Consider the following 72,089-nt stretch of genomic DNA (forward strand, 5'->3'; position numbering starts at 1 on the left):
AGTATTATAGTAGTTATATTCTTGTACATAGGAGCAGTATTATAGTAGTTATATTCTTGTACATAGGAGCAGTATTATAGTAGTTATATTCTTGTACATAGGGGGCAGTATTATAGTAGTTATATTCTTGTACATAGGGGCAGTATTACAGTAGTTATATTCTTGTATATAGGGGCAGTATTATAGTAGTTATATTCTTGTACATAGGGGCAGTATTACAGTAGTTATATTCTTGTATATAGGGGCAGTATTATAGTAGTTATATTCTTGTACATAGGGGGCAGTATTATAGTAGTTATATTCTTGTACATAGGAGCGGAGCAGTATTATAGTAGTTATATTCTTGTACATAGGGGCAGTATTATAGTAGTTATATTCTTGTACATAGGGGGCAGTATTATAGTAGTTATATTCTTGTACATAGTGGGCAGTATTATAGTAGTTATATTCTTGTACATAGGGGGCAGTATTATAGTAGTTATATTCTTGTACATAGGGGCAGTATTATAGTAGTTATATTCTTGTACATAGGGGGCAGTATTATAGTAGTTATATTCTTGTACATAGGGGCAGTATTATAGTAGTTATATTCTTGTATATAGGGGCAGTACTACAGTAGTTATATTCTTGTATATAGGGGCAGTATTATAGTAGTTATATTCTTGTATATAGGGGCAGTATTATAGTAGTTATATTCTTGTATATAGGGGCAGTATTATAGTAGTTATATTTTTGTATATAGGAGCAGTATTATAGTAGTTATAGTCTTGTACATAGGGGCAGTATTATAGTAGTTATATTCTTGTACATAGGGGGCAGTATTATAGTAGTTATATTCTTGTACATAGGGGGCAGTATTATAGTAGTTATATTCTTGTATATAGGGGCAGTATTATAGTATATTCTTGTATATAAGAGCAGAATTATAGCAGTTATATTCTTGTACATAGGAGCAGTAATATACTAGTTATATTCTTGTACATAGGGGGCAGTATTATAGTAGTTATATTCTTGTATATAAGAGCAGAATTATAGTAGTTATATTCTTGTGCATAGGGGGCAGTATTATAGTAGTTATATTCTTGTACATAGGGGCAGTATTATAGTAGTTATATTCTTGTATATAGGGGCAGTATTATAGTAGTTATATTCTTGTATATAGGGGCAGTATTATAGTAGTTATATTCTTGTACATGGCGGCAGTATTATAGTAGTTATATTCTTGTACATAGGGGCAGTATTATAGTAGTTATATTCTTGTACATAGGAGCAGTAATATACTAGTTATATTCTTGTACATAGGGGGCAGTATTATAGTAGTTATATTCTTGTATATAAGAGCAGAATTATAGTAGTTATATTCTTGTGCATAGGGGGCAGTATTATAGTAGTTATATTCTTGTACATAGGGGCAGTATTATAGTAGTTATATTCTTGTATATAGGGGCAGTATTATAGTAGTTATATTCTTGTATATAGGGGCAGTATTATAGTAGTTATATTCTTGTATTTAGGGGGCAGTATTATAGTAGTTATATTCTTGTACATAGGGGGTAGTATTATAGTAGTTATATTCTTGTACATAGGGGGCAGTATTATAGTAGTTATATTCCTGTACATAGGGAGCAGTATTATAGTAGTTATATTCTTGTACATAGGGGCAGTATTATAGTAGTTATATTCTTGTATATAGGGGCAGTATTATAGTAGTTATATTCTTGTATTTAGGGGGCAGTATTATAGTAGTTATATTCTTGTACATAGGGGGTAGTATTATAGTAGTTATATTCTTGTACATAGGGGGCAGTATTATAGTAGTTATATTCCTGTACATAGGGAGCAGTATTATAGTAGTTATATTCTTGTACATAGGGGGCAGTATTATAGTAGTTATATTCTTGTACATAGGGGGCAGTATTATAGTAGTTATATTCCTGTACATAGAGGGCAGTATTATAGTAGTTATATTCTTGTATATAGGGGCAGTATTATAGTAGTTATATTCTTGTATTTAGGGGGCAGTATTATAGTAGTTATATTCTTGTACATAGGGGGTAGTATTATAGTAGTTATATTCTTGTATATAGGGGCAGTATTATAGTAGGTATATTCTTGTACATAGGGGGCAGTATTATAGTAGTTATATTCTTGTATATAGGGGCAGTATTATAGTAGTTATATTCTTGTACATAGGGGGCAGTATTATAGTAGTTATATTCTTGTATATAGGGGCAGTATTATAGTAGTTATATTCTTGTATATAGGGGCAGTATTATAGTAGTTATATTCTTGTACATAGGAGCAGTATTATAGTAGTTATATTCTTGTATTTAGGGGGCAGTATTATAGTAGTTATATTCTTGTACATAAGGGGTAGTATTATAGTAGTTATATTCCTGTACATAGGGAGCAGTATTATAGTAGTTATATTCTTGTACATAGGGGGCAGTATTATAGTAGTTATATTCTTGTACATAGGGGGCAGTATTATAGTAGTTATATTCCTGTACATAGGGAGCAGTATTATAGTAGTTATATTCTTGTATATAGGGGCAGTATTATAGTAGTTATATTCTTGTATTTAGGGGGCAGTATTATAGTAGTTATATTCTTGTACATAGGGGGTAGTATTATAGTAGTTATATTCTTGTATATAGGGGCAGTATTATAGTAGTTATATTCTTGTACATAGGGGGCAGTATTATAGTAGTTATATTCCTGTATATAGGGGCAGTATTATAGTAGTTATATTCTTGTACATAGGGGGCAGTATTATAGTAGTTATATTCTTGTATATAGGGGCAGTATTATAGTAGTTATATTCTTGTATATAGGGGCAGTATTATAGTAGTTATATTCTTGTACATAGGAGCAGTATTATAGTAGTTATATTCTTGTACATAGGGGCAGTATTATAGTAGTTATATTCTTGTACATAGGAGCAGTATTATAGTAGTTATATTCTTGTACATAGGGGCAGTATTATAGTAGTTATATTCTTGTACATAGGAGCAGTATTATAGTAGTTATATTCTTGTACATAGGGGCAGTATTATAGTAGTTATATTCTTGTACATAGGAGCAGTATTATAGTAGTTATATTCTTGTACATAGTAGCAGTATTATAGTAGTTATATTCTTGTACACAGGGGCAGTATTATAGTAGTTATATTCTTGTACATAGGGGCAGTATTATAGTAGTTATATTCTTGTACATAGGGGGCAGTATTATAGTAGTTATATTCTTGTATATAGGGGCAGTATTATAGTAGTTATATTCTTGTATATAGGGACAGTATTATAGTAGTTATATTCTTGTACATAGGGGCAGTATTATAGTAGTTATATTCTTGTATATAGGGGCAGTATTATAGTAGTTATATTCTTGTACATAGGAGCAGTATTATAGTAGTTATATTCTTGTATATAGGGGCAGTATTATAGTAGTTATATTCTTGTACATAGGGAGCAGTATTATAGTAGTTATATTCTTGTACATAGGGGCAGTATTATAGTAGTTATATTCTTGTATATAGGGGCAGTATTATAGTAGTTATATTCTTGTACATAGGGGCAGTATTATAGTAGTTATATTCTTGTACATAGGGGCAGTATTATAGTAGTTATATTCTTGTATATAGGAGCAGTATTATAGTAGTTATATTCTTGTACATAGGGGCAGTATTATAGTAGTTATATTCTTGTACATAGGGGCAGTATTATAGTAGTTATATTCTTGTACATAGGGGGCAGTATTATAGTAGTTATATTCTTGTATATAGGGGCAGTATTATAGTAGTTATTTTCTTGTATATAGGGGCAGTATTATAGTAGTTATATTCTTGTACATAGGGGCAGTATTATAGTAGTTACATTCTTGTACATAGGGGGCAGTATTATAGTAGTTATATTCTTGTATATAGGGGCAGTATTATAGTAGTTATATTCTTGTACATAGGGGGCAGTATTATAGTAGTTATATTCTTGTATATAGGAGCAGTATTATAGTAGTTATATTCTTGTACATAGGGGCAGTATTATAGTAGTTATATTCTTGTACATAGGGGGCAGTATTATAGTAGTTATATTCTTGTACATAGGGGCAGTATTATAGTAGTTATATTCTTGTACATAGGAGCAGTATTATAGTAGTTATATTCTTGTACATAGGGGGCAGTATTATAGTAGTTATATTCTTGTACATAGGGGCAGTATTATAGTAGTTATATTCTTGTACATAGGGGGCAGTATTATAGTAGTTATATTCTTGTATATAGGGGCAGTATTATAGTAGTTATATTCCTGTACATAGGGGCAGTATTATAGTAGTTATATTCTTGTACATAGGAGCAGTATTATAGTAGTTATATTCTTGTATATATGGGCAGTATTATAGTAGTTATATTCTTGTACATAGGAGCAGTATTATAGTAGTTATATTCTTGTACATAGGGGCAGTATTATAGTAGTTATATTCTTGTACATAGGGGGCAGTATTATAGTAGTTATATTCTTGTTCATAGGTGTCACAAACCACCGGGGGGGTCACTCAGAAATCCCCCGCGCTGGCTACCAGTACGTCACAATCGGGGGGTAACAAGTGGGGGTCACCCCTCCTTTATACCTCCCGACCGACAGACAGAGCACGTGACGCGCTCTCTAGCGCCCCTCTTATAGTCAGGCCAATTATGGAATTGCCCGACGATAAGCAAGGAGGCCGCTATACTACTTATGCCGATTATTGAAGGGTCCCCGGTGAGAGTAAGGTATATATTCCCCCGACCTCCGCGGGCGGAATATATAAAATCTCCCCGAATCTCACTGGCCTCCCCACAATAATCCTTGGCACAATTCGCTGCCACCAACCGATTTATCGTCATATCTCCGGATTTACCTCACACCTCCCCCCTTTTGAGGGCGCTAGAGGGCAGCACACTCCGGTGTTCCCCCGTGCGCCCGTCCGCGACCTCTCCTTGTCGGGACAGCCCGTCTGCGTTACCGTGGTCACGGCCCCTTTTGTGGCGAATGGTGAAGTTGTATTGCTGGAGCGCAAGGCTCCATCGCAACAGTCGCCCATTCGTCCCAGAGACGGTGTGCAACCAGCTGAGGGGATTGTGGTCCGTCTCCACGATGAAGTGGCGCCCGTATAGATAGGGTTGCAGACGCTGCAGGGCCCACACTATGGCCAGGCACTCCTTCTCCATCGTGGAATAGGCAACTTCCCTTGGTAACAGCTTCCTGCTCAGGTACAAGACTGGGTGCTCTTGGCTCGCAGAGTCCACCTGGCTGAGCACCGCACCGAGGCCGAAGTCACTGGCGTCGGTCTGTACTACAAACGGCCGCGTGAAGTCGGCTGCCTGTAGCACGGGCGGGCTGGACAGGGCGTCCTTTAGGGCCCGGAAGGCTGTCTCGCAGTCCATTGTCCAATCGACTGCAGAGGGCAGCTTCTTCTTGGTGAGGTCCGTCAAGGGCTTTGCCAGGCTACTATAGCATGGAACAAACCTCCTATAGTACCCAGCGGTCCCCAAGAAGGACATCACCTGCTTCTTGGTCCTGGGGGTGGGCCAGGATGCGATGGCTTCCACTTTCTCAGGCTCGGGCTTCAGTGTTCTCCCACCTACCCGGTGACCGAGGTACTGGACCTCGCTCATGGCCAGCTGACACTTTCCCGGCTTGATGGTCAAACCTGCCCGGTGGATCCGCCTGAGCACCTGTGCTAGATGCTCTAGGTGGTCCTCCCAGGTGGGACTGAAGACGGCAATGTCATCCAGGTACGCGGCCGCGTACCCTTCAAGTCCCTTGAGCAGGGTGTTGACCATCCGCTGGAAAGTGGCAGGGGCATTCCTCATCCCGAATGGCATCACCGTGGACTCGTACAGTCCAAATGGGGTAATAAAGGCAGAGCGTTCCCTGGCCTTGCGAGTCAGGGGGATCTGCCAATATCCCCGGCTCAGATCCATGATGGTCAGGTACTGAGCCCCGGCCAACTGATCGAGCAGGTCATCGATGCGTGGCATTGGGTACGCATCGGCGACCGTGACCGCATTGAGCCCCCTGTAGTCCACGCAGAACCGAGTGGTTCGGTCCTTCTTAGGGACGAGGACTACAGGCGAGGCCCAAGCGCTGTTGGATGCCTGGATCACCCCCAGCTTCAGCATCTCGTCAATCTCCTGGCGCATGTGTTGCTGCACCTCCAGGGAGACCCGATATGCTGAACGCCGGATCGGGGGATGATCCCCAGTGTCCACGTGATGGACAGCCAAGTCAGTCCTTCCGGGCTGGTTGGTAAACAACCCCCGGAAGGGGAGGAGGGTGGCCCACAGCTGGGACCGTTGGTCTTCCAAGAGCTGGTGGCCAACCTCCACATCCTCAATGGATCCGCCTGCCCTAACCTGGGCTAGCATATCTAAGAGGGTTTCCGCTTCTCCCTCCTCGGGCAGGTTGCACACGGGGAGCGCACACGCCTCCCGCTCATGATGTGCCTTCATCATGTTCACATGGAAGGGCTTCCGCCTTCCACGGGCAGGGTCCAGGGTGACCAGGTACGTCACAGGGTTGAGCTGCTGGTACACGAGGTATGGGCCTTCCCAGGCTGCCTGAAGCTTGTCCTGTGGTACGGGGACCAGTACCCACACCTTTTGACCCACTTGGTAGGTCCTCTCACAAGCGTTCTGGTCGTACCAACGCTTCTGATCGGCCTGGGCTTGAGCCATATTGTCGTGTACCAGTTGCGTCAAGGCCTGCATTTTGTCCCGGAAGCGCATGACATACTCGATAACCGACACTCCAGGGGTGGCCAAATCCCCTTCCCAAGCCTCTTTCACCAGAGCCAGGGGGCCCCGCACACGTCGCCCGTACAGGAGCTCAAACGGTGAGAATCCTGTTGAGGCCTGTGGAACCTCCCGGTAAGCAAATAACAGGTGTGGGAGATACCGCTCCCAGTCACGCCCATGGGAGTCGACCAACATCTTAAGCATCTGCTTTAAGGTGCCATTGAACCGCTCGCACAGGCCATTAGTCTGTGGATGGTACGGGCTGGCCACCAGATGTCGCACCTGGACTTGCTTACAGAGGGCCTCCATCAGCTGGGACATGAATTGGGTCCCCCGGTCAGTGAGCATTTCCTGGGGAAAACCCACTCGGGAGAAAATCTCCAGCAATGCGGTGGCCACCTTGTCAGCCCGAATGGACGACAAGGCCACTGCTTCTGGGTACCGGGTGGCATAGTCCACTACCGTCAGTATGAAGCGTTTCCCGGAGCTGCTGGGGATGGCCAGCGGGCCGACCAGATCCACAGCCACCCTCCTGAAAGGCTCATCGATGATTGGCAGAGATACCAGTGGGGCTTTGGGGCGTGGCCCCGCCTTCCCCACTCTCTGACAGGTTTCACACGAACGGCAGTAGGCAGCCACATCGGCCCCCATTTTTGGCCAGTAGAAATGCTGGTTTAACCTGGCCTTGGTCTTAGCGGTCCCTAGGTGTCCGGCCATCGGAATCTCATGTGCGATCCGCAACAACTCCGTCCGGAACGGATAGGGTACCACCAACTGTCGGTCCCTGGGCCACGCCTCCGGTGAACCCTGCTGGACCGTGGCCCGGTACAGCCGTCCTTGGTCCCAGACCACTCGCTCCGGGTCCGAGTCCGAGGGAGGCTGGGCCGCCTGCTCCTTAAGAGCTTTCAGGCTGTCGTCAGCTTCTAACGCTGCCTGAAACCCCTGACTAGATGTGGCCAGAATCGACGAGACTGTCACATCTTCAGTCAGTACCCCGGGACCTGTGTCCTGGCCTCCACCTGACTCGGCTGCCACTTGGTCAGAAGGGGAAGAGCTATCGGACCTCCGGGAGGCCCCTTGGCTTCCAGCACTCCCACTGCGGGTGACAGCGGCCACAGCCGCTGCGACCGTGGGTCGTGCCTGCTCCTCCTCCGTTCCTGACCAAGTCGCCGGTTCAGGCAGACCTACCTGGCTTCCTGACACCCCGGTTGTGGGGGAACCATGCACTGAGATCTTACCTGGGAGCACTTCCGCTCCTGGACCGGCCCCAATCTCACCTGCCTGTTCCCCTCCTGCAGCAACAGAACCCCGCTGTGAAATCTCTGGGGACCCCACATTTGCTGTGGTAGCCCCCACCCCACACACTGGTCCTCCCCCTGCAGCACCCTGCTCTCTGCTTATCCCTGCAGAGGGCAACAGATCCCAGCTCACAGGCTGGTTACTTGTAGAGGCATTGTCACACCTTTCTCTGACCCCCTCCCCTGTCACAGCTGCAGCTGAGTGTGTGTCTATGGTGTCTATGCAAGCAGAAATATCAGAGTTCACTCCCTCCTCCCTTACATCATTCATAGATAACACATTAACATTGTTAGGAGTCATGTCAGTACGGGCTGAAGGTTCAGCCCTTGGGGGGGGCCCAAACTGGGAGGTTATCTGCCCCAAATCTGTCCCAAGTAGCACGTTTGCAGGGATCCGATCAGTTACCCCCACCTCCCTCACCCCTCGCCCTGCGCCCCAGTCCACATAAATGTCAGCAACAGGCAGCGCCGGGTCAGTGCCTCCAATCCCGGAGACAGCGAGGGTTTTTCCAGGGATCAAGTCTTGGGGGGACACCATCTCAGGCCGCACCAGAGTCACCTCCGAGGCGCTGTCTCGCAGTCCTATGGTCACAGACCGGCCGACGGTGACAGGTTGGAAGCTGTCCAGGGACCTACCACCACCCCCACCCACACAATACACCTTGGGCGGCCCTTGGGACGGGGACGGAGCCGGGGCCTTGGGACGCTGAGGGCACATGGCCTTGAAGTGTCCCGGTAGGTTGCACTGGTGGCACCGTCTTGGTTCCGCCACGGGCCTGGAGAGGGGAGTTGAGGGGGACACCCCCTGCAGTCTAGGGGCAGGTGGGGCAGTTGCAGAATTCATCTTACCCCCTCTCCAGGTGCTGCTGGTGGCCGCTCTCCTGGCCTCAGGGGCCCGGTTGTTGGTGTAGTCATCGGCAAGGGCAGCTGTAGCCGTGGACCCCTTTGGCTTCTGGTCTCGGATGAACTGGCGGAGATCCTCAGGGCAGTTCCACAAGAGTTGCTCCGTGATGAACAAGTCCAGGATCTCCGGTCCGGTGGAAAGCTGCAGGCCTTGGGTCCAGTGGTCGGCAGCTCGGGCAAGTGCCCGCCGGTGGTCAGCCCAGGAGTCCTTTGGTCCCTTCTGTAGGCTCCGGAACTTCTTGCGGTAGGACTCTGGAGTGAGGTTGTACTGTTGGATCAGGGCCCGCTTGATGGTGTCGTAGCCCTGATCTGCCTCAGCAGGCAAGTCCCCAAGGACATCCAGGGCCTTACCCCTTAAACGGGGGGTCAGGTATTTGGCCCACTGGTCCTTGTTCAGATGGTGCTGCAAGCAAGTCCGTTCAAAAGCAGTCAGGAAAGAGTCCAAGTCTCCATCCTTCTCCAGCACTGGGAAGTCCTCAACACGGACCTTTGGAAGTTTGGTGTTTTGAAGGTCACATGTGGCTGATGAGGGCCGGAGCTGAGCTAGCTGCAGCTGGTAGTCACGGTCTGCCTGTCGCTCTCGCTCTCGCTCTTCACGCGCTGCCTGCCGCTCTCGCTCCGCAGCCTCACGCTCTGCGTGCCGCTCTGCCCTGCGCTCTGCCAGGAGTTCCTTGTAGCCCTTCTGGTCTCCAGCCTGGAGAAGGGCCATAGCCATTTGAAGAAGGCTATCCGAGCCTCCCAGGCTCGGTGGAATGGCACGTGGTGATCTGCGGCACGCTGCGGAGCCTGGTGATTCACTGTCCCTTTCAGAGCGGAGGGCTGGCATCTGGCTCGTTGAGGAACCTTGGGTGAGCTGCTCCTCATCTTGTCCAGCAGTGCCAGGTTGCGCAATGTCCTCGGCAGAACGGTTTTCTGGCGTCGAGCTCCTGGAGGACTCGTGGGCAACCTCCTCATTGCTGTCCACAGCACCGTCCTCCCTCTCTTCGGCTCCTGCCTTAGCATTGGCCAGTTGCATAGCTCTGCTCCTGGTGCCATCAGCCATTCTTGCAGACTTTTGGTCACTGACACAGAACTGACACCTGATGCCTCCACACACCTTACAGTATCTGCACTCTGACACTCTAGTGTTGAGCTAGTCTGAAGACCCCAGCAGCCACAGCTGCTGCAGGCAGTCTTTAGTGTCTGGGAGTATGGGTCTCACACTCACACACACTATTATCTCGATCCCACCGCTATGCCACCAATATGTCACAAACCACCGGGGGGGTCACTCAGAAATCCCCCGCGCTGGCTACCAGTACGTCACAATCGGGGGGTAACAAGTGGGGGTCACCCCTCCTTTATACCTCCCGACCGACAGACAGAGCACGTGACGCGCTCTCTAGCGCCCCTCTTATAGTCAGGCCAATTATGGAATTGCCCGACGATAAGCAAGGAGGCCGCTATACTACTTATGCCGATTATTGAAGGGTCCCCGGTGAGAGTAAGGTATATATTCCCCCGACCTCCGCGGGCGGAATATATAAAACCTCCCCGAATCTCACTGGCCTCCCCACAATAATCCTTGGCACAATTCGCTGCCACCAACCGATTTATCGTCATATCTCCGGATTTACCTCACAATAGGGGTAGTATTATAGTAGTTATATTCTTGTACATAGGGGCAGTATTATAGTTGTTATATTCTTGTACATAGGGGCAGTATTATAGTAGTTATATTCTTGTACATGGGGGCAGTATTATAGTAGTTATATTCTTGTACATAGGGGGCAGTATTATAGTAGTTATATTCTTTTACATAGGGGGCAGTATTATAGTAGTTATATTCCTGTACATAGGGGGCAGTATTATAGTAGTTATATTCTTGTACATAGGGGGCAGTATTATAGTAGTTATATTCTTTTACATAGGGGCAGTATTATAGTAGTTATAGTGTTGTACATAGGGGCAGTATTATAGCAGTTATATATTTGCACACAGGGGCAGTATTATAGCAGTATATATTTGCACACAGGGGCAGTATTATAGCAGTTATATATTTGCACACAGGGGCAGTATTATAGCAGTTATATATTTGCACACAGGGGCGGTATTATAGCAGCGATATATTTGCACACAGGGGCAGTATTATAGCAGTTATATATTTGCACACAGGGGCAGTATTATAGCAGTTATATATTTGCACACAGGGGCAGTATTGTAGCAGTTATATATTTGCACACAGGGGCGGTATTATAGCAGTTATATATTGGCACACAGGGGCAGTATTATAGCAGTGATATATTTGCACACAGGGGCGGTATTATAGCAGTTATATATTTTCACACAGGGGCGGTATTATAGCAGTTATATATTTGCACACAGGGGCAGTATTATAGCAGCGATATATTTGCACACAGGGGCGGTATTATAGCAGTTATATATTTGCACACAGGGGCAGTATTATAGCGGCGATATATTTGCACACAGGGGCAGTATTATAGCAGTTATATATTTGCACACAGGGGCAGTATTATAGCAGCGATATATTTGCACACAGGGGCAGTATTATAGCAGTTATATATTTGCACACAGGGGCAGTATTATAGCAGCGATATATTTGCACACAGGGGCAGTATTATAGCAGCGATATATTTGCACACAGGGGCAGTATTATAGCAGTTATATATTTGCACACAGGGGCAGTATTATAGCAGTTATATATTTGCACACAGGGGCGGTTATACCGGATGATTCTCTCGTGGTTTTCCGCCCGGCTCTTTACACTTGTAGGGGTGGAGGGTTTTCACTTCCTTTGTTGGGGTGCAGCACAGAACAATGTCTTCCCCCTGTTTATTATTTGCGGTCCTCGCTGTCAGACGCCGGCCATCACTCGCTCAGATATTCTATAAGTGAATCACAACCAGAAATACCTGAAACTAATGAGGAGATGTCACTGAATCCTCACAGGAGACTCGAGTATATAGTATTATATAATAAGGGTATACGGTATATACCAGCCTATGTATCTATTCCCATCATGTGATACTCTCTGCTGAGCCGCTGTATCTAATCTTGTGCTTGTTGAGGCTGTCCTCAGACCTGTGTATCTAAGCTGTGATACCTGAGCAGAGGCCGCACAGACCACATCCCTCATCATCTCTGCTGTAAATAATGGCTGCCGCCCGGTGTCCGGCGTTCTGCGCCCGCAGGGACATTCCTGGATACCTAATCTGTCCATTATCCTGTTTGGGTACCTGCATCTGAGCACATTCCCGGCCCGTCCGACATGGAAACAGGCCTCAGTGTTATTATGGCAGGACACAGCAATAGAATTAATGTCAGGAATGATCGATTGTCAGCTCCTAGGCCGAGGTCTGCATGTCAGATCTCCATACTTGTGGGGCTTATACACCGGACAGATCCCCATGTATGGGGGATCTATATGCTGGATGGTCTCTGTACACAAAGCATCCACAGTATATCTTAAAAGTGAGTACACCCCTAAGTGACAATGGGCACACTGTGCCCAAACAGCCGTTTTCCCTCCTGGTGTCATGAGATTCATTAGTGTTACAGGGTCTCTGGTGTGACGGAAGGAGCCGGTGTGTTACATTCGGTGTTATCTCTCACACACTCTCTCATACTGGTCACTGGAAGATCAGCATGGCTCCTCATGGCAAAGAATTGTCTGAGGCTATGAGAAGATTGTCACCACCCTGACCCTGAGCTGCAGCACGGCGGCCAAGACCATACAGAGGTATAACCAGACAGGATCCACTCAGAACAGAACTCATCATGGCCGACCACACAAGCTGAGTGCACGTTCTCAACATCTCAGAATATGCGTATGAGTGCAGCCAGCATTACGGCAGAGGTTACAGGGGTGGGGGGTCCGCCTGTCAGTGCTCAGACCATACACCATACACTGCAGAGGTTACAGGGGTGGGGGGTCCGCCTGTCAGTGCTCAGACCATACACCATACACTGCAGAGGTTACAGGGGTGGGGGGTCCGCCTGTCAGTGCTCAGACCATACGCCATACACTGCAGAGGTTACAGGGGTGGGGGGTCCGCCTGTCAGTGCTCAGACCATACGCCATACACTGCAGAGGTTACAGGGGTGGGGGGTCCGCCTGTCAGTGCTCAGACCATGCGCCATAAACTGCAGAGGTTACAGGGGTGGGGGGTCCGCCTGTCAGTCCTCATACCATACACCATACACTGCAGAGGTTACAGGGGTGGGGGTCCGCCTGTCAGTGCTCAGACCATACGCCTCACACTGCAGAGGTTACAGGGGTGGGGGGTCCGCCTGTCAGTGCTCAGACCATGCGCCATACACTGCAGAGGTTACAGGGGTGGGGGGTCCGCCTGTCAGTCCTCATACCATACACCATACACTGCAGAGGTTACAGGGGTGGGGGTCCGCCTGTCAGTGCTCAGACCATACGCCTCACACTGCAGAGGTTACAGGGGTGGGGGGTCCGCCTGTCAGTGCTCAGACCATACACCGCACACTGCACACTGCCGAGGTTACAGGGGTGGGGGGTCCGCCTGTCACTGCTCAGATCATACACCGCACACTGCAGAGGTTACAGGGGTGGGGGGTCCGCCTGTCAGTACTCAGACCATACACCGCACACTGCAGAGGTTACAGGGGTGGGGGGTACGCCTGTCACTGCTCAGATCATACACCACACACTGTAGACATTACAGGGGTGGGGGGTCCGCCTGTCAGTGCTCAGACCATACACCGTACACTGCAGAGGTTACAGGGGTGGGGGGTCCACCTGTCAGTGTTCAGCCCATACACCGCACACTGCAGAGGTTACAGGGGTGGGGGGTCCGCCTGTCAGTGCTCAGACCATACGCCATACACTGCAGAGGTTACAGGGGTGGGGGGTCCGCCTGTCAGTGCTCAGACCATACACCATACACTGCAGAGGTTACAGGGGTGGGGGGTCCGCCTGTCAGTGCTCAGACCATACGCCATACACTGCAGAGGTTACAGGGGTGGGGGGTCCGCCTGTCAGTGCTCAGACCATACGCCATACACTGCAGAGGTTACAGGGGTGGGGGGTCCGCCTGTCAGTGCTCAGACCATGCGCCATACACTGCAGAGGTTACAGGGGTGGGGGGTCCGCCTGTCAGTCCTCATACCATACACCATACACTGCAGAGGTTACAGGGGTGGGGGTCCGCCTGTCAGTGCTCAGACCATACGCCTCACACTGCAGAGGTTACAGGGGTGGGGGGTCCGCCTGTCAGTGCTCAGACCATACACCGCACACTGCACACTGCCGAGGTTACAGGGGTGGGGGGTCCGCCTGTCACTGCTCAGATCATACACCGCACACTGCAGAGGTTACAGGGGTGGGGGGTCCGCCTGTCAGTACTCAGACCATACACCGCACACTGCAGAGGTTACAGGGGTGGGGGGTACGCCTGTCACTGCTCAGATCATACACCACACACTGTAGACATTACAGGGGTAGTGGGTCCGCCTGTCAGTGCTCAGACCATACACCGTACACTGCAGAGGTTACAGGGGTGGGGGGTCCACCTGTCAGTGTTCAGCCCATACACCGCACACTGCAGAGGTTACAGGGGTGGGGGGTCCACCTGTCAGTGTTCAGACCATACACCGCACACTGCAGAGGTTACAGGGGTGGGGGGTCTGCCTGTCAGTGTTCAGACCATACACCGCACACTGCAGAGGTTACAGGGGTGGGGGGTCCGCCTGTCAGTGCTCAGACCATACACCACACACTGCAGAGGTTACAGGGGTGGGGGGTCCGCCTGTCAGTGCTCAGACCATACACCACACACTGCAGAGGTTACAGAGGTGAGGGGTCCGCCTGCCAGTGCTCAGACCATACACCGCACACTGCAGAGGTTACAGGGGTGAGGGGTCCGCCTGTCAGTGCTCAGACCATACACTGTAGAGGTTACAGGGGTGGGGGGTCCGCCTGTCACTGCTCAGACCATACACCACACACTGCAGAGGTTACAGGGGTGGGGGGTCTGCCTGTCAGTGCTCAGACCATACACCACACACTGCAGAGGTTACAGGGGTGGGGGGTCCGCCTGTCACTGCTCAGACCATACACCACACACTGCAGAGGTTACAGAGGTGAGGGGTCCGCCTGTCAGTGCTCAGACTATACACCGCACACTGCAGAGGTTACAGGGGTGAGGGGTCCGCCTGTCAGTGCTCAGACCATACACTGCAGAGGTTACAGGGGTGGGGGGTCCGCCTGTCACTGCTCAGACCATACACCGCACACTGCAGAGGTTACAGGGGTGGGGGGTCCACCTGTCAGTGCTCAGACCATACACCGCACACTGCAGAGGTTACAGGGGTGGGGGGTCCGCCTGTCAGTGCTCAGACCATACACCGCACACTGCAGAGGTTACAGAGGTGAGGGGTCCGCCTGTCAGTGCTCAGACTATACACCGCACACTGCAGAGGTTACAGGGGTGAGGGGTCCGCCTGTCAGTGCTCAGACCATACACCGCACACTGCAGAGGTTACAGGGGTGGGGGGTCCGCCTGTCAGTGCTCAGACCATACATCATACACTGCAGAGGTTACAGGGGTGGGGGTCCGCCTGTCAGTACTGAGACCAGACGCCGCACACTGCAGAGGTTACAGGGGTGGGGGGTCTGCCTGTCAGTGCTCAGACCATACACCACACACTGCAGAGGTTACAGGGTGGGGGGGGAGGTCCGCCTGTCAGTGCTCAGACCATACACCGCACACTGCAGAGGTTACAGGGTGGGGGGGGAGGTCCGCCTGTCAGTGCTCAGACCATACACCGCACACTGCAGAGGTTACAGGGGTGGGGGGTCTGCCTGTCAGTGCTCAGACCATACACCGCACACTGCAGAGGTTACAGGGGTGAGGGGTCTGCCTGTCAGTGCTCAGACCATACACTGCACACTGCAGAGGTTACAGGGTGGGGGGGGAGGTCCGCCTGTCAGTGCTCAGATCATACACTGCAGAGGTTACAGGGTGGGGGGGCCGCCTGTCAGTGCTCAGACTGTACTCCGTGCACTGGAGCACATTGCTCTGCATAGCTTTCGTCCCAGAAGGAAGCCTCTTCTAAAGATGAACAAGAAAGTAGTAAACTGTTTTCTGAAGACAAGCAGACTAAGGACATCAATTACTGGAACCGTCCTGTATATACTTTATACACTGGCCGGACCTCCATATGTGGGGGATCTATTCACCGACTGGATCTCTGTACATACCAAATGGATCTATGCGCATATATCGGACATATATCTATGTCTGAGATGTGTACACCGGGGCCGGATCTCTGTACGCCCAGGATCTGTGCACCGGGGCCGGATCTCCGTACGCCCAGGATCTGTACACCGGGGCCGGATCTCCGTACGCCCAGGATCTGTACACCGGGGCCGGATCTCCGTACGCCCAGGATCTGTACACCGGGGCCGGATCTCCGTACGCCCAGGATCTGTACACCGGGGCCGGATCTCCGTACGCCCAGGATCTGTACACCGGGGCCGGATCTCCGTACGCCCAGGATCTGTACACCGGGGCCGGATCTCTGTACGCCCAGGATCTGTACACCGGGGCCGGATCTCCGTACGCCCAGGATCTGTACACCGGGGCCGGATCTCCGTACGCCCAGGATCTGTACACCGGGGCCGGATCTCCGTACGCCCAGGATCTGTACACCGGGGCCGGATCTCCGTACGCCCAGGATCTGTACACCGGGGCCGGATCTCCGTACGCACAGGATCTGTACACCGGGGCCGGATCTCCGTACGCACAGGATCTGTACACCGGGGCCGGATCTCCGTACGCACAGGATCTGTACACCGGGGCCGGATCTCCGTACGCACAGGATCTGTACACCAGGACCGGATCTCTGCACGCACAGGATCTGTACACTGGCGGTGCTGTCACTTTGCACCTGTGGACTTTATGACCAGTGGCTGCAGCTGATCATTTCCTCGGATGTGCCGGCTAGGTCAGATCTTGTGGTGAGACCGCCGCACTTCCTGCTATGCGATGTGTGTGAAACGCGTCAGTTCTGGGATCAGTTCTCCATTCTTGTGTAATGAGCGGGCTGCGGGAAGTGTAATATATCACGAGATATTGGAGGCCGGTATATTGCAGGATATCCGCTGGCCGGGGCTGCGATATATGTACATGAACCTCTTATAACCTCCTGTCAGATATGGGGTGGGGGGCAGAGAAGATGCAGCTCCTGGGAGTCCTCCCTATTTAGGAACACTGAAGTCAGAGATTTCTGAATGGTCCCATAATGGCCTAGTTCTGTGCAGACCCCAGGATGGGAAACATGGCCGCCCCCCTATCGGAGCTGCTCGAGCGCTCATCTTGTGTGAAGGACACGGACGGTTTGAATTGAGGTTCTCCATGGGGGTAGACGGGAGACCAGCACCATCCAAACACTAACTTAGAGGAATTCTCCATAAAAAGCGTTAGCTGAACAATACAGCAAACAGTGAGCTGAGCCGTCTCCATGACAACATCCCCCCCACCGTGTCCTCACAGCCTAAACAGACACAACGGTTGCTAAGGGGTATGTTACATGACAACGACAAAGCATACTGGTTGCTAGGCAGGGTGTCCTTAGCAACGAGACAAAACGTGCACTTAAAGGGGCCTTTTTATTTGGGTTTCTCTTGACAATAACCTGTTATACTAATGGTGAGGTGGGAACGGGTCCTACTGGAGCGACGGGGAACCGCAGAAAGCAGCTAAAATGTCTTCACACCCCCGTAACGCATCCTGCTTCATCATATTCTGGGGTATTTTACTTAGGAGATCAGCAGAGATAATCCCTCAGGCACCGCTGATCTCTGCTCTTTTACCTTCTCAACCAATCAGAAGCCATAGGTGAGGTCACATGGCTGTTTCGCCACTACCGTGGACTCATATCCGCCATTCTCAGCACCGGATGACCCTGTACCATTACCGGACCACACGACCAGTCACTTTATAACAAGCAGAACTTTATTATCCCTGAATTTGTGACAATTCATGAAAATAGCAAAATAAAAAAAAAGCAACTGGACGGGTGGAGCGAAGCCGGATATGGCGTATATACCACCGCATATCCCACAGCGGGCAGACAACGGCGTTATCACAGCAAAAAGCAAGTAAAAGTGTGCAAACAACATAAATACGAGAAGCATAAATTATAATAGAGAATTTAAAGATGGCGGCGCGACCCGTACATAGGGTAGTGGGGTACGAGCGGCAGCCACCGCCGCGCACGCAATATCCACCATACTGGATAAATATAAACATATATAAATATATAAAAATCAGGACAACACGATAACCAAGACCCCACACCACGAATACACGAAAACACAACTACACCAAAAAATAAGATCTGCACCGCCACCTGATGGAGGCGAGCACACTGCACGGCGGGAAATTTATAGAAAATAAAAAAAGATGAAGAATAAAAATACAATTTATTTTAATGCAAGAAATTGTAAAAAATAAAAAACAAAAATAGAAAAAAAAAAATAATATATATATATTTTTTTTTTTTTTTAATTTCTTGCATTAAAATAAATAAATTGTATTTTATTCATCTTTATTTGATATATCTATATAAAATAAAAAAATGAATAAAAATACAATTTATTTTAATGCAAGATTATATATATCTTGCATTAAAATAAATTGTATTTTTATTCATCTTTTTTTATTTTATACAGATATATAGATATATCAGATATATCAAATAAAAAAGATGAATAAAATACAATTTATTTATTTTAATGCAAGATATTAAAAAAAAATATATATATATTTATTTATTTATTTTTTTTGGAGGATGTAAAAATGAATTTCTGGGATTATTCCCAATACTAAAGACTGAACTGTCCGGACGTGTCCTCTAATTTGTATTTCACAGTGATGCAGTAGCTGCCATGTTATGGGGGGCCGTGCGGTGGGACCCGTGGCATGGTTATCCTCGGTAGGATGGATCCGCGCTGCACGTTCCATTGTGTATCAGGCACACAGCCCCTATTGATGTATGGGAATATTTTTTGCATGTTTTGCAGTGTATATCCCCTATGGATCGGCCATGTTGGCTGCAAATGATTATATGAATCCCCGCTATATGCAGAATATATAACACCCCTCCCCCATGTAATATAAAGCAACGAGGACACACAAGGAAAGACGGACGGAAGAATATAAAATTTTATATAAAAACATAAAAAAAAAAAAAAAAAGAAGATTTTGTCCTTGGAGTCCATCCGTCGGGGGCAGGATGAAGGCGAGGGCTCGTGGGCGGCTCCCGGAGGCCGGGGGTGGTAACGCGTGGAGCTTGATTGACCTCGCTGAGCAATACTCAATAAAAGTGCAAGTGCAACTTCAAGTATTCAAAACGGACAAGACGAGTCCACAGCTCCTGGAGACGTCCTTGTGGTGGAGGCATGATCGAGGTCTGTGTCCTGTCCTTACACCATGATGGGTCCAGCAGACCATCTCCAGCCTGGAGGTCCGTCCCCCAATGTCAGATCTCCCTGAGTGTCTGACCCTTCTTCAGTGGCGGCTTTGTGTGCTCCTTACACGGAGCGGATCCATCCAGGTGACGAGGCTCTGTCCGGTGACGCCGCGGCCTCACAGCTTCATCTGCTGCCTGTAGATCTCCCGCTTGCTCCGGTCGCCCCCCCACGTCCGGCTCTTGGAGCGGAAGAGTTTCAGGTCTTCTTTAAAGTCTTTGTGATACATGGAGCGATACGCCTGAGGCTCACACAGCGTCTGCAACACAAGAGAGGAGCACGGTCAGTGGAAAGCGCACCATCCACAGCAGACACCGGTCCACTGCAATATAGGGCCTGCCCGGTGCATGACCCTCAACCCACTGATCACCGATCTGCAGAAGAGTGCACATTATACAGGGGGTACGGAAAGTATTCACACCCCTTTACATTTTTCACTCTTTGTTTCATTGCAGTCATTTGGTAAATTCAAAAAAGTTATTTTTCCTCATTAATGTACAATCTGCCCCCATCCCCCATCTTGACAGAAAAAACAGAAATGTAAAAATTAGTGCAAATTTTCTTAAAGAAAAACTGAAATATCCCATGGTCATAAGTATTCAGCCCCTTTGCTCAGACACTCCTATGTAAAGGGGGCTTTACACAGTAACGATATCGCTAGCAATTTGTAGCGATAGCGAGCGTGTAAGTACCCGCCCCCCGTCGCGCATGCGATTGTTTGTGATCGCTGCCGTAGCGAACATTATCGCTATGCAGCGTCACACATACTTACCTGGTCGGCGGCATTGCTGTGACTGCCGAACAATCCCTTCTTCAAGGGGGAGGGACATTCGGCATCACAGCGACGTCACCGCAACGTCACTAAGTGGCCGGCCAATCAAAGCAGAGGGGCGGAGATGAGCAGGACGTAACATCCCGCCCACCTCCTTCCTTCCGCATTGGGGCCGGCGGCAGGTAAGGAGACGTTCCTCGCTCATGCGGTGTCACACATAGCGATGTGTGCTGCCGCATGAGCGATGAACCACAACGCTAAACAACCCTTACCGATTTTTGACTTTGGGACGACCTCTCCATGGTGAACGATTTTCACCATTTTTGAGGTCGCCTAAGGTCGCTGGTAAGTATTACTCGCTGCGATATTGTTAATGACGCCGGATGTGCGTCACTAACAACTTGACCCCGGCGACCAAACATTAACTTAAGTCCCATGCTGCCCATTTCCTTGTGATCCTCCTTGAGATGGTTCTCCTCCTTCATTAGGGTCCAGCTGTGTGTAATTACACTGATAGGACGTGATTTGGAAAGGCGCACACCTGCCTATATAAGACCTCACCGCTCACACTGCATGTCACTCCAAAGGAGAATCATGAGGTCAAAGGAACTGCCCAAGGAGCTCAGAGACAGAATTGTGGCAAGGCCCAGATCTGGCCAAGGTTACAAAAGATTTTCTGCAATACTCAAGGTTCCTAAGAGCACAGTGGCCTCCATAATCCTTAAATGGAAGAAGTTTGGGACCACCAGGAGTCTTCCTAGACCTGGCCATCCAGCCAATCTGAGCAATCGTGGGAGAAGAGCCTTGGTGAGAGGTAAAGAAGAACCCCAAGATCACTGCGGCTGAGCTCCAGAGATGCAGGAGGGAGATGGGATAAAGTTCCACAAAGTCACCTATCACTGCAGCCTCCACCAGTCGGGCCTTTATGGCAGAGTGGCTGACGGAAGCCTCTCCTCAGTGCAAGACATATGAAAGCCACATAGAGTTTGCAAATAAAAAAAACCCAAAAAACAAACAAACACATGAAGAACTCCTAGACTATGAGAAATAAGATTCTCTGCTCTGATGAGACAAAGATAGAACTTTTTGGTGATAATTGTAAGCGGTATGTGTGGAGAAAACCAGGCACTGCTCATCATCTTCCCAATACAATCCCCACAGTGAGACATGGTGGTGGCAGCATTGTGCTATGGGGGCAGGGACAGAACAACTGGTTGCAATTGAAGGAAAGATGAATTCGGCCAAATACAGAGATATCCTGGAAGAAAACCTCTTCCAGATGCTCTGGACCTCAGACTTGGTCGTATGTTCGCCTTCCAACAAGACAATGACCCTAAGCACACAGCTAAAATAACAAAAGAGCGGCTTCAGAACAACTCTGTGACCATTCTTGACTGGCCCAGCCAGAGCCCTGACCTAAACCCAATGGAGCATCTCTGGAGAGACCTGAAAATGGCATCCACCAACCTTCACCATCCAACCTGACTGAACTGGAGAGGATCTGCAAGGAAGAATGGCAGAGGATCCCCAAATCCAGGATCCCAAGAAGACTCATGGCAGTACTAGCCCAAAAGGGAGGGTGCCTCTACTCAATACTGAACAAAGGGGCTGAATACTTATGACCATGGGAGATTTCAGTTTTTCTTGTTTAATAAATCTGCAAAAATTTCTTCATTTCTGTTTTTTTCTGTCAAGATGGGGGATGGGGGATGAGGAGTTGGGGGATGAGGAGATGGGGGATGGGATGAGGAGATGGGGGATGGGATGAGGAGATGGGGGATGGGATGAGGAGATGGGGGATGAGGAGATGGGGGCTGGGAAGATGGGGGCTGGGAAGATGGGGGCTGGGAAGATGGGGGCTGGGAAGATGGGGGCTGGGAAGATGGGGGATGGGGCAGAGTGCACATTAATGAGAATTTACCAAATGACTGCAATGAAACAAAGAGTAAAAAAAAATAAAGGGGTGTGAATACTTTCCGTACCCTCTGTATAAGTGCCCTACACCATGAAGTGATGGGCGGCAGCGCTGACACCCACCTGGAAGCCGGGGAAGAACTCCTTGTAGCCTCCTTTCAGCACATACAGCTCGGGGTAATGGAGCTTGGGGTAGACGTTGCTGCTCCTGTCCTGCTTCCTAACAAAGCGGCACCTGCCGAGCAATAAGAGGCCATGATAACAATTCTATACGATTCATGGTAAAAGGTAAAGGCAGAGTTGTGTATATGGAGGGGCTGCCGTACATGCGGGGTCCTCGCTCGGAGGAGAATTCACAGTGGAAGATGAGGATCACCCTCTTATCCGCGCTGCGCGACACGATGGGTTCCCTGAGGAAGAACTGCTCCACGTCTTGCTCCATTGGGAGATTCACTGCCCCCTGCAGGAAGAAGGAGGCGATGCATGAAGCCCAGCCTTGTATATACAGGATATATAATGGCACACACTATCGCCCCTTACCCGGATGTGTCCGCCTTCATACTCGTACGGGTAGCGGCAGTCCACAACGACGCAGCGATCGATCTGCTGCTTGTATGTTCCGTTCAGCACATCGTTCATCTGATGGAATAAGCAGGAGAGATATAGGATATTACACACCGATATCACACGGCCTGGCGATATATATATTACACACCGATATCACACGGCCTGGCGATATATATAATATTACACACCGATATCACACGGCCTGGCGATATATATAATATTACACACCGATATCACAAGGCCTGGCGATATATATATTACACACCGATATCACACGGCCTGGCGATATATATTTTACACACCGATATCACACGGCCTGGCGATATATATAATATTACATACCGATATCACACGGCCTGGCGATATATATAATATTACACACCGATATCACACGGCCTGGCGATATATATATTACACACCGATATCACACGGCCTGGCGATATATATATTACACACCGATATCACACGGCCTGGCGATATATATAATATTACATACCGATATCACACGGCCTGGCGATATATATAATATTACACACCGATATCACACGGCCTGGCGATATATATATTACACACCGATATCACACGGCCTGGCGATATATATATAGAATATTACACACCGATATCACACGGCCTGGCGATATATATATAGAATATTACACACCGATATCACACGGCCTGGCGATATATCATATTACACACCGATATCACACGGCCTGGCGATATATATAATATTACACACCGATATCACACGGCCTGGCGATATATCATATTACACACCGATATCACACGGCCTGGCGATATATCATATTACACACCGATATTACACGGCCTGGCGATATATACAATATTACACACCGATATCACACGGCCTGGCGATATAAGACATTACACACACCGATATCACACGGCCTGGCGATATATATATTACACACCGATATCACAAGGCCTGGCGATATATATAATATTACACACCAATATCACACGGCCTGGCGATATATATATTACACACCGATATCACACGGCCTGACGATATATAGAGTATTACACACCGATATCACACGGCCTGGCGATATATATATTACACACCGATATCACACGGCCTGGCGATATATATATTACACACCGATATCACACGGCCTGGCGATATATATAATATTACACACCAATATCACACGGCCTGACGATATAAGACATTACACACACCGATATCACACGGCCTGACGATATATAGAGTATTACACACCGATATCACACGGCCTGGCGATATATATAATATTACACACCGATATCACACGGCCTGGCGATATATATAATATTACACACCGATATCACAAGGCCTGGCGATATATATAATATTACACACCGATATCACACGGCCTGACGATATAAGACATTACACACACCGATATCACACGGCCTGACGATATATAGAGTATTACACACCGATATCACACGGCCTGGCGATATATATAATATTACACACCGATATCACACGGCCTGGCGATATATATAATATTACACACCGATATCACACGGCCTGGCGATATATATAATATTACACACAGATATCACACGGCCTGGCGATATATATAATATTACACACCGATATCACACGGCCTGGCGATATATATAATATTACACACCGATATCACACGGCCTGGCGATATAAATAATATTACACACCGATATCACACAGCCTGGCGATATATATATTACACACCGATATCACACGGCCTGGCGATATATATATTACACACCGATATCACACGGCCTGGCGATATATATAATATTACACACCAATATCACACGGCCTGACGATATAAGACATTACACACACCGATATCACACGGCCTGACGATATATAGAGTATTACACACCGATATCACACGGCCTGGCGATATATATATTACACACCGATATCACACGGCCTGGCGATATATATAATATTACACACCGATATCACACGGCCTGGCGATATATATAATATTACACACCGATATCACACAGCCTGGCGATATATCATATTACACACCGATATCACACGGCCTGGCGATATATCATATTAGTATGCAAAATTTGGATCAAGAAAGTCCCGGGAATATTGTAGTTTAACAAGATAAACAAAATATTCCCAATATTAAACAATTTTATTACAGTAAAATCCACACCATTGTGTAAAACAGAACCATGACCTAGTGGTCAAATACATATAAAATGTCAGAGACAAATACAATTAACAAAGTGGCAGTGGTTCACAGTTATCACTTTTGAGCATAGGACTTAACTTGTGGGCTGTAATTAATTATTCGCCAGAGATTTGATTCATGACAGTCCATACAGTCCAGATAATGATATGTTATTGCTCTTCAGGTGTCCTTATAATAGGAGTAAACCATCAGCCTTCATACAATTCCACCTCAGTAACTCCACCTCGACGCGTTTCCCCACACAGTGAGTGTGGTTCATCAGGAGGCCAGAATGATATGAAAAATCAGGTGTGCAGGTCCATGGCGTCAGGAACAGGATCAGCGTGGTGCAGTTGATACAATGCGGATGACCACCACAGTCCAAGTGATCGCCATGATATCATCATCATATGGCGATCACTTGGACTGTGGTGGTCATCCGCATTGTATCAACTGCACCACGCTGATCCTGTTCCTGACGCCATGGACCTGCACACCTGATTTTTCATATCATTCTGGCCTCCTGATGAACCACACTCACTGTGTGGGGAAACGCGTCGAGGTGGAGTTACTGAGGTGGAATTGTATGAAGGCTGATGGTTTACTCCTATTATAAGGACACCTGAAGAGCAATAACATATCATTATCTGGACTGTATGGACTGTCATGAATCAAATCTCTGGCGAATAATTAATTACAGCCCACAAGTTAAGTCCTATGCTCAAAAGTGATAACTGTGAACCACTGCCACTTTGTTAATTGTATTTGTCTCTGACATTTTATATGTATTTGACCACTAGGTCATGGTTCTGTTTTACACAATGGTGTGGATTTTACTGTAATAAAATTGTTTAATATTGGGAATATTTTGTTTATCTTGATATATCATATTACACACCGATATTACACGGCCTGGCGATATATACAATATTACACACCGATATCACACGGCCTGGCGATATAAGACATTACACACACACCGATATCACACGGCCTGGCGATATATATATTACACACCAATATCACACGGCCTGGCGATATATATATTACACACCGATATCACACGGCCTGACGATATAAGACATTACACACACCGATATCACACGGCCTGACGATATATATATTACACACCGATATCACACGGCCTGGCGATATATATATTACACACCGATATCACACGGCCTGGCGATATATATATTACACACCGATATCACACGGCCTGGCGGTATATACAGTTAAGTCCAGAAATATTTGGCCAGTGACACAATTTTGGCGAGTTGGGCTCTGCATGCCACCACATTGGATTTGAAATGAAACCTCTACAACAGAATTCAAGTGCAGATTGTAACGTTTAATTTGAAGGTTTGAACAAAAATATCTGATAGAAATTGTAGGAATTGTCACATTTCTTTACAAACACTCCACATTTTAGGAGGTCAAAAGTAATTGGACAAATAAACCAAACCCAAACAAAATATTTTTATTTTCAATATTATGTTGCGAATCCTTTGGAGGCAATCACTGCCTTAAGTCTGGAACCCATGGACATCACCAAACGCTGGGTTTCCTCCTTCTTTATGCTTTGCCAGGCCTTTACAGCCGCAGCCTTCAGGTCTTGCTTGTTTGTGGGTCTTTCCGTCTTAAGTCTGGATTTGAGCAAGTGAAATGCATGCTCAATTGGGTTAAGATCTGGTGATTGACTTGGCCATTGCAGAATGTTCCACTTTTTTGCACTCATGAACTCCTGGGTAGCTTTGGCTGTATGCTTGGGGTCATTGTCCATCTGTACTATGAAGCGCCGCCCGATCAACTTTGCGGCATTTGGCTGAATCTGGGCTGAAAGTATATCCCGGTACACTTCAGAATTCATCCGGCTACTCTTGTCTGCTGTTATGTCATCAATAAACACAAGTGACCCAGTGCCATTGAAAGCCATGCATGCCCATGCCATCACGTTGCCTCCACCATGTTTTACAGAGGATGTGGTGTGCCTTGGATCATGTGCCGTTCCCTTTCTTCTCCACACTTTTTTCTTCCCATCATTCTGGTACAGGTTGATCTTTGTCTCATCTGTCCATAGAATACTTTTCCAGAACTGAGCTGGCTTCATGAGGTGTTTTTCAGCAAATGTAACTCTGGCCTGTCTATTTTTGGAATTGATGAATGGTTTGCATCTAGATGTGAACCCTTTGTATTTACTTTCATGGAGTCTTCTCTTTACTGGTGACTTAGAGACAGATACACCTACTTCACTGAGAGTGTTCTGGACTTCAGTTGATGTTGTGAACGGGTTCTTCTTCACCAAAGAAAGTATGCGGCGATCATCCACCACTGTTGTCATCCGTGGACGCCCAGGCCTTTTTGAGTTCCCAAGCTCTCCAGTCAATTCCTTTTTTCTCAGAATGTACCCGACTGTTGATTTTGCTACTCCAAGCATGTCTGCTATCTCTCTGATGGATTTTTTCTTTTTTTTCAGCCTCAGGATGTTCTGCTTCACCTCAATTGAGAGTTCCTTAGACCGCATGTTGTCTGGTCACAGCAACAGCTTCCAAATGCAAAACCACACACCTGTAATCAACCCCAGACCTTTAACTACTTCATTGATTACAGGTTAACGAGGGAGACGCCTTCAGAGTTAATTGCAGCCCTTAGAATCCCTTGTCCAATTACTTTTGGTCCCTTGAAAAAGAGGAGGCTATGCATTACAGAGCTATGATTCCTAAACCCTTTCTCCGATTTGGATGTGAAAACTCTCATATTGCAGCTGGGAGTGTGCACTTTCAGCCCATATTATATATAGAATTGTATTTCTGAACATGTTTTTGTAAACAGCTAAAATAACAAAACTTGTGTCACTGTCCAAATATTTCTGGCCCTGACTGTATAATATTACACACCAATATCACACGGCCTGACGATATAAGACATTACACACACCGATATCACACGGCCTGACGATATATAGAGTATTACACACCGATATCACACGGCCTGGCGATATATATAATATTACACACCGATATCACACGGCCTGGCGATATATATAATATTACACACCGATATCACAAGGCCTGGCGATATAAATAATATTACACACCGATATCACACGGCCTGACGATATAAGACATTACACACACCGATATCACACGGCCTGACGATATATAGAGTATTACACACCGATATCACACGGCCTGGCGATATATATAATATTACACACCGATATCACACGGCCTGGCGATATATATAATATTACACACCGATATCACACGGCCTGGCGATATATATAATATTACACACCGATATCACACGGCCTGGCGATATATATAATATTACACACCGATATCACACGGCCTGGCGATATATATAATATTACACACCGATATCACACGGCCTGGCGATATATATAATATTACACACCGATATCACACAGCCTGGCGATATATATAATATTACACACCGATATCACACGGCCTGGCGATATATATAATATTACACACCGATATCACACGGCCTGGCGATATATATATAATATTACACACAGATATCACACGGCCTGGCGATATATATAATATTACATACCAATATCACACGGCCTGGCGATATATATAATATTACACACCGATATCACACGGCCTGGCAATATATATATAATATTACACACAGATATCACACGGCCTGGCGATATATATAATATTACACACCGATATCACACGGCCTGGCAATATATATAATATTACACACCGATATCACACGGCCTGGCAATATAAGACATTACACACAGATATCACACGGCCTGGCAATATAAGACATTACACACAGATATCACGCAGCCTAATCTCAGGTATATAGAGTATCACAGCCTCACCATTTCTGGGGTAATGTACTTGAGGTCCTGCTGCTGACCATCCACCGTCTTCAGTAAGTACGTCTATAAAGTACAGAGATAGAAAGATCAGTACATCTAATATATCATTACAGAGCGTCCAGAGAAGGGTCATTCACGAGGAGGCAGCGCCGTCCCTGCCAGGTACAGGCCGGGGTATAATACAGAGGGTGAAATCACTATTAAGCACATCACAAATTTTCTAAGTAAATCTATTTCTAAGGCCCCTTTCACACGTCAGTGATTCTGGGACGTTTGTGCTTTTTTTTAAACGTACTAGAATCACTGACATACGCAGACACATTATAATGAATGGGTCTGCTCACACGTCAGTGATTTTACACTGCACGTGTCTCCGTGCAGCGTACCCGCGTGTGCGTGATTGCCGCACGGAGACATGTCCATTTTTTTCTGGCATCACGGATGTCCCACGGACCACGCAGTGGTGTGATCCGTGAGACACGTGCCAGAAAAAAACCTGCTTTTAAAATAAAAAAACATTTTAACTCACCCGGCGTCCAGCGATGTCCTCTGCAGCCCGTTCTCCCTGCTGCTTCTGAGCCGGCTCATTACTGTCGCGCATATTCATTATGCACGACACAGCCGACCCGGAAGCAGCTGCTGCGGGGGTCACCGACGGCCGGATGCTGCATCGCGGGAGCGATCAGCACCATGGACAGCGGGAGCGGGCGCAGGTGAGTTGATTTCTAAGTGCAATCACGGGCCACGGAGAACGGAGCCCGGATTGCACTTAGACAACCCACGTGTGCCGTGATTCACAGCACACAGAGGGACATGTGCGTGTTTTACACGCCAGTGAAAAACGTCACTGTTTTTCACTGACGTGTGAAACGGGCCTAAAGCTGCTATTGACATGAATTTCTCACCAGATGTCATTAACAACCCATCCAATCCACACAGGCAAAGAAATAAAAGCATAGATGTCCATAAGTTATGTGTAATCATGAGAAATGACACAGGGAAAAAAGTATTGAATACATAAAGATGGATGCAAAAAGCGCTGGAAAGTCCTGACACCCGCTAAAATGTATCAGTAATTAGAAAGCAATCCTGCCACTTAGTGAAAAATAATATCAGCTGGTGCAACTGATGGCCGATAAAAAGGTGTCTGATTACCAAGGTGCCACACAAGAAACATCTCATGATTGGTAAAACCAGGGAGCTGTCTCAAGACATTCACAACTTTATTGTTGTAAAACAGAGTGATGGCATCAGATGCAGAAGAATTTCTAAACTACTGACGGCTCCAGTGAGGACTGCAGGGGCCATAATCTGGAAGTGGAAAGAAGGTAATTTCACCATAAACCAGACATGACCAGGTGAGAGCCGGGACCTGCAGGATGTGAGGAGTGTGTGTGGAAGAATGGGCTAGAATCCACCTGAGCAATGCAGGTGACTAGTGTTTTCACAGGAGGTGTCTGGAAGCTTCATCACCAACAAAGGAGAATGTACCAAGTATGAAATACATGTCAGTAACGTGTTCAATACTTTATCCCTGTGTCATATCTCATTATTACACATCTTTTATGGACATCTGCGGTCATTTCTTTGCCTGTGTGGATTGGATGGGTTACTACCGACATCTAGTGAGAATTTCATGTCAATAGCACATTTAGAAATATATTTACTTAGAAAATTGGTGACGTGTTCAATACTTATTTATAAACTACCATCTGAGAGGATTATTCTGGGTAGTGTTTCGGCCGTCTCACCTTTGAGGAGTCACCAATTAAGTCCTGTTGATCGTTATCTAAAATCTTCTCCACCGTCTCCACACACAGGGACTTGGATCGTCCGAGCTTCATTTTCTAATATGGAAGGAAACCATTCAGATGTGAGCCATGTACAGACATCCCATAATAATGGCTCTGTATCAGGGGGAAATTCCTATTGGGGGGGGGGGGGGAGGGGGATTTCTCGTCTGTACTCACAGGCTCCACCGGTTCAGGCTCCTCCTGGTCCACACCGGCCACCGCCACGTTCTTATGCCGCTTAGGTTTCACCGGCGTGTCCTCTTCCTCCGGTCTGTCCAGGCGTTTCAGGATGGGTCGTATCACGCTGCTCGGCATGGACGGTGAGCGGAAGAGGCGGCGACATTTGCTTTTTATAACTAAATCCTAAGAGATGAAGAGAAATGAGAAGTCAGGATGCGAGACGAGATCAGGGCGCGAGACGAGATCAGGGCGCGAGACGAGGGTCAGGGCGCGAGACGAGGGTCAGGGCGCGAGACGAGGGTCAGGGCGCGAGACGAGGGTCAGGGCGCGAGACGAGGGTCAGGGCGCGAGACGAGGGTCAGGGCGCGAGACGAGGGTCAGGGCGCGAGACGAGGGTCAGGGCGCGAGACGAGGGTCAGGGCGCGAGACGAGGGTCAGGGCGCGAGACGAGGGTCAGGGCGCGAGACGAGGGTCAGGGCGCGAGACGAGGGTCAGGGCGCGAGACGAGGCCCCGGACGCGGTCACTGACTATGGATCTCCACACTTTGGTGACCCAGAATAAACATGCAACAACGCACCACGTCCTGCTTCTCTTCCTTCTTCAGGGGCGCGCTCAGCAGATTCTCCATCCCGGGGGGAAGATTTGGTTCACGCTGAAAATAAATCAGGAGACAGCAGGTGAATAATGAGAAAAGCATAAAGGGAAAGGTCCTGCTCGTCACACTACAGACCCGAGGGCCACACCTTCACATCCTCATCATCCATGATCTCCATGAAGCCATCATCATCTTCATCATCATTCAGAGAGAAGGTCAGGGAAGACTTGCGTAACCGGACCGGGCTTTCAGACTCCAGGTCATACTCCACCCTGTGCGGGGAAACCTGGTGGGGGAAAGATAATGGGGCTCATGGATACGACTATAAGATCTTTACCTTCTCCCCATCACACGGAGGAGACATTTTCTTCTTGTTCTTAAAGGAATTGTCTGAGATTGATTTTTGTTTTTTAAGACGTAGGCCAAGACGAGAAAGTGCGAATTGCTTCATATAAAAGGGAACCAACCAGCAGGATTTTGCTATGTAAAGTACAGCCGGTGCCACGCTGGTGCTGGGAAGCTGAATGCAATGACACCGTTACTTCACAGATCAGATGCTTCATTGCCAAAAAATCTGCAATCCACGTCCCAGAAATGCGCTGCTAATTTGATTGGCGGGTGCATCGGGCAGGACTATGTGCGTTCTTCATGTGCCCCTTATTCCCCTGTCGTCACCTTTTCCTTTATGTCCGGCGCATGCGCAGTTGCATTGCAAAGTATTTCATCAACTCTTCACTAAGATGGCGTTGGAGTCGGCGCCTGCGCATAGCGCAATCTCCAGCGCCATTTTATTGACGATGGTCTCCTACTGCTTCCTACGTGTCTGATGCTGTTGCCGATGGCGGCTTGATTCCATGCGTCCCATCTGCTTTGCGGTCGTTGATCTGCTGCTGCTTGGCGGCTTCTCTTCTATTGTGACCGTGCGCTCCTGAAGAGGGAAAAGACTGCGATGGCGCATGAGCCGCCCTCAGCAACAGCATAGGAAGCAATAAGATGGCGCCGCAGATAGCGCTATGCACAAGCACCGACTCCGACGCAATCTTAGTGAAGAGTTGATGAAACTTCCCAATGCTACTGCGCATGCGCTGGACATAAAGGAAAAAGGTGGCAATGGGGGGGACGGGATAAAGGCCAGAACACAGGGGCGGATGAAGAACGCGCATAGTCCTGCCATGCTGCACCCGCCAATCAAACAAGCAGTGTGGAGGTGGCACTGAGCAATAGCTTGTTTGTTCAAACGTAATAAGAATATCTGTGTATATAAATAATCAAAATGTAGATGTAGTTGTATAATAATCTGTCTGTCTATGTAGCCATCGCATAGACCCATAATATAAAATTTTAAGTTGTATAGTCATGAAGGAGTTAACCAAAGATAATGAAGCCAGAATGTGAAGCTGCAAAAGTGTTATCAGTAATGTACTGGAGGCAGGCAATGTGATGTGAGAAATTAAGGAGTAAAAGCACTCCCTGTCTAGCTTCAAGGTTATTCATGCTTACTGTATAATTGGATCTATCGAATACACAAATCAGTGAATGACGCTGGCTCAAGGAGAGCATGTCTGTGTGTTCATTGTCTGATACATGGATATATCGGCACTGGTATACAGCTAATACGGCACAGTCTCTGATATCCCAAACAAGGACTCCATTAGCAGTCTTCGCCCAAATTCCTCCCTTGACAGCAGCACATTTCTGGAACGTGGATTACAGATTTTTCCGCAATGAAGCACCCGATCTGTGCAGTAACGGTTTCATTGCATTCAGCTTTCCAGTGCCAGTTTTACATAGAAAAATCCTGCTGGCTGGTTCCCTTTACTGCTTCTGGCTTCCGCCATCCTGGAGAAATTATGTCATATGTATCATCCACGTGACATCATAGCGGTAGGACCAATGAGGATCACCACAATGCAGGACTGAAGAATAGTTTAGGATTTATTTTAGCTTTATAAGGCCCCTTCTTATGCTTTATTATATATTTATTCATTGTGATATATGGATTTGTCCCCTTCTGAATTTTATGGTATTTTTTGCCCGCCGTTCCAGGGATGAACACTGATTTTTCAGAGCTCAGTCTATGGGACATAAGTAGAAATGGTGTGAATCGATTTGCAGGAAGCGTTCCATCAGCCACATCTGACCCCGATGCCATCCGAGACTGCTCCTCTGATTATTTGGCCTTGCATGATGTCATCGATGAAGTGTGACCTCACACCGGACGTGATAATAAGCAGGGGGCGGCTCTCAGTAAGAATTGCACAGATTATCGATGCAGCTGCTGGATCGGGTCCTACAAATGGACTCACTATCTCCAGTCATAAGTAATGGCGCCCCTAGCTGTGACCTGGGACTCACCATGAGAGAGGGGGCAGAGTTAGGTCTCGACTTGAAGGCCTCATCACTACGTAAGCGATTCCTTGACACCGGACACAAAGACGGCCTCTTGAATAAGAAAACTTCCTACAAAAGAATAAAAAAAAAAAAAACGGAATGTCAAACCATGAGATTTTTGTTATTTTTGGGGCGGAGTTTTTTTGCGAGGGGGTATAGTATCGCCCCTAATCACCGCGGGCAATATCCCATTGTCTTACATTCTCCTTGTTGTCTTTGGCTGCGGGCCGTCCTTCTCTGGGACCGGAGAGTTCCAGGTCTGACGTACAGGACAGTCTTCTCAGGACCGGGCTCCCACGGAGGAGCGTCACCTATAAACACATGGACACATGTCAGGGTGATGACGGCTGTACCACACATTCATGCAGATAGCTGAGGACAGGATGCGAGCAGACAGAGGAAACACATTTACAGTGTCATGCAAAAATTTGGGCACCCCTGCTCACAAAGACTGTTATTGTGAAGAGTTAAACAAGTTGAAGACAAAATGATTTCCAAAAGGCAGAAAGTTTCAGATGACACATTTCATTTATATTTTAAGCAAAAGAAAATATTTTCATCTTTTATATTTTAAAATTTTGGGCTGATGCAAAAATTTGGGCACCCTTGGAGATTTGTGTGCTCAGATAACTTTGACCGAGATTTCAGACCTTAGACCGTTAGGGTTATGTCTTGTTCCCTGTCATCAGGTGGTGCAGATGTCACAGCTTTATAAAACCCCAGCCTCCTCTAACCTTGCACCAAAAAACCTTAGCCATGGGTTCTTCTAAGCAGCTGCCTAGCACTCTGAAAATGGTGGCAGACCACAAAGCAGGAGAAGAAGGGAATTTTGTTACTTACCGTAAATTCCTTTTCTTCTAGCTCTTATTGGGAGACCCAGACGATTGGGGTATAGCTACTGCCTCCGGAGGCCACACAAAGCACTACACTAAAAAGTGCAAGGCCCCTCCCCTTCTGGCTATACCCCCCCGTGGTATCACGGGTTCTCCAGTTTTAGTGCCAAAGCAAGAAGGAGGAAAGCCAATAACTGGTTTAAACAAAATTAACTCCGAGTAACATCGGAGAACTGAAAAACCGTTCAACATGAACAACATGTGTACCCGCAAACAACAAAAACATCCCGAAGGACAACAGGGCGGGTGCTGGGTCTCCCAATAAGAGCTAGAAGAAAAGGAATTTACGGTAAGTAACAAAATTCCCTTCTTCTTCAGCGCTCTATTGGGAGACCCAGACGATTGGGACGTCCAAAAGCTGTCCCTGGGTGGGTAAAGAAATACCTCATGTTAGGGCTGCAAAACAGCCCTCCCCTACGGGGGTGTCACTGCCGCCTGCAGGACTCTTCTACCTAAGCTGGCATCCGCCGAAGCATAGGTATGCACCTGATAATGCTTGGTGAAAGTGTGCAGACTGGACCAGGTAGCTGCCTGGCACACTTGTTGAGCCGAAGCCTGGTGTCGAAATGCCCAGGACGCACCCACGGCTCTGGTTGAGTGGGCTTTAAGCCCTGAAGGAACCGGAAGCCCCGCAGAACGGTAGGCCTCTAGAATTGGTTCTTTGATCCATCGAGCCAGTGTGGCTTTAGAAGCCTGCAACCCCTTGCGCGGACCAGCGACAAGGACAAAAAATGCATCGGAACGGCGCATGGGCGCCGTGCGGGAAATGTAGATTCTGAGTGCTCTCACCAGATCTAACAAACGTAAGTCCTTTTCATACCGGTGAACCGGATGAGGACAAAAGGAAGGCAAGGATATATCCTGATTAAGATGAAATGAGGATACGACCTTAGGGAGAAACTCCGGAATGGGGCGCAGCACTACCTTGTCCTGGTGGAACACCAGGAAGTGAGCCTTGGATGACAGAGCTGCCAGCTCAGACACTCGCCGAAGCGATGTGATCGCAACGAGAAACGCCACCTTCTGTGACAGGCGAGAAAGGAAACTTCCTTCAGAGGCTCGAAAGGCGGCTTCTGGAGAGCAACTAATACCCTGTTGAGATCCCATGGATCTAACGGCCGCTTGTACGGGGGTACGATATGACAGACCCCCTGTAGGAACGTGCGCACCTTAGAAAGACGTGCTAGACGCTTCTGAAAAAAAAACACGGATAGTGCCGAGACTTCCCCCTTAAGGGAGCCGAGCGACAAGCCCTTTTCTAACCCCGAGTGCAGGAAGGAAAGAAAAGTAGGCAATGCAAATGGCCAGGGAGACACTCCCTGAGCCGAGCACCAGGATAAGAAAATCTTCCACGTTCTGTGGTAGATCTTAGCAGAGGTGGACTTCCTAGCCTGTTTCATGGTGGCAACGACCCCTTGGGATAATCCTGAAGACGCTAGGATCCAGGACTCAATGGCCACACAGTCAGGTTCAGGGCCGCAGAATTCCGATGGAAAAACGGCCCTTGGGACAGTAAGTCTGACCGGCCTGGTAGTGACCACGGTCGGCCGACCGTGAGATGCCACAGATCCGGGTACCACGATCTCCTCGGCCAGTCTGGGGCGACGAGTATGACGCGGCTGCAATCGGATCTGATTTTTTGCGCAGTACTCTGGGCAAGAGTGCCAGAAGTGGAAACACATATGTGAGCCGGAACTGCGACCAATCTTGCACGAAGGCGTCTGCCGCCAGAGCTCTGTGATCGCGCGATCGTGCCATAAATGCCGGGACCTTGTTGTTGTGCCGAGACGCCATTAGGTCGACGTCCGGCACCCCCCAGCGGCGACAGATTTCCTGAAACACGTCCGGGTGAAGGGACCATTCCCCTGCGTCCATACCCTGGCGACTGAGGAAGTCTGCTTCCCAGTTTTCTACGCCCGGGATGTGAACTGCGGATATGGTGGATGCTGTGTCCTCCACCCACATGAGGATTCGCCGGACTTCCTGGAAGGCTTGCCGACTGCGCGTCCCTCCTTGGTGGTTGATGTATGCCACCGCTGTGGAGTTGTCCGACTGGATTCGGAACTGCCCTCTGTCTAGCCACTGCTGGAAAGCTAGTAGGGTAAGATACCCTGCCCCGATTTCCAGAACATTGACCTGAAGGGTGGACTCCTGCTGAGTCCACGTCCCCTGAGCCCTGTGGCGGAGACAAACTGCTCCCCACCCTGACAGACTCGTATCTGTCGTGACCACTGCCCAGGATGGGGGTAGGAAGGATCTTCACTGTGACAATGAGGTGGGAATAAGCCACCATTGCAGAGAGTCCTTGGCCGTCTGGGAAAGGGAGACTTTCCTGTCCAGGGAGGTTGACTGCCCGTCCCATTGGCGGAGAATGTCCCCTTGCAGTTGGCGCAGATGAAACTGCGCAAAGGGAACTGCCTCCATGGCTGCCACCATCTTCCCTAGGAAGTGCATGAGGCGCCTTAAGGGGTGCGACTGGCCTTGAAGGAGAGACTGCACCTCTGTTTGCAGTGAACGCTGCTTGTTCAGCGGAAGCTTCACTATCGCTGATAGAGTGTGAAACTCCATGCCGAGATACGTTAGTGATTGAGTCGGTGACAGATTTGACCTTGCCAAATTGATGATCCACCCGAAAGTCTGGAGAGTCTCCAGCGTAACATTCAGGCTGCGTTGTCATGCCTCGAGGGAGGGTGCTTTGACGAGTAGATCGTCCAAGTAAGGGATCACCGGGTGTCCCTGAGAGTGCAAGACTGCTACCACTGCTGCCATGACCTTGGTGAACACCCGTGGGGCTGTCGCCAGACCGAATGGCAGAGCTACGAACTGAAGATGGTCGTCTCCTATCACAAAACGTAGAAAACGTTGGTGCTCTGTAGCAATTGGCACGTGGAGATAGGCATCTTTGATGTCTGTTGAGGCAAGGAAGTCTCCTCGAGACATTGAAGTAATGACGGATCGGAGGGATTCCATCCGGAACCGCCTGGCGTTCGCATGCTTGTTGAGCAGTTTTAGGTCCAGAACAGGACGGAAGGAGCCGTCCTTTTTTGGAGCCACAAAGAGATTGGAGTACAAACCCTCGCCCTCGTTCCTGAGGGGGGACAGGGATCACCACTCCATCTGCTCTTAGAGCATCCACCGCCTGCAGCAGGGCATCTGCTCGGTGGGGAGGTGGGGCCGTTCTGAAGAATGGAGTCGGAGGACGAGAACAGAACACTGTCCTGTGCACGTGAGCACAATGTCCGTCACCCACCGGTCTGTGACCTGTGGCAGCTAAATGTCGCCAAAGGCGGGGGAGTCTGCCATCAACCGCGGATGCGGAGAGAGAGAGAGAGAGCTGAGAGTCATGAGGAGACCGCCTTGGTAGCGGTTCCTCCGGCTGCCTTCCTTGGGCGTGATTGAGCCCGGCCGGAATCTGAGCCCGTCTGAGGTTTTGTAGCCCTTTTGCACGAGGACAATTGGGACCTGCCCGAGCATGGGAAGGACCGAAACCTCGACTGTACTTTTAGGACAGCATTAATAGGGTAAGTCGCAGTGCAGACATTGCGGGATTACGGACGCCTCTGCGGTACAGATGTACATGTGCTCAAGGCCAGCTGCGCAAGAACAGCTGAAAAGGTTAGGTTGCCTATACGGCTGTGAATGCCGGAGCAACCGACACGCCGATAGCGTCCTAGACAGATTTCAACCAGAGTCCATCTGTCTGTGAATGACATCTTTAAGTGAAGCCCCATCTCCAGTGCAACTATGGCTCTAGACGCAAGCCTGGAGATTGGAAAATCCACCTTTGTACCCTGGGTCCAGCGCTTGACCACGTCAGGGGAAAAGGGATAATGTGTATCTTAAAAAACGTTTGGAGAAGACGCTTATCTGGTAAGCGTGGTGTTTCTGGACTGCTTCTCTGAAGTCAGCGTGGCCAGAAAAATACTCAATATCCGTTTGAGATACTGAAAAGGGACTTCTCCTGCTGGGAAGCCGACTCCTCCACTGGGGGAGCTGAGGGAGAAAGATCCAACCTTCCATTGATGGACGCTATAGGATCATTCCGTATGGCGTTACCATCCGGTGTATCCGGATTGATAGCGATGTCAGGATCAAAGTCCTGGAGAGCTGCCTTATCATACAGAGAGTCCTCCTGGGACCCCCCCGTTCCAAATGAGGTTGGTCAGGAAGATTGCCCATGGCCTGTCTGGACTGCAAGTCTCTATCTTATGACAATATATCTGTCGAAACTACAACTCCGTCCCTGTCCTTGGACAGGGATGACAGGTGGTTTCTTTGGCCACGACTAGTAGAGACCCCGGCAGACGAAGTGCTAGAGACCCCGGCAGACGAAGTGCTACAGGGGAGCATGCACACAATGGGACGGTGCCATGAACAGCATCCCATGTAGTAAAAACAGCACTGAAAATCTGTGTTGCTTTTTTGCCGCTGCCGACTAGCTATCTAGAAGTATATAGCCAAGATTGGTGACCGTACAGTGCAATGTATAGCATACAAGCATAAAGTACAAATGAACACTGCAGCACAAGCAATACAAGCAGCATAGAAGCCTGTGCCCTGGCACCTCTGCTCTTCTGCTGCTGTAGACTAGTCATCTAGGGGAATATAGCCCAGAAGAGTGACCATACAGTGCAATGTATAGCATACAAGCACAAGTACAAATGCACACTGCAGCCCATGCAATACAAGCAGCATAGAAGCCTGTGCCCTGGCACCCCAGCTCTTCTGCTGCTGTAGACTAGTCATCTAGAAGTATATAGCCAAGATTGGTGACCGTACAGTGCAATGTATAGCATACAAGCATAAAGTACAAATGAACACTGCAGCACAAGCAATACAAGCAGCATAGAAGCCTGTGCCCTGGCACCCCAGCTCTTCTGCTGCTGTAGACTGGTCATCTAGGGAAATATAGCCCAGAAGAGTGACCATACAGTGCGATGTATAGCATACAAGCACAAGTACAAATGAACACTGCAGCACATGCAATACAAGCAGCATAGAAGCCTGTGCCCTGGCACCCCAGCTCTTCTGCTGCTGTAGACTAGTCATCTAGGGAAATATAGCCCAGAAGAGTGACCATACAGTGCAATGTATAGCATACAAGCACAAGTACAAATGAACACTGCAGCACATGCAATACAAGCAGCATAGAAGCCTATGCCCTGGCACCCTTGCTCTTCTGCTGCTGTATACTAGTCATCTAGGGGAATATAGCCCAGAAGAGTGACCATACAGTGCAATGTATAGCATACAAGCACAAGTACAAATGAACACTGCAGCACAAGCAATACAAGCAGCATAGAAGCCTGTGCCCTGGCACCTCTGCTCTTCTGCTGCTGTAGACTAGTCATCTAGGGGAATATAGCCCAGAAGAGTGACCATACAGTGCAATGTATAGCATACAAGCACGAGTACAAATGCACACTGCAGCCCATGCAATACAAGCAGCATAGAAAAAAACCTGTGCCCCAGCACCCTTGGTTTTCTGCTGCTGTAGTCTAGCCATTCCAGGAGAATATAGCTAAGACTAGCGACTGTACAGTGCAGTGTATAGCATACAAGCATAAATACAAATGAACACTTCAGTACGTGCAATACAAGCAGCATAGAAAGCCTGTGCCTTAGCACACCTGCTTTCCTGCTGCTGATGTGTCGCTCTCCAAGCGGGCATATAGCGACCTATGCAGTTAAAATACACATGTATACACTGCAGTATATATTGGGGTCAGCACTATGTGTGCCGCTTACCGCCCGCCTATAAGCGGGTGTATGGTCGCCACCGTCCTGCCTGGTTGCCGAAAGTCCGAGCTCGGACTGCAGTAATGGCTGCCGGCGTCTGCCCCAGCTCGTGTGAGGAGGGGCGGGCCGTGGGCGTGCCCCAAGTCAGAGCGGGAATCCGGCGTCCGACAGTGTGCAGTGAGAGGGCTGGAGCATGTAAAAAGGCTCCAGCCCTCGGCGCTGCTGATTGCTCAGCATCTGTCCCCTTCCCTGAGTGACAGGGAGGGGGCGGGAACGAAGCGGCACTAGGCCGCAGAAGCCGGGGACTGGATTTATAAGCGCCGCCGCCGTAAAAGCGCGGTCGGCGCCCAGTCCCCGGCGGACTACAAGTCCCAGCCGCGCCGCCGCTCCCGGAGCGTCCGGCGCGGTAGTTCCCAATACACAAAGTCACTCAGCAAAGCTGCAGTGACTGTAACCCTTTACTGTCCCCGGCGCACTAGCACACCCAGCAAGTCTGGAGTGTGCTGTGCCTGTGTGTACGGGGACACAGAGTACCTGTAATGGTGCAGGGCCATGTCCCTGAACGGTACTCCAGCTCCGTATCCAGCAGGTTCAAATGGGTCTGTGGATGGAGCCCGGCGTCAGAGCTTTGAGGCCGGCAGGATCCCACTTCCTCAGAGCCCCCCAGGGGGATGTGGAAGGAAAACAGCATGTGGGGCTCCAGCCCCTGTACCAGCAATAGGTACCTCAACCTTACAACACCATCAACGGGTGAGAAGGGAGCATGCTGGGGGCCCTATATGGGCCCTCTTTTCTTCCATCCGAAATAGTCAGCAGCTACTGCTGACTAAAATCTGTGGAGCTATGCATGGATGTCTGACCTCCTTCGCACAAAGCTTGAAAACTGGAGAACCCGTGATACCACGGGGGGGTATAGCCAGAAGGGGAGGGGCCTTGCACTTTTTAGTGTAGTGCTTTGTGTGGCCTCCGGAGGCAGTAGCTATACCCCAATCGTCTGGGTCTCCCAATAGAGCGCTGAAGAAGATAGGAAAGTGTTTTCAAGTTGCCCTTTCCTGAGTTTGAAATGTAATTAAAAAAAATGGCCGTTACCATGATCAGTGGAGGTGAAGATAAGGGCTGGAAGAGCAAGAAACATTTCTGTGAAAGCTGCTCGTACGATTGCTAGAGGCAAATCAGAACCCCTGTGTGACTGCAAAAGACCTTCAGAAAGATTTAGCAGAGTCTGGAGTTGTGATACATTGTTCTACTGTTCAGACATCTGCACAAATATGGCCTTCATGGAAGAGTCGCTCGAAGAAAACCTCTCCTGGGTCCTCACCGTAAAATTCAGCAAAAGAACATCTAAACAAGCCTCAGGCATCTGGAAACAAGTTCTGTGGACTGATGAGGTTAAAATAGAGCTCTGTGGCCACAATGTATGTGTGGAGAAAAAAAGGGCACAGAATTCCAGGAAAAAGAATATCTCGCCAACCATTAAGCATGGGGGTGGATCAATCATGCTTTGGGGCTGTGCTGCAGCTAATGGTACAGGGAACATTTCACTGGTAGAGGGAAGAGTGGATTCAATGAAATTTCAACAAATTCTCATAACACTACCTGTAAAAAGGCTGAAGGAGAGGAGAACAGAGAGGAGAACAGAGAGGAGAACAGAGAGGAGAACAGAGAAGAGAACAAATGATGGCTTCTACTAGTAGATTAGGATCCTAAACACAAGTCAATATCCACTATAGACGACCTCTAAAAGGCGCAACCTGAAAGTTTTACAATGGCCTCAGTCCCCTGATCTGGACATCATTGAAAATCTGAGGCTAGATCTCAAAAGACCAGTGCATGCAAGATGAGCCTGGAATCTCACAGAACTGGAAGACGTTTTCAAGGAGGAGCAGTGCATGCAAGAAAAGCCAGCATTCTTACAAATTGGAAGACGTCTCCAAGGAAAAACAGAGCATGCAAGACGAGCCAGGAATCTCACAGAGCTGGAAGACATCTCCAAAGAAGAGCAGAGCATGCAAGAAGAGCCAAGAATCTCACAGAGCTAGAAGACATCTCAAAGGATGAGCAGTGCATACAAGAAGAGCCAGTTATCTCATAGAACTGGAAGACGTCTCCAAGGAAGAACAGAGCAGAGCATGCAAGACATGTAGGGAATCTCACAGAACTGGAAGACATCTCCAAACAAAAATGGATGAAAATCCCTCAAGGAAGAACTGTAAGGCTACTGGCTTCTACAAAAAGTGTTTAGAAGCTGTGATACTTCCCAAAGGGAGTGGTACTAGTACTAACCATGCAGGGTGCCCAAACTTTTGCATCAGTCCATTTACTTATTTCGTTAATTTAAAAATGTAAAAAGATGATTATTTTTGTGTCATCTGTAACTTTATGCCATTTAGAAAACATTTAGTCTTCTACTTGCTTAATGGTTTACAGTAATTAATTCTGACCAGGGGTGCCCAAACTTTTGCATGCCACTGTATCCCACGATTTACAGACCATTGTTTCATACTGGCAGGTTCTGATCTCCTGTAGTATATAGGGCAGATATTAACGTCGAGTCACTCACCGGTAAGGACTGTCTTCTGAGCGGTGGTTTACAACTGCAAGAACAAGAGGAGAAAAGTCAGATGCGTCATTAACACCGGACCGTCAGAGTTGTCATAGGGACATTGTGTTTTATTGTTCATCTGGTGAGAGGAAATGGGAGGGCGAATGAGGTTCATGTCAAAACTTTTCTGTAATGCTCGCACAAAGGGTTAACGGCAGCCATTGTTCGGGCTGCATTGCCGGGGGCGTCAGCGGCACACGACCAGAGGCAGCGGCTCGTCATACTCACTCATTGTTCAGGACTCCTCTGTCAAAAATAGACTTCTCGAATCTGAAGAAAGGAAGGAAAAGGGAAATTAGAAAGCGGCGTCCATTGATCTCTTCTCCCCCCCCCCCCAGTGCAGGTGCAGAACGGGGTGAACATGGGCGTTGTACGGACGGAGTGCAGCTATCTGGGGTATATACAGTGCAGGCGGGTATACACCGAGGTCACATGACCCGGGATTAAACATTATACACAAAATCCCCCAACAAAAGGCGTTTGTCTGGCACAGCCGCCCCCCTCCCCCTCTCTGGCCCGGTCCCTCCACCTGTATGTAAATGTCGGCCTTTTGTTGAGGATGTGCCCGTGCAGGCGTCCGGCAGCTGTCTGATAAGTGTGGCATCTGAAAAGCCTCCATTCATTAGCGAGCAGCAGGCCTGGAGGGGGCACGTGCGCAGATGGAGCGGCAGATGGGGGGCAGCCACCATCCAATTACCTAATGCTACAGTCGTGTCCCCTGCCGCCATTAACCCATTCTCTGCCCTTTCATTCTGCCAGATCTGGGATGTCACCCCCTTCCCCCCATCCTTTATTTACCCCGCACTTCAGGGGAGCATCTATTGTGCAATGGGGGTCCATGAATAATGCACAGAGACCACCAGAGAGGGTAATAAGGAGGATATAATGGCGGGGGCTGGGGGGGCAGAGGTACAGGAAGCCCAGCAGCTGTCCTTTATGGAGCAGGATTGACCCCGCACCACCCCTCGTCCTTTTATGTGCAGCCTATATGAAGTGCTGACAGGTGCCCGGCAGTGTCAGCACCGGACTGACCCCAATTAGGGCGGCCATTATACCCACAAGGGGGAGGGGCGGCACGTGGGGGCCGGGGTGTTGTTTTTTCATCATATCTGAAATTTTTGTTACTAGTGCTGGAGCCTTAAATTAAGTGACCCCCACTGATCCGGGGGGGGGGGGGTCCTTTTCTCCTAGTTGCCCTCTCAGTACGGCGACCAGACACCCCCACAATGTAGCCTGATAATTAACCCTGTATCTGCAGGCTAGTAGCGTTATCCGCCATGACGGCTTCTCTGAGTGACAGGTCTGCAGTTTACAAATAACCATGAAGTTTGTGAAAAATAATATAGAAAAAACAATAAAAAAACATAATAACCTGCACACCGTTATAGCCAATCACATTCCAGCTTTCATTTTTTCCACTACAGATTTAAAATGAAAGAAGCAATTTTATTGGTTGCTATGAGCAACCCTCCACTGTTTGTAATATGTGTAGGCCGAAAGCCTGAATACAGTTCTTTCAATAAGCTTTATTGACAAGTCTGTCCACTTCTAATAACCTTTATTGACAGGCGTCACACTCCGTACATGCTGGGAGTTGTAGTTCTGCTCTAGATGGAGAGCCCGTTCCATAGAGCTTTGTAGCACAAGGCTTTCATATGAGCCGCCATTCCCGTGGGGTTAGGCATTTACAGCCGCATTCCTGAGGCCTCCCGCAGAACAAAGCGGCCGTCTGTTACACAGAACCAAACTGCGCTGTGTGAACGCCCCCGTCCCTCACTGATGAGCGGCGGCGCTGCGTGGCGGTGCATTATACAGGTGTAAGACGAGATGGGGCAACAGATCAGATCCGCTGAGCCCCACCGTCCTCCAGCTGCCGCCGCACAGATCCGCAGAGCCCTACCGTCCTCCAGCTGCTGCTGCATGGATCCGCAGAGCCCCACCGTCCTCCAGCTGCCGCCGCACAGATCCGCAGAGCCCCACCATCCTCCAGCTGCCGCCGCAGATCCGCTGAGCCCCACCGTCCTCCAGCTGCCGCCGCACAGATCCACAGAGCCCCACCGTCCTCCAACTGCTGCTGCATGGATCCGCAGAGCCCCACCGTCCTCCAGCTGCCGCTGCAGGGATCCGCAGAGCCCCACCGTCCTCCAGCTGCCGCCGCAGATCCGCTGAGTCCCACCGTCCTCCAGCTGCCGCCGCACAGATCCGCAGAGCCCCACCGTCCTCCAGCTGCCGCCGCAGATCCGCTGAGTCCCACCGTCCTCCAGCTGCCGCCGCACAGATCCGCAGAGCCCCACCGTCCTCCAGCTGTCGCAGCACAGATCCGCTGAGTTCCACCGTCCACCAGTTGTCGCAGCATAGATCCGCTGAGCCCCACCGTCCTCCAGCTGCCGCCGCAGATCCGCTGAGCCCCACCATCCTCCAGCTGTCACAGCACAGATCCGCTGAGTTCCACCGTCCACCAGTTGTCGCAGCATAGATCCGCTGAGCCCCACTCTCCTCCGGCTGCCACAGCACAGATCCGCTGAGCCCCACCGTCCTACAGCTGCCGCCGCACAGATGTGCAGAGCCCCACCGTCCTCCCGCTGCCGCCGCACAGATCCGCTGAGCCCATCTTCCAGCTGCTGCCGCCGCACAGATCTGCTGAGCCCCACCGTCCTACAGCTGCCGCCGCACAGATCCGCAGAGCTCCACCATCCTCCAGCTGCCGCCGCACAGATCTGCTGATCCCCACCATCCTCCAGCTGCCGCCGCACAGATCTGCTAAGCCCCACCGTCCTCCAGCTGCCGCCGCACAGATCTGCTAAGCCCCACCATCCTCCAGCTGCCGCCGCACAGATCTGCTGATCCCCACCATCCTCCAGCTGCCGCCGCACAGATCTGCTAAGCCCCACCGTCCTCCAGCTGCCGCCGCACAGATCCGCTGAGCCCTACCATCCTCCAGCTGTCGCAGAACAGATCCGCAGAGCCCCACCATCCTCCAGCTGTCGCAGCACAGATCCGCAGAGCCCCACCATCCTCCAGCTGTCGCAGCACAGATCCGCTGAGTTCCACCGTCCACCAGTTGTCGCAGCATAGATCCGCGGAGCCCCACTCTCCTCCGGCTGCCACAGCAGAGATCCACAGAGCCCCATCGTCCTCCAGCTGTGGCCCCACAGATCCGCTGAGCCTTACCGTCCACCAGCTGCCAACGCACAGGCCCGCTGAGCCCCACCATTGACCAGCTGTCGCAGCACAGATCCGCTGAACCCCACCGTCCACCAGATGTGGCCACACAGATCCGCTGAGCCCCTCCGTCCAAAAACTATGGCTGCGAATTCCTGTGCAGAAGACGATGGGCGGCACCGGAGCAGATTTTTAAAATCGCTGCTTCATGTCAGTAAATAGTAAAGCCCACCCTCGCCCAGCGAGTTAGGGGTCCGGCACGGACAGCAAAATGTCACAATCCACAAAAGGTACTTACGTTTTTGGGGGGAAATCCGGCTCCAGGGGGCTGACGTAATCCATATCTAAGCCTAGGGACGACACAGAGGCCATGATTAACCGCTAATTATGACAAGCCTCGTTATTCATAAACGCCACTCATCAGGAAACCCACCTGAATCGGAGGACTCTGCGGAGGCGGTGCGGCTCAGTGACGGCGTCCGGCTCGGGCAGGGCGGCATCTCTACTTTTCTCTTTGGGGTATCGCTTTGCCTGTAACATAGAAGGTGATAGAGACACCGATCAATCATCAGAAAGGGAAGACATTGTGGAACTACAAGTCACAGCAAGGCCGAGATGACTGCTTAGAGCGCTCCACCACTGAACAGGGAGTGGTCCCTTCTCCACAGCTCGTATCACACCCCCCGAACTGCCCCCAATATGAAGACCCCACCGCGCTGATCAGTGACATCTGTGGGATCCCAGACGAACAGACGCTGCATGGGGGGGCAGCATTGTATGTACCCCCACGTGTACCACCATATACACAGCTACAGGGACAGCCCTGCAAAGGGGGGAGAACACGGAGCAAGCCGAGCATTGTATGTACCCCGTATATACAGCTACAGGGACCACAACCCTGCAAAGGGGGAGAATATGGAGCAGGCCAGGCATTGTATGTACCCCATGTGTACCACCATATACACAGCTACAGGGACCACAACCCTGCAAAGGGGGAGAATACGGAGCAGGCCAGGCATTGTATGTACCCCATGTGTACCGCCATATACACAGCTACAGGGACCACAACCCTGCAAAGGGGGGAGAACACGGAGCAAGCCGAGCATTGTATGTACCCCATATACACAGCTACAGGGACCACAACCCTGCAAAGGGGGAGAATATGGAGCAAGCCGAGCATTGTATGTACCCCATATATACAGCTACAGGGACCACAACCCTGCAAAGGGGGAGAATATGGAGCAGGCCAGGCATTGTATGTACCCCATGTGTACCGCCATATACACAGCTACAGGGACCACAACCCTGCAAAGGGGGAGAATATGGAGCAGGCCAGGCATTGTATGAACCCCATGTGTACCACCATATACACAAAGATATATTTTACTCATATACACAGCGAAAGAGCACTGCACACCCAAACACCAGTACCCCCAACACTACGCACCAGTACCCCCCCTAACTCTATGCACCAGTGCCCCCCAACACTACACACCAGTGCCCCCCAACACTACGCACCAGTGCCCCCCAACACTACGCACCAGTGCCCCCCCTAACTCTATGCACCAGTGCCCCCCAACACTACACACCAGTGCCCCCCAACACTACGCACCAGTACCCCCAACACTACACACCAGTACCCCCCCCCTAACTCTATGCACCAGTGCCCCCCAACACTACACACCAGTGCCCCCCAACACTACGCACCAGTGCCCCCCAACACTACGCACCAGTGCCCCCCCTAACACTACACACCAGTGCCCCCCCCCTAACACTACACACCAGTGCCCCCCAACACTACGCACCAGTACCCCCCAACACTACGCACCAGTACCCCCCAACACTACGCACCAGTGCCCCCCCAACACTACGCACCAGTACCCCCCAACACTACGCACCAGTGCCCCCCCAACACTACGCACCAGTGCCCCCCCAACACTACGCACCAGTGCCCCCCCAACACTACGCACCAGTGCCCCCCAACACTACGCACCAGTGCTTCCCAACACTACGCACCAGTACCCCCCAACACTACGCACCAGTGCTTCCCAACACTACGCACCAGTGCCCCCCAACACTACGCACCAGTGCCCCCCAACACTACGCACCAGTGCCCCCTATATATGTATGCCCAGCACTGTATCTCAAACACAAGTATACACAGTGACGTGAACAAGCATTATACACCAGTACACACAGCACTGTACATCAATATACCCAGCACTGTACACCAACACATACCAGTATACCCAGCACTGTACACCAACACATACCAGTATACCCAGCACTGTACACCAACACATACCAGTATACCCAGCACTGTACATCAGTATACCCAGCACTGTACACCAACACATACCAGTATACCCAGCACTGTACACCAGTATACCCAGCACTGTACACCAACACATACCAGTATACCCAGCACTGTACACCAGTATACCCAGCACTGTACACCAACACATACCAGTATACCCAGCACTGTACACCAGTACACCCAGCACTGTACACCAACACATACCAGTATACCCAGCACTGTACACCAGTACACCCAGCACTGTACACCAACACATAACAGTATACCCAGCACTGTACACCAACACATACCAGTATACCCAGCACTGTACACCAACACATACCAGTATACCCAGCACTGTACACCAACACATACCAGTATAACAGCACTGTACACCAGTATACCCAGCACTGTACACCAACACATACCAGTATACCCAGCACTGTACACCAACAGATACCAGTATAACAGCACTGTGCACCAGTATACCCAGCACTGTGCACCAGTACACCCAGCACTGTACACCAACACATAACAGTATACCCAGCACTGTACACCAACACATACCAGTATACCCAGCACTGTACACCAACACATACCAGTATACCCAGCACTGTACACCAACAGATACCAGTATAACAGCACTGTGCACCAGTATACCCAGCACTGTGCACCAGTATACCCAGCACTGTGCACCAGTATACCCAGCACTGTGCACCAGTATACCCAGCACTGTGCACCAGTATACCCAGCACTGTGCACCAGTATACCCAGCACTGTGCACCAGTATACCCAGCACTGTGCACCTGTATACCCAGCACTGTGCACCTGTATACCCAGCACTGTGCACCTGTATACCCAGCACTGTGCACCTGTATACCCAGCACTGTGCACCTGTATACCCAGCACTGTGCACCAGTATACCCAGCACTGTGCACCAGTATACCCAGCACTGTGCACCAGTATACCCAGCACTGTGCACCAGTATACCCAGCTCTGTGCACCAGTATACCCAGCTCTGTGCACCAGTATACCCAGCTCTGTGCACCTGTATACCCAGCTCTGTGCACCTGTATACCCAGCACTGTACACCAACACATACCAGTATACCCAGCACTGTACACCAACACATACCAGTATACCCAGCACTGTACACCAACACATACCAGTATACCCAGCACTGTACACCAACACATACCAGTATAACAGCACTGTACACCAGTATACCCAGCACTGTACACCAACACATACCAGTATACCCAGCACTGTACACCAACACATACCAGTATACCCAGCACTGTACACCAGTACACCCAGCACTGTACACCAACACATAACAGTATACCCAGCACTGTACACCAACACATACCAGTATACCCAGCACTGTACACCAACACATACCAGTATACCCAGCACTGTACACCAACACATACCAGTATAACAGCACTGTACACCAGTATACCCAGCACTGTACACCAACACATACCAGTATACCCAGCACTGTACACCAACACATACCAGTATACCCAGCACTGTACACCAACAGATACCAGTATAACAGCACTGTACACCAGTATACCCAGCACTGTGCACCAACACATACCAGTATACCCAGCACTGTACACCAACAGATACCAGTATAACAGCACTGTGCACCAGTATACCCAGCACTGTACACCAACACATAACAGTATACCCAGCACTGTACACCAACACATACCAGTATACCCAGCACTGTACACCAACACATACCAGTATAACAGCACTGTACACCAGTATACCCAGCACTGTACACCAACACATACCAGTATACCCAGCACTGTACACCAACAGATACCAGTATAACAGCACTGTGCACCAGTACACCCAGCACTGTACACCAACACATAACAGTATACCCAGCACTGTACACCAACACATACCAGTATACCCAGCACTGTACACCAACACATACCAGTATACCCAGCACTGTACACCAACACATACCAGTATACACCAGTACACACAGCACTGTACACCAGTAAACCCAGCACTGTACACCAGTAAACTCAGCACTGTACACAATCACATACAGCAGCATACACCACTATACACCAGGACAGACTGCAGCATACACCAGTATACTCAGCACTGTACACCAGTATACAGCAGTACACACAGCACTGTACACCAGTATACAGCAGTACACAGAAGCATACACCAGTATACTCAGCACTGTATACCATCACATACCAGTATACCCAGCACTGTGCACCTGTATACCCAGCACTGTGCACCTGTATACCCAGCACTGTGCACCTGTATACCCAGCACTGTGCACCTGTATACCCAGCACTGTGCACCTGTATACCCAGCACTGTGCACCTGTATACCCAGCACTGTGCACCTGTATACCCAGCACTGTGCACCTGTATACCCAGCACTGTGCACCTGTATACCCAGCACTGTGCACCTGTATACCCAGCACTGTGCACCAGTATACCCAGCACTGTGCACCAGTATACCCAGCACTGTGCACCAGTATACCCAGCACTGTGCACCAGTATACCCAGCACTGTGCACCAGTATACCCAGCACTGTGCACCAGTATACCCAGCACTGTGCACCAGCATACAGCAGTACACACAGCAGCATACACCAGTATACCCAGCACTGTGCTCGGTCGGTTCTTACCCTCCTAGGCCGGTGAGCCGGTTCATGGTGAAGGCCAGGCTGGTGACCGGGGACAGCACGGCTCCGGTGTCCGGGGTCCTCCGGCTCCAGGGCAGTGTGCAGGGCCGGGTCAGGACCGGGCGGCCGGGGCTCAGCTCTCTCAGCAGTTTTGTCTTCTCCATTGTCCACAGAAAGAAGTGTATAGCAGCACCGGAGCGTGCAGAATAGCGTCAGGCAGTAACCGGAGCGTGCAGAATAGCGTCAGGCAGTGACCGGAGCGTGCAGAATAGCGTCAGGCAGTGACCGGAGCGTGCAGAATAGCGTCAGGCAGTAACCGGAGCGTGCAGAATAGCGTCAGGCAGCGACCGGAGCGTGCAGAATAGCGTCAGGCAGCGACCGGAGCGTGCAGAATAGCGTCAGGCAGTGACCGGAGCGTGCAGAATAGCGTCAGGCAGTGACCGGAGCGTGCAGAATAGCGTCAGGCAGTGACCGGAGCGTGCAGAATAGCGTCAGGCAGTGACCGGAGCGTGCAGAATAGCGTCAGGCAGTAACCGGAGCGTGCAGAATAGCGTCAGGCAGTGACCGGAGCGTGCAGAATAGCGTCAGGCAGTAACCGGAGCGTGCAGAATAGCGTCAGGCAGTGACCGGAGCGTGCAGAATAGCGTCAGGCAGTGACCGGAGCGTGCAGAATAGCGTCAGGCAGTGACCGGAGCGTGCAGAATACCGTCAGGCAGCGACCGGAGCGTGCAGAATAGCGTAAGGCAATGACCGGAGCGTGCAGAATACCGTCAGGCAGTGACCGGAGCGTGCAGAATACCGTCAGGCAGCGACCGGAGCGTGCAGAATAGCGTCAGGCAGTGACCGGAGCGTGCAGAATAGCGTCAGGCAGCGAGCGGAGCGTGCAGAATAGCGTCAGGCAGTGACCGGAGCGTGCAGAATAGCGTCAGGCAGTGACCGGAGCGTGCAGAATAGCGTCAGGCAGTAACCGGAGCGTGCAGAATAGCGTCAGGCAGTGACCGGAGCGTGCAGAATAGCGTCAGGCAGTGACCGGAGCGTGCAGAATAGCGTCAGGCAGTGACCGGAGCGTGCAGAATACCGTCAGGCAGCGACCGGAGCGTGCAGAATAGCGTAAGGCAGTGACCGGAGCGTGCAGAATACCGTCAGGCAGTGACCGGAGCGTGCAGAATACCGTCAGGCAGCGACCGGAGCGTGCAGAATAGCGTCAGGCAGTGACCGGAGCGTGCAGAATAGCGTCAGGCAGCGAGCGGAGCGTGCACAGCAGTGTCCATCTGTCAGTGAGCGGAGCGTGCAGAATAGCATACGGCAGCTCTAGCGCTTGCAGGCAGCGTCAGTCCTGTGTGTGCAGAGCGTGCAGCATTGCAGAATATCGCGCCTGTGCCGGGCGCCCTCCCGGTGCAGTGTCCCGGACTCCCGCTGTAGCTCCGCGTCCCCGCGCCCCGGCCTCTGCTCCGCTGCCTCACACCTACATTTATATTCGAATCATAACACAGACAGACGGGCCAGAGACAACCAATCACAGCACGGGGGCGGCGCTACGGGGCGGGGCCACAGACGTCATCTACTGTACTGATGATGATGGTTGTAGTGAGGAGGATGATGGTTATAGTGAGGAGGATGATGATGGTTATAGTGAGGAGGATGATGATGGTTGTAGTGCGGAGGATGATGGTTATAGTGAGGAGGAGGATGATGGTTATAGTGAGGAGGATGATGATGGTTGTAGTGCGGAGGATGATGGTTATAGTGAGGATGATGGTTGTAGTGAGGAGGATGATGGTTATAGTGAGGAGGATGATGGTTATAGTGAGAAGGATGGTGATGGTTATAGTGAGGAGGATGATGGTTAAAGTGCGGAGGATGATGATGGTTGTAGTGAGGAGGAGGATGATGGTTATAGTGAGGATGATGGTTGTAGTGAGGAGGATGATGGTTATAGTGAGGAGGATGATGGTTATAGTGAGGAGGAGGATGGTTGTAGTGAGGAGGATGATGATGGTTATAGTGAGGATGATGATGGTTATAGTGAGGAGGATGATGATGGTTATAGTGATGAGGATGATGGTTGTAGTGAGGAGGATGATGATGGTTATAGTGATGAGGATGATGGTTGTAGTGAGGAGGATGATGGTTGTAGTGAGGATGATGATGGTTTTAGTGATGAGGATGATGGTTATAGTGAGGAGGAGGATGATGGTTATAGTGAGGAGGATGATGATGGTTGTAGTGCGGAGGATGATGGTTATAGTGAGGATGATGGTTGTAGTGAGGAGGATGATGGTTATAGTGAGGAGGATGATGATGGTTGTAGTGAGGAGGATGATGGTTATAGTGAGGAGGAGGATGATGGTTATAGTGAGGAGGATGATGATGGTTGTAGTGCGGAGGATGATGGTTATAGTGAGGATGATGGTTGTAGTGAGGAGGATGATGGTTATAGTGAGGAGGATGATGGTTATAGTGAGAAGGATGGTGATGGTTATAGTGAGGAGGATGATGGTTAAAGTGCGGAGGATGATGATGGTTGTAGTGAGGAGGAGGATGATGGTTATAGTGAGGATGATGGTTGTAGTGAGGAGGATGATGGTTATAGTGAGGAGGATGATGGTTATAGTGAGAAGGATGGTGATGGTTATAGTGAGGAGGATGATGATGGTTATAGTGATGAGGATGATGGTTGTAGTGAGGAGGATGATGATGGTTATAGTGATGAGGATGATGGTTGTAGTGAGGAGGATGATGGTTGTAGTGAGGATGATGATGGTTTTAGTGATGAGGATGATGGTTATAGTGAGGAGGATGATGGTTGTAGTGAGGAGGATGATGATGGTTATAGTGAGGAGGATGATGATGGTTGTAGTGAGGAGGATGATGGTTATAGTGAGGAGGAGGGTGATGGTTATAGTGAGGAGGATGATGATGGTTGTAGTGAGGATGATGATGGTTGTAGTGAGGAGGAGGGTGATGGTTATAGTGAGGAGGATGATGATGGTTGTAGTGAGGATGATGATGGTTGTAGTGAGGATGATGATGGTTGATGGTTATAGTGAGGAGGATGATGGTTATATTGAGGAGGATGATGATGGTTATAGTGAGGAGGATGATGATTATAGTGAGCAGGATGATGGTTATATTGAGGAGGATGATGATGGTTATAGTGAGGAGGATGATGGTTATAGTGAGGAGGATGATGGTTATAGTGAGGAGGATGATGGTTATATTGAGGAGGATGATGATGGTTATAGTGAGGAGGATGATGGTTATAGTGAGGAGGATGATGGTTATAGTGAGGAGGAGGATGATGGTTATAGTGAGGAGGATGATGGTTGTAGTGAGGAGGATGATGGTTGTAGTGAGGGGGATGATGATGGTTGTAGTGAGGGGGATGATGATGGTTATAATGAGGAGGATGATGGTTATAGTGAGGAGGATGATGATGGTTGTAGTGAGGGGGATGATGGTTATAGTGAGGAAGATGATGATGGTTGTAGTGAGGGGGATGATGATGGTTGTAGTGAGGAGGATGATGGTTATAGTGAGGAATGTGATGGTTATAGTGAGGAGGATGATGATGGTTATAGTGAGGATGATGATGATGGTTATAGTGAGGAGGATGATGATGATTGATGGTTATAGTGAGGAGGAAGATGATGGTTGTAGTGAGGAGGATGATGGTTATAGTGAGGAGGATGATGATGGTTGTAGTGAGGAGGATGATGATGGTTGTAGTGAGGATGATGATGGTTGTAGTGAGGATGATGATGGTTGTAGTGAGGAGGATGATGGTTATAGTGAGGAGGATGATGGTTGTAGTGAGGAGGAGGATGGTTGTAGTGAGGAGGATGATGGTTGTAGTGAGGATGATGATGGTTGTAGTGAGGAGGATGATGGTTGTAGTGAGGAGGATGATGATGGTTATAGTGAGGAGGATGATGGTTATAGTGAGGATGATGATGATGGTTGTAGTGAGGAGGATGATGGTTATAGTGAGGATGATGATGATGGTTATAGTGAGGAGGGTGATGGTTATAGTGAGGAGGATGATGATGGTTATAGTGAGGAGGATGATGGTTATAGTGAGGATGATGATGGTTGTAGTGAGGAGGATGATGGTTATAGTGAGGATGATGATGGTTATAGTGAGGAGGATGATGATGGTTGTAGTGAGGAGGATGATGATGGTTGTAGTGAGGAGGATGATGATGGTTATAGTGAGGATGATGATGGTTATAGTGAGGAGGAGGATGGTTGTAGTGAGGAGGATGATGATGGTTGTAGTGAGGAGGATGATGGTTATAGTGAGGAGGATGATGGTTGTAGTGAGAAGGATGATGATGGTTATAGTGAGGATGATGATGGTTATAGTGAGGAGGAGGATGGCTATAGTGAGGAGGATGATGGTTGTAGTGAGGAGGATGATGATGGTTGTAGTGAGGAGGATGATGGTTATAGTGAGGATGATGATGGTTATAGTGAGGAGGATGATGATGGTTGTAGTGAAGAGGATGATGATGGTTGTAGTGAGGAGGATGATGGTTGTAGTGAGGAGGATGATGGTTATAGTGAGGATGATGATGGTTATAGTGAGGAGGATGATGATGGTTGTAGTGAAGAGGATGATGATGGTTGTAGTGAGGAGGATGATGGTTGTAGTGAGGAGGATGATGGTTATAGTGAGGATGATGATGATGGTTATAGTGAGGAGGAGGATGGTTGTAGTGAGGAGGATGATGGTTATAGTGAGGAGGATGATGGTTATAGTGAGGAGGATGATGGTTGTAGTGAGGAGGATGATGGTTGTAGTGAGGAGGAGGATGGTTGTGGTGAGGAGGATGATGATGGTTGTAGTGAGGAGGATGATGATGGTTGTAGTGAGGAGGATGATGGTTATAGTGAGGATGATGATGGTTATAGTGAGGAGGATGATGATGGTTGTAGTGAGGAGGATGATGGTTATAGTGAGGAGGATGATGGTTATAGTGAGGAGGATGATGATGGTTGTAGTGAGGAGGATGATGGTTATAGTGAGGATGATGATGGTTGTAGTGAGGAGGATGATGATGGTTGTAGTGAGGAGGATGATGATGGTTGTAGTGAGGAGGATGATGGTTATAGTGAGGATGATGATGGTTGTAGTGAGAAGGATGATGATGGTTATAGTGAGGAGGATGATGGTTATAGTGAGGAGGATGATGGTTATAGTGAGGAGGATGATGGTTATAGTGAGGAGGATGATGGTTGTAGTGAGGATGATGATGGTTATAGTGAGGAGGATGATGGTTATAGTGAGGAGGATGATGGTTATAGTGAGGAGGATGATGGTTATAGTGAGGAGGATGATGGTTATAGTGAGGAGGATGATGGTTATAGTGAGGAGGATGATGGTTGTAGTGAGGATGATGATGGTTGTAGTGAGGAGGATGATGGTTGTAGTGAGGAGGATGATGATGGTTATAGTGAGGAGGAGGATGGTTATAGTGAGGATGATGATGGTTGTAGTGAGGAGGATGATGGTTATAGTGAGGATGATGATGGTTATAGTGAGGAGGATGATGATCGTTGTAGTGAGGAGGATGATGATGGTTGTAGTGAGGAGGATGATGGTTGTAGTGAGAAGGATGATGATGGTTATAGTGAGGAGGATGATGGTTATAGTGAGGAGGATGATGGTTGTAGTGAGGAGGATGATGGTTATAGTGAGGAGGAGGATGGTTGTAGTGAGGAGGATGATGATGGTTATAGTGAGGAGGATGATGGTTGTAGTGAGGAGGATGATGGTTATATTGAGGAGGATGATGGTTGTAGTGAGGAGGATGATGGTTATAGTGAGGAGGATGATGGTTATAGTGAGGAGGAGGATGGTTGTAGTGAGGAGGAGGATGATGGTTGTAGTGAGGAGGATGATGGTTGTAGTGAGGAGGATGATGGTTATAGTGAGGAGGATGATGGTTGTAGTGAGGAGGAGGATGATGATGGTTATAGTGAGGAGGAGGATGGTTATAGTGAGGAGGATGTTGGTTATAGTGAGGAGGATGATGATGGTGATAGTGAGGAGGATGATGGTTATAGTGAGGAGGATGATGGTTATAGTGAGGAGGATGATGATGGTTATAGTGAGGAGGATGATGGTTATAGTGAGGAGGATGATGGTTATAGTGAGGAGGATGATGGTTGTAGTGAGGAGGATGATGATGGTTGTAGTGAGGAGGATGATGATGGTTATAGTGAGGAGGATGATGGTTATAATGAGGATGATGATGGTTGTAGTGAGGAGGATGATGATGGTTGTAATGAGGAGGATGATGATGGTTATAGTGAGGAGGATGATGGTTCTAGTGAGAAGGATGATGGTTATAATGAGGAGGATGATGGTTGTAGTGAGGATGATGATGGTTATAGTGAGGATGATGATGGTTGTAGTGAGGAGGATGATGATGGTTGTAGTGAGGAGGATGATGATGGTTATAGTGAGGAGGATGATGATTATAATGAGGATGATGGTTGTAGTGAGGATGATGATGGTTGTAGTGAGGAGGAGGATGATGGTTATAATGAGGAGGATGATGGTTGTAGTGAGGAGGATGATGGTTATAGTGAGGATGATGATGGTTGTAGTGAGGGGGATGATGGTTATAGTGAGGATGATGATGGTTGTAGTGAGAAGGATGATGATGGTTATAGTGAGGATGATGAGGGTTGTAGTGAGAAGGATGATGAGGGTTGTAGTGAGAAGGATGATGATGGTTATAGTGAGGAGGATGATGGTTGTAGTGAGGAGGATGATGGTTATACTGAGGAGGATGATGGTTATAGTGAGGATGATGATGGTTGTAGTGAGGAGGATGATGGTTATATTGTGGAGGATGATGATGGTTATAGTGAGGAGGATGATGATTATAGTGAGGAGGATGATGATGGTTATAGTGAGGAGGATGATGGTTGTAGTGAGGAGGATGATGGTTATAGTGAGGAGGATGATGGTTGTAGTGAGGAGGATGATGGTTATATTGTGGAGGATGATGATGGTTATAGTGAGGAGGATGATGATTATAGTGAGGAGGATGATGATGGTTATAGTGAGGAGGATGATGGTTGTAGTGAGGAGGATGATGGTTGTAGTGAGGAGGATGATGGTTGTAGTGAGGAGGATGATGGTTATAGTGAGGAGGATGATGGTTATAGTGAGGGGGATGATGATGGTTATAGTGAGGGGGATGATGATGGTTATAATGAGGAGGATGATGATGGTTATAGTGAGGAGGATGATGGTTATAGTGAGGAGGGTGATGATGGTTGTAGTGAGGGGGATGATGATGGTTGTAGTGAGGGGGATGATGGTTATAGTGAGGATGATGATGGTTGTAGTGAGGAGGAGGAAGATGGTTATAGTGAGGAAGATGATGGTTATAATGAGGAGGATGATGGTTATAGTGAGGAGGATGATGATGGTTATAGTGATGATGATGATGATGGTTATAGTGAGGAGGATGATGATGGTTGATGGTTATAGTGAGGAGGATGATTGTTATAGTGAGGAGGAGGAGGATGGTTATAGTGAGGAGGATGATGGTTGTAGTGAGGAGGATGATGATTATAGTGAGGAGGATGATGATGGTTATAGTGAGGAGGATGATGATGGTTATAGTGAGGATGATGATGATGGTTATAGTGAGGATGATGATGATGGTTGTAGTGAGGAGGATGATGGTTGTAGTGAGGAGGATGATGGTTATAGTGAGGAGGATGATGATGGTTGTAGTGAGGATGATGATGGTTGTAGTGAGGATGATGATGGTTGTAGTGAGGATGATGATGGTTGTAGTGAGGAGGATGATGGTTGTAGTGAGGAGGATGATGATGGTTATAGTGAGGAGGATGATGGTTGTAGTGAGGAGGATGATGATGGTTATAGTGAGGAGGATGATGGTTATAGTGAGGAGGATGATGATGGTTGTAGTGAGGAGGATGATGGTTATAGTGAGGAGGATGATGGTTGTAGTGAGGAGGATGAAGGTTATAGTGAGGATGATGATGGTTATAGTGAGGAGGATGATGATGGTTGTAGTGAGGAGGATGATGGTTGTAGTGAGGAGGATGATGATGGTTGTAGTGAGAAGGATGATGATGGTTATAGTGAGGAGGATGATGGTTATAGTGAGGAGGATGATGGTTATAGTGAGGAGGATGATGGTTGTAGTGAGGAGGATGATGGTTATAGTGAGGAGGATGATGGTTATTGTGAGGAGGATGATGGTTGTAGTGAGGAGGATGATGGTTATTGTGAGGAGGATGATGGTTGTAGTGAGGAGGATGATGATGGTTATTGTGAGGAGGATGATGGTTATAGTGAGGAGGATGAAGGTTATAGTGAGGATGATGATGGTTATAGTGAGGAGGATGATGATGGTTGTAGTGAGGAGGATGATGGTTGTAGTGAGGAGGATGATGATGGTTGTAGTGAGAAGGATGATGATGGTTATAGTGAGGAGGATGATGGTTATAGTGAGGAGGATGATGGTTATAGTGAGGAGGATGATGGTTGTAGTGAGGAGGATGATGGTTATAGTGAGGAGGATGATGGTTATAGTGAGAAGGATGATGGTTATTGTGAGGAGGATGATGGTTGTAGTGAGGAGGATGATGGTTATTGTGAGGAGGATGATGGTTGTAGTGAGGAGGATGATGATGGTTATAGTGAGGAGGATGATGGTTATTGTGAGGAGGATGATGGTTATAGTGAGGAGGATGATGGTTATAGTGAGGAGGATGATGGTTATAGTGAGGAGGATGATGATGGTTATAGTGAGGAGGATGATGGTTATAGTGAGGAGGATGATGATGGTTATAGTGAGGAGGATGATGGTTATAGTGAGGAGGATGATGATGGTTGTAGTGAGGATGATGATGGTTGTAGTGAGGAGGATGATGGTTATAGTGAGGATGATGATGGTTATAGTGAGGAGGATGATGGTTGTAGTGAGGAGGATGAAGGTTATAGTGAGGATGATGATGGTTATAGTGAGGAGGATGATGATGGTTGTAGTGAGGAGGATGATGATGATTGTAGTGAGGAGGATGATGGTTTTAGTGAGAAGGATGATGATGGTTATAGTGAGGAGGATGATGGTTATAGTGAGGAGGATGATGGTTATAGTGAGGAGGATGATGGTTGTAGTGAGGAGGATGATGGTTATAGTGAGGAGGATGATGGTTATAGTGAGGAGGATGATGGTTATAGTGAGGAGGAGGATGATGGTTATAGTGAGGATGATGATGGTTGTAGTGAGGAGGATGATGATGGTTATAGTGAGGAGGATGATGATGGTTATAGTGAGGATGATGATGGTTGTAGTGAGGAGGATGATGATGGTTATAGTGAGGAGGATGATGGTTATAGTGAGGAGGATGATGGTTATAGTGAGGAGGATGATGATGGTTATAGTGAGGAGGATGATGGTTATAGTGAGGAGGATGATGGTTATAGTGAGGAGGATGATGATGGTTATAGTGAGGAGGATGATGGTTATAGTGAAGAGGATGATGATGGTTATAGTGAGGAGGATGATGGTTGTAGTGAGGAGGATTATGGTTATAGTGAGGAAGATGATGGTTGTAGTGAGGAGGATGATGGTTATAGTGAGGAGGATGATGATGGTTATAGTGAGGATGATGATGATGGTTATAGTGAGGAGGATGATGGTTGTAGTGAGGAGGATGATGACGGTTATAGTGAGGAGGATGATGATGGTTATAGTGAGGAGGATGATGATGGTTATAGTGAGGATGATGATGATGGTTATAGTGAGGAGGATGATGATGGTTGATGGTTATAGTGAGGAGGATGATGGTTATAGTGAGGAGGATGATGATGGTTATAGTGAGGATGATGATGATGGTTATAGTGAGGAGGATGATGGTTGTAGTGAGGAGGATGATGGTTGTAGTGAGGAGGATGATGGTTGTAGTGAGGAGGATGATGACGGTTATAGTGAGGAGGATGATGATGGTTATAGTGAGGAGGATGATGATGGTTATAGTGAGGATGATGATGATGATTATAGTGAGGAGGATGATGGTTGTAGTGAGGAGGATGATTATGGTTATAGTGAGGAGGATGATGGTTGTAGTGAGGAGGAGGATGGTTGTAGTGAAGAGGATGATGGTTGTAGTGAGGAGGATGATGGTTGTAGTGAGGAGGATGATGATGGTTATAGTGAGGAGGATGATGGTTATAGTGAGGAGGATGATGATGGTTGTAGTGAGGAGGATGATGGTTATAGTGAGGAGGATGATGATGGTTGTAGTGAGGTTGATGATGGTTGTAGTGAGGATGATGATGGTTATAGTGAGGAGGATGATGGTTATAGTGAGGAGGATGATGATGGTTGTAGTGAGGTTGATGATGGTTGTAGTGAGGATGATGATGGTTATAGTGAGGAGGATGATGGTTATAGTGAGGAGGGTGATGATGGTTGTAGTGAGGTTGATGATGGTTGTAGTGAGGATGATGATGGTTATAGTGAGGAGGATGATGGTTATAGTGAGGAGGATGATGATGGTTGTAGTGAGGATGATGATGGTTATAGTGAGGAGGATGATGGTTATAGTGAGGAGGATGATGGTTATAGTGAGGAAGATGATGGTTATAGTGAGGAGGAGGATGATGGTTATAGTGAGGAGGAGGATGATGGTTATAGTGAGGTTGATGATGGTTGTAGTGAGGATGATGATGGTTATAGTGAGGAGGATGATGGTTATAGTGAGGATGATGATGGTTATAGTGAGGAGGATGATGGTTATAGTGAGGAGGATGATGATGGTTGTAATGAGGATGATGATGGTTGTAGTGAGGATGATGATGGTTATAGTGAGGAGGATGATGGTTATAGTGAGGAAGATGATGATGGTTGTAGTGAGGTTGATGATGGTTGTAGTGAGGATGATGATGGTTATAGTGAGGAGGATGATGGTTATAGTGAGGATGATGATGGTTATAGTGAGGAGGATGATGGTTATAGTGAGGATGATGATGGTTATAGTGAGGTTGATGATGGTTGTAGTGAGGATGATGATGGTTGTAGTGAGGATGATGATGGTTGTAGTGAGGAGGATGATGGTTGTAGTGAGGATGATGATGGTTGTAGTGAGGATGATGATGGTTGTAGTGAGGAGGATGATGATGGTTGTAGTGAGGAGGATGATGGTTATAGTGAGGAGGATGATGATGGTTGTAGTGAGGTTGATGATGGTTGTAGTGAGGATGATGATGGTTATAGTGAGGAGGATGATGGTTATAGTGAGGAGGATGATGATGGTTGTAGTGAGGTTGATGATGGTTGTAGTGAGGATGATGATGGTTATAGTGAGGAGGATGATGGTTATAGTGAGGAGGATGATGATGGTTGTAGTGAGGATGATGATGGTTGTAGTGAGGATGATGATGGTTATAGTGAGGAGGATGATGGTTATAGTGAGGAGGATGATGGTTATAGTGAGGAAGATGATGGTTATAGTGAGGAGGAGGATGATGGTTATAGTGAGGAGGATGATGGTTATAGTGAGGAAGATGATGGTTATAGTGAGGAGGAGGATGATGGTTATAGTGAGGAGGAGGATGATGGTTATAGTGAGGTTGATGATGGTTGTAGTGAGGATGATGATGGTTATAGTGAGGAGGATGATGGTTATAGTGAGGATGATGATGGTTATAGTGAGGATGATGATGGTTATAGTGAGGAGGATGATGGTTATAGTGAGGAGGATGATGATGGTTGTAGTGAGGATGATGATGGTTGTAGTGAGGATGATGATGGTTATAGTGAGGAGGATGATGGTTATAGTGAGGAGGATGATGATGGTTGTAGTGAGGTTGATGATGGTTGTAGTGAGGATGATGATGGTTATAGTGAGGAGGATGATGATGGTTATAGTGAGGATGATGATGGTTATAGTGAGGAGGATGATGGTTATAGTGAGGATGATGATGGTTATAGTGAGGTTGATGATGGTTGTAGTGAGGATGATGATGGTTGTAGTGAGGATGATGATGGTTGTAGTGAGGAGGATGATGGTTGTAGTGAGGATGATGATGGTTGTAGTGAGGATGATGATGGTTGTAGTGAGGAGGATGATGATGGTTATAGTGAGGAGGATGATGGTTATAGTGAGGAGGATGATGATGGTTGTAGTGAGGATGATGATGGTTGTAGTGAGGAGGATGATGGTTATAGTGAGGATGATGATGGTTATAGTGAGGAGGAGGATGATGGTTGTAGTGAGGAGGATGATGGTTATAGTGAGGATGATGATGGTTGTAGTGAGGAGGATGATGATGGTTGTAGTGAGGAGGATGATGGTTGTAGTGAGGAGGATGATGATGGTTGTAGTGAGGAGGATGATGGTTGTAGTGAGGAGGATGATGGTTATAGTGAGGAGGATGATGGTTATAGTGAGGAGGGTGATGATGGTTGTAGTGAGGTTGATGATGGTTGTAGTGAGGATGATGATGGTTGTAGTGAGGAGGATGATGATGGTTGTAGTGAGGAGGATGATGGTTGTAGTGAGGAGGATGATGATGGTTGTAGTGAGGTTGATGATGGTTGTAGTGAGGATGATGATGGTTATAGTGAGGAGGATGATGGTTATAGTGAGGAGGGTGATGATGGTTGTAGTGAGGTTGATGATGGTTGTAGTGAGGATGATGATGGTTATAGTGAGGAGGATGATGGTTATAGTGAGGAGGATGATGATGGTTGTAGTGAGGATGATGATGGTTGTAGTGAGGATGATGATGGTTATAGTGAGGAGGATGATGGTTATAGTGAGGAGGATGATGGTTATAGTGAGGAAGATGATGGTTATAGTGAGGAGGAGGATGATGGTTATAGTGAGGAGGAGGATGATGGTTATAGTGAGGTTGATGATGGTTGTAGTGAGGATGATGATGGTTATAGTGAGGAGGATGATGGTTATAGTGAGGATGATGATGGTTATAGTGAGGAGGATGATGGTTATAGTGAGGAGGATGATGATGGTTGTAGTGAGGATGATGATGGTTGTAGTGAGGATGATGATGGTTATAGTGAGGAGGATGATGGTTATAGTGAGGAGGATGATGATGGTTGTAGTGAGGTTGATGATGGTTGTAGTGAGGATGATGATGGTTATAGTGAGGAGGATGATGGTTATAGTGAGGATGATGATGGTTATAGTGAGGAGGATGATGGTTATAGTGAGGATGATGATGGTTATAGTGAGGTTGATGATGGTTGTAGTGAGGATGATGATGGTTGTAGTGAGGATGATGATGGTTGTAGTGAGGAGGATGATGGTTGTAGTGAGGATGATGATGGTTGTAGTGAGGATGATGATGGTTGTAGTGAGGAGGATGATGATGGTTATAGTGAGGAGGATGATGGTTATAGTGAGGAGGATGATGATGGTTGTAGTGAGGTTGATGATGGTTGTAGTGAGGATGATGATGGTTATAGTGAGGAGGATGATGGTTATAGTGAGGAGGATGATGATGGTTGTAGTGAGGATGATGATGGTTGTAGTGAGGATGATGATGGTTATAGTGAGGAGGATGATGGTTATAGTGAGGAGGAGGATGATGGTTATAGTGAGGAGGATGATGGTTATAGTGAGGAAGATGATGGTTATAGTGAGGAGGAGGATGATGGTTATAGTGAGGAGGATGATGGTTATAGTGAGGAAGATGATGGTTATAGTGAGGAGGAGGAGGATGGTTATAGTGAGGAGGAGGATGATGGTTATAGTGAGGTTGATGATGGTTGTAGTGAGGATGATGATGGTTATAGTGAGGAGGATGATGGTTATAGTGAGGATGATGATGGTTATAGTGAGGATGATGATGGTTATAGTGAGGAGGATGATGGTTATAGTGAGGAGGATGATGATGGTTGTAGTGAGGATGATGATGGTTGTAGTGAGGATGATGATGGTTATAGTGAGGAGGATGATGGTTATAGTGAGGAGGATGATGATGGTTGTAGTGAGGTTGATGATGGTTGTAGTGAGGATGATGATGGTTATAGTGAGGAGGATGATGGTTATAGTGAGGATGATGATGGTTATAGTGAGGAGGATGATGGTTATAGTGAGGATGATGATGGTTATAGTGAGGTTGATGATGGTTGTAGTGAGGATGATGATGGTTGTAGTGAGGATGATGATGGTTGTAGTGAGGAGGATGATGGTTGTAGTGAGGATGATGATGGTTGTAGTGAGGATGATGATGGTTGTAGTGAGGAGGATGATGATGGTTATAGTGAGGAGGATGATGGTTATAGTGAGGAGGATGATGATGGTTGTAGTGAGGATGATGATGGTTGTAGTGAGGAGGATGATGGTTATAGTGAGGATGATGATGGTTATAGTGAGGAGGAGGATGATGGTTGTAGTGAGGAGGATGATGGTTATAGTGAGGATGATGATGGTTGTAGTGAGGAGGATGATGGTTGTAGTGAGGAGGATGATGATGGTTGTAGTGAGGAGGATGATGGTTGTAGTGAGGAGGATGATGATGGTTGTAGTGAGGAGGATGATGGTTGTAGTGAGGAGGATGATGGTTATAGTGAGGAGGATGATGGTTGTAGTGAGGAGGATGATGATGGTTGTAGTGAGGAGGATGATGGTTGTAGTGAGGAGGATGATGATGGTTGTAGTGAGGAGGATGATGGTTGTAGTGAGGAGGATGATGGTTATAGTGAGGAGGATGATGGTTGTAGTGAGGAGGATGATGACCGTCCGCTCCGGGGTCTGTGACACTGATACATAGTAATACATAGTAATACATTGCACTTTGTGGCTCCGGTCCTGGATTTTATCCCTTTGTGCTGCGCACCCCATTATATAACAACATAATACAGCAGTGAGGGTAAAAGACGCTGAGGATAACCCCCCTGAGGGCACAAGACCCTGAGGATAACCACCCTGAGGGTACAAGACTGAAGATAACCCCCCGAGGGTACAAGACCCTGAGGATAACCCCCTAAGAGTACAAGACCCTGAGGATAACCCCGCGAGGGTACAAGACCCTGAGGATAACCCCCCTGAGGGTACAAGACCCTGGGGACAACCACCTGCGGGTACAAGACCCTGAGGATATCCCCTCTGAGAGTAAAAGAACCTGAGGATAACCCCCCCCTGAGGGTACAAGACCCTGAGGACAACCCCCCTGAGGGTACAAGACCCTGAGGATATCCCCTCTGAGGGTACAAGACCCTGAGGACAACCCCCTTGAGGGTACAAGACCCTGAGGATATCCCCTCTGAGGGTAAAAGACCCTGAGGATAACCCCCCTGAGGGTACAAGACCCTGAGGATAACCCCCCTGAGGGTACAAGACCCTGAAGATAACCCCCCTGAGGGTATAAGACCCTGAGGTTAACCCCCCTGAGGGTATAAGACCCTGAAGATAACCCCCCTGAGGATATAAGACCCTGAGGATAACCACCCTGAGGGTACAAGACGCTGAGGATAACCACCCTGAGGGTACAAGACCCTGAAGATAACCCCCCTGAGGATATAAGACCCTGAGGATAACCACCCTGAGGGCACAAGACCCTGAGGATAACCCCTCTGAGGGTATAAGACCCTGAGGATAACCCTCCTCTGTGAGTGATGCACTGCACACAGCTCTCTCCTTCTGGATACATACTATCACTCTGGGGTGCGGCTGGGTCCAGTTGCACGCGCTCCGCTCTCTGCTTTGGTCTCTGTGCACACGTTGCGTTTTTTCTTTAGTTTTATTGATGAGTGTTACACGTCTCTGTTGTATGGCAGTATAGGAGATGTAGAGAGTGCGGAGTGCACAGGCCGGGCTGCAGCTGATTGACAGGACCGGTAGAACTGCTCCAGGTGTGGTGGCCGCGCCGCGCCCTGTATTACGCCCACTCCTTGTCTTCATGTTTTCTAGGTGTGTGCACAGAGGACGGATTGTCAGAGGAATGATCAAAACAAGATATTATCAGGGGAAGTTTCTACATATTTCTTGGTGATGAGGAATGGAAGTAACTGTAGATGTGCACAGCAGAGAAGTGCGCAGCAGAGAGGTGCGCCGCAGAGAAGTGCCCAGCAGAGAAGTGCACAGCAGAGAATTGCGCAGCAGAGAAGTGCGCAGCAGAGAGGTGCGCTGCAGAGAAGTGCCCAGCAGAGAAGTGCGTAGAAGAGAAGTGCACAGCAGAGAAGTGCGCAGCAGAGAAGTGCCCAACAGAGAAGTGCGCAGCAGAGGCAGAGAAGTGCGCAGCAGAGAGGTGCACGGTAGAGAAGTGCCCTGCAGAGAGGTGCGCTGCAGAGAAGTGTCCAGCAGAGAAGTGCGCAGCAGAGAAGTGCCCAGCAGAAAAGTGCGCAGTAGAGAAGTGCGCAGCAGAGAGGTGCGCCGCAGACAAGTGCCAAGCAGAGAAGTACGCACCAGAGAAGTGTGCAGCAGAGAAGTGTGCAGCAGAGAGGTGCGCAGCAGAGAAGTGCCCGACAGAGAATTGCACAGCAGAGAAGTGCACAGCAGAGAAGTGTGCAGAAGACAAGTGCCCAGCACAGAAGTCTAGCAGAACTCACAAGAAAACGATATTTCAGAAAGTGACTGAAGCGCAAGTCTGTGCACACAGTGTTGAGCTGTCATATGTCAAGCTATATTCCCTGGTGAACAGTGGGAAGAGAGTTACATTATATTCCCTGGTGAACAGTGGGAAGAGAGTTACATTATTTTCCTTGGTGAACAGTGGGAAGAGAGTTACATTATTTTTCCCGGTGAACAGTGGGAAGAGAGTTACATTATTTTCCCTGGTGAACAGTGGGAAGAGAGTTACATTATATTCCCTGGTGAACAGTGGGAAGAGAGTTACATTATATTCCCTGGTGAACAGTGGGAAGAGAGTTACATTATATTCCCTGGTGAACAGTGGGAAGAGAGTTACATTATTTTCCCTGGTGAACAGTGGGAAGAGAGTTACATTATTTTCCCTGGTGAACAGTGGGAAGAGAGTTACATTATATTCCCTGGTGAACAGTGGGAAGAGAGTTACATTATATTCCCTGGTGAACAGTGGGAAGAGAGTTACATTATTTTCCCTGGTGAACAGTGGGAAGAGAGTTACATTATATTCCCTGGTGAACAGTGGGAAGAGAGTTACATTATATTCCCTGGTGAACAGTGGGAAGAGAGTTACATTATTTTCCTTGGTGAACAGTGGGAAGAGAGTTACATTATTTTCCCTGGTGAACAGTGGGAAGAGAGTTACATTATTTTCCCTGGTGAACAGTGGGAAGAGAGTTACATTATATTCCCTGTTGAACAGTGGGAAGAGAGTTACATTATTTTCCCTGGTGAACAGTGGGAAGAGACTTACATTATATTCCCTGTTGAACAGTGGGAAGAGAGTTACATTATATTCCCTGGTGAACAGTGGGAAGAGATTTACATTATATTCCCTGTTGAACAGTGGGAAGAGAGTTACATTATTTTCCCTGGTGAACAGTGGGAAGAGAGTTACATTATATTCCCTGTTGAACAGTGGGAAGAGAGTTACATTATATTCGCTGTTGAACAGTGGGAAGAGAGTTACATTATTTTCCCTGGTGAACAGTGGGAAGAGAGTTACATTATTTTCCCTGGTGCACAGTGGGAAGAGAGTTACATTATTTTCCCTGGTGAACAGTGGGAAGAGAGTTACATTATTTTCCCTGGTGAACAGTGGGAAGAGAGTTACATTATTTTCCCTGGTGAACAGTGGGAAGAGAGTTACATTATATTCCCTGGTGAACAGTGGGAAGAGAGTTACATTATATTCCCTGGTGAACAGTGGGAAGAGAGTTACATTATTTTCCCTGGTGAACAGTGGGAAGAGAGTTACATTATATTCCCTGGTGAACAGTGGGAAGAGAGTTACATTATATTCCCTGGTGAACAGTGGGAAGAGAGTTACATTATTTTCCTTGGTGAACAGTGGGAAGAGAGTTACATTATTTTCCCTGGTGAACAGTGGGAAGAGAGTTACATTATTTTCCCTGGTGAACAGTGGGAAGAGAGTTACATTATATTCCCTGTTGAACAGTGGGAAGAGAGTTACATTATTTTCCCTGGTGAACAGTGGGAAGAGACTTACATTATATTCCCTGTTGAACAGTGGGAAGAGAGTTACATTATATTCCCTGGTGAACAGTGGGAAGAGATTTACATTATATTCCCTGTTGAACAGTGGGAAGAGAGTTACATTATTTTCCCTGGTGAACAGTGGGAAGAGAGTTACATTATATTCCCTGTTGAACAGTGGGAAGAGAGTTACATTATATTCGCTGTTGAACAGTGGGAAGAGAGTTACATTATTTTCCCTGGTGAACAGTGGGAAGAGAGTTACATTATTTTCCCTGGTGCACAGTGGGAAGAGAGTTACATTATTTTCCCTGGTGAACAGTGGGAAGAGAGTTACATTATTTTCCCTGGTGAACAGTGGGAAGAGAGTTACATTATATTCCCTGGTGCACAGTGGGAAGAGATTTACATTATTTTCCCTGGTGAACAGTGTACATTGTTGCCCACTTGTATACACATAGTGAGTAAGTGACAAGGTGTCTCTCACCGTCTCGGTAGAGATTTATGGGGTCGCTGGAGCTTTGAGGGCCTATTTTGGTTTTCCATGTGAATTATATGTCATGTGATACAATGTATAGTTATAGGATGCCCGCTAGTTTATAGTATTGGTGTGTGGAGGACATTCAGCCATCTCTCCATATAAACAGTGATTACATCCGGCCTAGGGGGTCCCAGGACCCCTCTGTGTATTATCTACCCCAGCCCTGTGTATTTTCCTCTTAAAGGGACAGCGACCCCTCCCAGCCCAGCTCTGCATTTCCACAGGGCGTCCATAGAGCTTGTATTTGTGTAAACGAATAATCTTGGACTCTTTATAATGCAAATTCATGGAGGGAAAGACAGCTTCTTGGCGGCAGATGATTCCCTCCAGGAGCTGAGAGCTGGAGGTCTGGAGGACCCCTCATATCACCTCCACAGCCAGACTCTAATGGCGACCATCACAAGGCCTCCTGTATAGATGAGCCTGCCCTAATCCATGACAACAGCCGTGGGAATCCCATTCATGTCACCAAGCAACCAAAGGCCGCAGACTGAAGAGGCCATTGTGGGGAGCTTTATTCCCCCCAATATAAGAATATATTACACTGGGGTGATATGAGGTGATGGCGCACAGTGATAGGCGACGGTGCCAGGGAGAAGACGGCCATATTACACATATACACCCACAGATCAGAATATACACAGATATAGAGCGCCATTACACACGAGGCGGCCATTTCTGGGGGGTACAGACCTCATACTACCATGATATATACATTTATACATTGATATATCAGACTGTACACATATATAGAGCTTTATTATACATGTGGCGGCCATTTCTGGGGGGTACAGACCTCATACTACTATGATATATACATTTACACACCGATATATCAGAATATTCAGATATATAGAGCTTTATTATACATGTGGCAGCCATTTCTGGGGGGTACAGACCTCATACTACTATCATATATACATTTATGTGGCGCCCTGGACAAGCCAGGGGCCACAGGTAATTACACCACCACACCCTACACCCCGGTTAGGCACATCTAAGCCAGACACAAAACCCTTGTTGCCTTCCTCCAGGGGCTGATGATCACACCAGGGGGAGGGCCAGGCGGTTGGTCCCGCCCACCGAGGAGTTCACAGTCCTGGAGGCGGGAAAAGAGCTCAGTTAAGCTAGGGAAGCGTAAGTGGAAGGAGTAAAGTGAAGTGGTAGTAGAGCAACTGACTGACAGCGTCCAGGTGTGTGGCCCGGGCGAGACAGCAAGGTTGGCAGACGGTGGTGACCGTCTGCAGGAGTGGCCTATCGGAGTTTACCGTAAGGACCGTGGACGGGCGGTGGCCCGGCGGTACCGGACCGATACACAAGGAGAAGCCAGCACCATTGGCAGGGGCTTTTCAGACCCCGGCAAGGCTAGGAGTCGCCGTGAATTTGCCGAATCCGTTAGTGAAGGGGACCTCCTGGGTTTCCAAACAGTCAAGTCCCGACAGAAGGCAACAGTCCAACCCAGTGGGAGAGACACCACCACCGCCAAGGCAACCGTTTCTCAGGGCCAGCGCCTGCGGGCAAAAGGGGCTCCTCCGGCCCATATCCAAGCCGGGGAGCGGGTTACCGGTGGGAACCCATTGGAACTGTTTACCGTACTTAGGTGCAGGGAAAGGCAGTCACCGTCAACCTGCCGGGGAAAAGCAACAGCAGCTGTCCGTGGGACCCGTCTTTCCAGCCGTGTGTTTTACCGAGAACTGTGTCATCGTCTCAGGCTGAGTGAGTACCACCGTGCCGTGCGGCACAGCGCTGCCCCTGCGACCCTGCACCTCACCAGGCCCCGCAACCCGCCTGTCATCATCCATTCCTACCCCATCACCGGGCCCCGGGACAACACAACCCCCTACCCACGGAGGGGAGAACTAACAACTCAGCTGTTCCCTGTCACCGCTCCCGGGATCCCTGTCCAGAGCAGCGGGGGTGTCACCTAAATAACCACAACCGTGGGTGGCGTCACGGACAATAAATCCCCACAATTCACCCCCCTTTTCACTCACGGGCGAGGAGCGCCGCTCGAGTCCCCGGGATCCGGCCCACCGCTCGAGCCACCACCGAGCAGCAGTAGCCGTGCCGGACCCGAGCAGTGGGAGAGCGCAGCGTCCCCTCTTCCGCCCGCGACATTTACACACCGATATAACAGACTGTACACATATATAGAGCTTTATTATACATGTGGCGGCCATTTCTGGGGGGTACAGACCTCTCACTACTATCATATATACATTTATACATTGATAAAAGACTGTACACATATATAGAGCTTTATTGTACATGTGGCGGCCATTTCTGTGGGTACAGACCTCATACTACTATCATATATAAATTTATACACCAAT

At 48.4% G+C, this 72,089-nt stretch overlaps 1 protein-coding gene across 1 annotated transcript; it reads right to left on the bottom strand.

Annotated features, from left to right (window-relative positions):
• Window positions 1-19,155: 19,155 nt before the first annotated feature.
• On the bottom strand, window positions 19,156-51,595 carry CDC25B (cell division cycle 25B). The gene is made up of 16 exons (XM_075346010.1): window positions 51,108-51,595; window positions 46,572-46,669; window positions 46,437-46,488; window positions 43,205-43,246; window positions 42,935-42,968; window positions 33,943-34,053; window positions 33,707-33,811; window positions 31,500-31,637; window positions 31,334-31,408; window positions 30,753-30,938; window positions 30,534-30,629; window positions 28,783-28,845; window positions 22,705-22,803; window positions 22,491-22,624; window positions 22,288-22,399; window positions 19,156-19,737 (listed from the first exon to the last, which is right to left on the bottom strand). Exons 1-16 carry the CDS (start codon window positions 51,266-51,268, stop codon window positions 19,597-19,599), a joined length of 1,647 nt encoding a protein of 548 aa, XP_075202125.1. The 5' UTR covers window positions 51,269-51,595; the 3' UTR covers window positions 19,156-19,596.
• Window positions 51,596-72,089: the final 20,494 nt, after the last annotated feature.

Source organism: Anomaloglossus baeobatrachus, chromosome 1, assembly GCF_048569485.1.
Source record: "Anomaloglossus baeobatrachus isolate aAnoBae1 chromosome 1, aAnoBae1.hap1, whole genome shotgun sequence".
NCBI classification, from domain to species: Eukaryota; Metazoa; Chordata; class Amphibia; order Anura; family Aromobatidae; genus Anomaloglossus; species Anomaloglossus baeobatrachus.

Coding starts and splice junctions, on each gene's coding strand:
- CDC25B (XM_075346010.1), bottom strand. CDS start 51,268: ATGGAGAAGACAAAACTGCTGAGAGAGCTGAGCCCCGGCCGCCCGGTC. Junction 30,630..30,752: donor AGCCTGAACCGGTGGAGCCT/GTGAGTACAGAC, acceptor CTTCCATATTAG/AAAATGAAGCTCGGACGATC. Junction 28,846..30,533: donor TAATTGGTGACTCCTCAAAG/GTGAGACGGCCG, acceptor TGTACTTTATAG/ACGTACTTACTGAAGACGGT.